This window comes from Malania oleifera, chromosome 10, assembly GCF_029873635.1.
Source record: "Malania oleifera isolate guangnan ecotype guangnan chromosome 10, ASM2987363v1, whole genome shotgun sequence".
Classification (NCBI taxonomy): Eukaryota; Viridiplantae; Streptophyta; class Magnoliopsida; order Santalales; family Ximeniaceae; genus Malania; species Malania oleifera.
In genome coordinates, this window is record NC_080426.1 from 21,986,108 (window position 1) to 22,047,151 (window position 61,044).

A 61,044-nucleotide genomic window follows, 5' to 3' on the forward strand; every position below is an offset into this window, starting at 1 on the left:
ATGTGAAGCACCGACGCAACCACTGACAAGGTGAACAACTCACCAATGGATATAACACTACCACAGCCTCACAACTGAACATACGAACGCCGCCACAGCTCCAAAAAAACTCACAAGGAAGCCTTCACAAACCCTGAACATAAATTAACGGAATACTGCGAGTGCATGGTCGAAAAAGATTGAATTTTTTAGCAAAAAACTGTCCTAACAGCTTGATAATATAGTCTAAAGAAGGAATTGAAGCATGGCAGAAGAAAAAAAACAAAGAAAGAAGTGGTCAAACTGCTCTTACGGGTTGACGCGTGGGGTCGGCCTTGCCGACATTTGGCTGGCACGAGAGGGCGAGTGGAGTGCCCTCCGGCGATGGGGTTTTGTGGGTTGGGTCGTCAAGGGGGGTCTGATTATGGGTATATGGTTGGTTTGGTGATTTAGTATGGGATGAAGGTGGATTAGGGAAGAACAGCCGCAGGAATGGTGTTTTCTAGCAACGTATGAGGGAAATAGGGTTTAGCTAGGATCATGCCCTGATACCATGTTAAGATTTGATTAAAAATGAATGACCTAACTTGAAGATTGGTCTCTCATTCTATTTATAATACAAATTTAAATACATTCTAATAACAATAATACCCTCATTAACTCTCACTAATTAACGTACTAACACATTCAATAATAATAATACTAAAAGACATATAACCGAACAGTTGTCATGCTCCATCTCTTTCAGAAGGGATATTTCCCTAATTACAGAGCTTGCAACACCTTCATCTCCCTCAAGAAGGAAAACCTCCTTCAAGGCAACAGTCTCCTTTGTCAGAGAGTCATGACCCTTGTAAACCCAGCCACAGCCTCCTTGTCCAATCGTCTCAATTTTGTGGTACTGCCAATCAACCAACATGATGAGCCACTGCAGGGGAATAATAGTACAGAAACATATACCAACAAGAGGCGAAACCATATTACCTTCTCCATTGAATCAGATCAAACTGGCCCGCTACAGAGGGACAATCAAAATACCGCATTCAAATGTGAGCCAAGAAAAACTTGTTTTAGAATTTACGCTATTTTTTACGTAGGGTAAAAAAAATTTTAAATCAACTCAAAATTGCAATCAGACACATGCAAGGCCGAAAAGAGTGCTGCGACAACTTGTAGACTCGTTAAATTTTGTAAGGCACTTGCAAAGCAATCAATCTGTGGCTCCCAAACCTTATTCTTAAAAAGATAAAATTCAATCGAAGAAAAAACCTTGATAGTATTTTCGATTTCAAGTGGAAATAATTATTGCTCAGCGTCAGTTCTAAGCAGTACAGTCAATATTTTTTTTTACAAAAATTTGACGGGGAAGAAGTGTTCAGATTCAGACAACTATAAAGGAAGAACGCTCTTATTCAGATAACAAGTAACTGTTTGTTTGTTTTAGTGCTTTAGATGGGGAAGGAAAAATAATTATTTCACTGGTGAAAAACTTTGGCTGTAAAAAAATGTTTCTTCAAAATTATGCATTAGAGGAAACTGCCTTTTTTGCAAACTAGCAGTTTGATGGGCATTCACTAGACAACACTTCTTGAAGAGTTGATGGCATCTGCCAAACAAAAAAGTAAGCTATGCCTGATGTTATTACTGATTTTCATATGTTAAAATTTCAATCTATATTTTTCTTTCAAAACCACATTCTTAAAAGAGTTTGAACACAAAACGTTACACCATAGGTTTCTGCAACAATAACTATTTCAAAAATATTCCAACCATAACAGTTCTCTTTTAGTTCTTTCTCCGCTAAAGAGATCCTAAAGAGTTTAAAATCTGCAAAACCTAAAACCTGAAAGGAAACATATGCATCCTATGGTATATAATTAAACAGCGGGCTTTATTTTCCTGTTCCCTCAATTTTGTGACTTAAGACCACCAAAACCTCCTGGCAGAGAATTCAATTCTAATCAACATCCCATATGTTAACAGTAAACTAATGAAATTTCTTCCTCCTTGTGGCTTCCTGTGTCAAGTTCTAATCTTTTTTCCTCGAAAATTTAGAAATAAAATCAACATAATTCTACTTATTCAAGACCATTAATGAAGTGGCGTGACTGTAGTTTGCTGAAAGTACTAGCGCATTAACAAATCATACACTGTCCAAAAGACCAAAACCAGCATGGCAGCCAAGCATCAGCTTCGAAATCAAAATTATTGAAGCTTAAGTCATGAATATCAATCCAAGGACAAAATTAAATAAGAAAAATCTGAAATGTAAGGGCGGAAAGGAAAATTCTTAAAACAAAGTACCAAAAAATATCTTCAAACTTAGTCTTCAATTTATTCTCGAACAAGCAAATGCCATAACAAGAGTCTTCAATTCGCTCTCGAACAAGCAAATGCAATGACAAGAACAGCTAAATCAATCCCTAAGGTGTGGTTCAGGTGGTAGTGCGGGCTGCGAGAGTGCCTCACGAGATCAGGTGTTCAAACCCTCCCGAACTCGTTTCCGTCCCTGGACTCCTGAATTTACCCTCCCTTTGAAATTGTGAGGTCAACTTTAAGAGACGCAGGATTAGTCACGTGGACCGTAAAACGGACGCATGGATACCCGGTGCGTAATCCAAAAAAAAGAACCAAACTAAATCATTCTCAAGAAAACCAAACCAGAGACACACAAGCACCTGTGAATCAGCAATGTTGGGAGAGTTAACCCTAAATGAGAGAGAGAAAGTTGTTTGGAGCAGAAGAATCACTTCCTGTTAAAAGCTCGAAATGAACAAAAACAGCATTTCCCTCCAAAACCATCCCCTTGCCTTTATGTCTAATACTATAAAAGGAATTCTCCTTTGGTGTCTTCTTTCAAAAATATCAAATTTATCCCTATATGTAATATCCATGGTCCTCTAATAAAACCATAGCCCCTTTTCAGGGTCTACTTCGATAACATAAAAGTCCAGTATTAGTAAGCAAAATGAGGGATCTTATCCTATCACTCAATTCCAAGCTTTGGTAGAATGGGAATTTCCATCTCCACACCTGCAAGCAGAATGCTGGCCCATGGCTTCATCCCAAGGGAACAAAGAAATTGAGAGATGCAAATTCATTTCAAGAACAAGGAGGCAATCTTGGAAACAACTAAAATTTTCGACCATCAATTTAGCGCATTCAACAGAAAGACTGCCAAATGATTCACCAAGCCTAAAAGGATAAATTGCATCTGTATGGATGGGGAATACAAAATACATAAGGCTAATTGTTTCCAATTTCACTTCTTGACCTCAAAACAAAACACAGTTCTAAGCAAAACTTCATTCTCAGAGAAAAACATAACACATGATGAATAAAAATTCCCTAGCTCAGCTTCTCAATTGAGGGACAGGTGCTTCACTTCTTCTTCTCACCGACTCCAGCCGATCTGCAAGAATAGTTATCAAAGAATTAAGCTCATTGTGACTTCAATTTAAAACCACAAACAGAATTATTTCTCTTAAAATGCAATGTTACTCTGATCACAAAGGCACTATGGTAAATCCAACATGCAGCAGAATTGATTTTGTTTTTTTTTTTTTCTTTTTTCTTCTTTATTTGGGGGTTTGGGGGGTGGGGAGAGGATTGGACCCCATCCATGATAGGCACTGACAAGAAAGTGAAAAATAGCATATATTTGTAATGAATAAATTACCTCATCTTGCGGAGGGCATTAGACATCTCCTCACGTTTCTTCTTTGCTCGCTTATGGGTGCCCAACTTTCTCTTTGCAACTTTTAATGCACGCTTGTCTTTCCCAACTTTAAGAAGTTCAGTGATTCTCTTCTCATATGGTGCAAAACCAGCAACTTCCCTAATCAAGTTCCTCACAAAGTGGACTCTTTTACTGGTTTTCTGATAACGCACAAGATAAGAGAATCACATCAACATATTGGCACAACAATCTTTAAAATGGATGTTAAGTCATTTGGTAATTATACTACTCTTGTAAAAAAAAAATGTAATGTTGTCTTCAATTGCATGATATTGGTAGTTTCAAATTAAAATTAGAATCTCAATTCAACTTCACTATTTCTTTCATTCAAAACCAGAAAATTTCTAAACTAAATTCAAATCCCTCATACTCCAACAACAAAAACAAACTCACCAGTTGACATAAAATATTTATATTCCACAAACAGAAAACCCAAGAACACTTGAAAGTTATACTGAGGTAATGTTTGGGGGTATGGATTTTGGGACTTGGAGATTTATATAAATTTGAAAAAAACTCATAATGCATTTGTGAGCATGTATTTTGGACCCTGGATTTAAATTTTTTCTCTTTGCGTTAAAAACTTGCAGAACTCTTCAATCTGTTTCATGCCCAATCAGTTATATGTGAATAAATTTTGACTGAACACTTACATGTGAAATTGAAATAAAAGTATACTAAAACTTTCCTCACTTGTTGAATGGGCTGGTACAATTTAAATTAATAAGATTTCTGGCTATGAGCAGCAGCCATAAGCAAAAGCATTGTGATAATGGAAAAGTTATAGCAGCTTTACTCCCTTTGCAAAGATGATAGAGCCTCTAATTCTGCAAGAACATGCCATCTTTGAAGGAAATTCTTCTGATCTGTGCTTTTATTATTCTCTTGCTTTATTTTGTCTCTAATGAAGTTATGTTAAAGACTTCCAAAGGTAGAAGGTTTCTCCTCACTTTTTGACAATGTAATCAATTGGCGAGACTTTTCTTTCTCCCCTGTATTCCTTTTCATGGAAAAAGTCCTTCACATTTGTTCCTTGCCTTCTATGTTTCTAATTTTCTGTGCATACTAGTGTCCAATAACTGTCTTCTTGTCTATATCGTGACATGGTCACACTGTGTTCTGAAAACTTACATTATTTTTTAGTAGTACTATTACCTATTATATATTTACTAATCTTCAACTTAGCAGAGCATATTAATCTTCTGATTCAAGCACCCCCAGTTAATAGCAGTCTTGATTTTTGTTTCTTTAATCTGAATATCATTCTCAGTTATCTCTATTTTTCCTGCTTGTATTTCTAATGCAAATATTGTGTCAGGATGCTAGTAATGAATTCTATGTAATAGGTATGCCCACAAAAGTTGTGGCTGCATCTAACAATATGTCAGGACAGAAATATTAATGAGCTCTGTCTAATAGTGTCAGGATACAAACCTTATATGAAGTTGTTGCTTTGGTGTATTTTTATTTGCAGTCTAATTTTCACCTGAATTGACCTATATATTTATATCTTTTAGGATTACACACTGGCTTTTTAGGATGCTAAAACTCATGCTAATTTTTGAAAAGTGGTTTTTGAAACATTAAAACACACTAGTTTTTTAGGATGCTGTATTCGTTTTGTAAACCATAAATTGCATCCTAGCAACCCAATGTTTAACGCATTCTTCTCTCTCAAGCTCGTCAAATCTGCCAATTGAGGCCAAGAAACCAAATCAGGATGAGAATTTTTTGAGACTTCAAAACTCAAAATTTTTGAAAACTGTAACACTCATTGATTTTTGAGAAGACTAAAACACAATATGATTTTTGAAGACTACTGACTAATGGTATTATGAGCTTGCCTTTGTAGTAGACTAGTTTTGGTTCTATTTTCCTACAAAAGTAGTTGTCATGTGCTCCTAAACATGATACAAAATTACCCTTGATCATAGAAACTATGTGTGCATAAATCCTCAGCTGTCTTTTGAACTTCATGTTTCATAACATTTTGAACCTCCCTCTCTTTTGTTGGGGCAATGGGGAATAAACCAAAATGCTGAACAGGGGGTCAGACATGCATTACAGAGGATAAAGAACAAAAAAGGGCCACCTTTTACACAAATCTAACATAATGTAGTCATATATTATGTTTATGTTCAGTGTGTACCTCCCTTTTGTGTGTTACTGTGGGACTTACACCTGAAGCCTGTTTCTAGCACCAAGTTCCCCTATGTTCCTTTTTCTCATCCTTTTTTAATCACCAACGTTCCTTCTTTAAACATGTTTCATTCTAACTCCTCACTTGGTTTTTAGGAATGGCCTTGGAAGATGAGAAATTAATTAAGGCTCTTCTTGATTTGCAAAAACCAGAGAGTATAATGTTGATTGCAGTTTCAAACCAGGTCATTGTGGTGCAGTTGAAAGGATACTTCTGATGACGTGAGTTCAAAGAAAACGAGGAAGAAAAGATAGAAAATTATGAAACATGTATTATAAAAGAATTTGTAAACTTTTTAAGCGAAAAAATATACAGGTCTAGTGGACGGGTTAGCCATGTGATTGAAGATGCATTGGGTTAAGAAATTGAGATTGAAGATCAATGATTAGATTTTAAAGATATAGGGTCTAGGTATGATCGGGAGGCACAAGATAATGATAAAAATTCGATCTGATCGCATGCTAACTAAGCTTTTTTTTACTGTTGCAGATAATGAAAAAGAATAATGGATGAAGACCATTCTTAGTTTTTATGTGGATGTTAGCTATACTTGGCAAACAATTGAACTTCTTAATAGAATAGGGAAGTTTTTATTTTGGTATGCACTTTAGACATATGCTATTCATAGAATGAAATTTTCAGGATTTACTTTGCTAATTTTTTTTTTTTTCCAAATTCTCCATATGTATCATAATGAATACTTTTTCGCCAGTTAATAGTCATCTTCAAAAGAGTTAAATTTAAAAACAAATTATTAGATTTGTACATTTCAATGTTTTTTTAAAAATTTAATAAGTATTCCATTTTATTATTATAATTATTTATACCAAACATGAGAATGGAATGGAGACTGGGAATGCCCATTCCATTCTAGTGTGATTCTATTTTTGTAGCCGAATAGTGGAATGTGAATGGTCTTTCAATTCCATTCTCCATTCCATTTCACTCTCCACTCCATTCCATTCCATTGTACCAAACATAGTGTTACATTCCACGGATGGGAATTCCAAGACCACTTCAAAGCTATATTGAGGTAATGTTTGAGAGCATGAATTTCGGGGCTTAGTTTTGGAATTATGTGGATTTGAAAAAACTCAATACAATGTTATATTATATTTTATCCAAATCCACACAAGTCCAAATCCAAGGTCCCAGCTCTATGTTCCCAGCCATAGAGTGAGTTCAATCACACACACAGCAACAGAAACATGGTTTTCAGTTGCATTAAAAAATTATTGGATTGTGTGGCATAAAAACAACTTACCCCTTTTCTACTAGATGGTCGTGGAGGCAATTCTCTCTTGGTGACAATGTGGCCCTTGTTCAGTCCAACAAAAAGGCCAGAATTTGGCTGCTTAGAAGCCATTGCCTGTTCAAACTCAAAATTGTAATGTGTGTAAAAATATACATGATAATTGGATCAAGAAATAGATTCAAAAGATTCAACCGCAAAAATTAAAACTTTCTGTAATAAAATTCGAGGCTGGGTTTACACAAGAAAACGAAAGTGGGTGGGTTTTCATAGCTAATTCAAAGATTCTTGGATCCAATAATAACCAAGAAAACAAACAAAAAGGTTCGCATGTATACAATATATACAACACTATATATGTGCAAAAGTTTGTTCAGCTCGTGAATATCTAAATAATTTTACATCAAGCAAACAAAATAAATAAATAAATAAATAAATAAAGGTAATAATAACCAACCAAATCATAGAAGATAATCCCCTTAAATGAGCTTGAGAAATGAACCATTTAAACTGACACATGTAATCATTCCCACAAAACCTATGAAGAAGCCAATAACATCTCAACACACACACACAGAGCTACATGAACAAATAAGCATGCATGCACAGCTAAATCGCAACTCGAAATCAACAGGAACGACCTGACGCCCCACTTCTCAGTCTTTTTTGCAGAAGAAAATGAAAGATTCAAAAGCCATAAATTTTTTTTCTTGTCCATCCCCTCAATTTTCTCGGTGAACAAACAGAGAGAAATCTGTGTAAAATTACCTTTTGATGCGATGACTACCACAATTTTGAGAGATTAGTGGCCCTCCGGGATCTGAGGGGAGGGGGGTTGCAAGAGAAACTAGGGTTCTGGGTTTGTGCTTCCCTTATATATATAACAGAGGGTAATGTCATCCTATTGGAATAAGAGACAGCAACTCCATAGGATGTTTTGCGGCTACTGCTTCTCCCAACACGACGTCGTTTTTATGGATTTTTAATTGTTTATTTTTAATAAATACAATTATAAGAGAGTATATTTTTATTGTTGCCTTAAACACCTCGTTTACACTGTATTTGAAGTATGTGTTAAAAGTCTTAGATTATCATAATTTATTTAATTCTATATATTTAAAATTTTAATTCTTGAATTTTAATAATTTTATTTTAATGAACAAAATAAAAAAAGTTAAATTTTCCTTTAACATAAATTTTGTTCATAAATCATACTATACGAGAAATTTTACCCGAATTTTTCTCCTTATTTTAATTTTTTAAAATTTATAAAAATTTAAATTCAACCCATGAAATTCATATTTTTATATACCGTCATAAGGAAGTTAATGAAAGAGAAAAATGAATGTCCTTCTAAAAAACTTTATGTTTAATCCTCTAAAAAATATGATCAATCTTCTCGTCCATAAAAAATATGCATCCACTAAAACGAGTTTAATCTCCTTTCCTCAATTTTTAATTTTTAAAAGTAAGAGCTGAGTTTAGGAAGTGTGATTTGTTATATCTTAATTGACTTTTTAAAAAATATAAGTAAAACTTATGATTTTAAAAGAAAGTTGTTTCGTAACATTTTATGATCTTTAACCTCTAGACAAGGTTTGAATTCTATATACTTAACAAGCTCTCTGTAGAGACCTGAAAAAATATAATAGTAAAAATAATTGAAAAATGAAGAAATTGGGTTTAGTGAAAACCAAACCATCAACAGTTTGAAGAGGGGCACAGAAAACCGTCGACCATTTTGTATTTACCGTAGGCCGATTATAGGTAAAACAGTAAAAACGGGCGGGTTAAAGACCTAAACCGTCAACGATTTTGTGAGAGTGGAGAAAACCGTCAATGGTTTTCTCTACAGTGCAGAAATAAAAGGGGATCCCGGAGCATTTGTTAAATTAAAAACATAAATCTCTCCCCCACTCTCTCTAAAATCTTACGGCACCCCTCCCCTTCTCTCTTCGGTTTCAGCTCCATTTTAGCCTGGATCAACAAAGGAACCACCACGAGGTTCGTGGGGAGATTATCTACAACTTAATTAGAGCGGATCGTTGAGTTGAGGTTCAGAGGCACTGCTCTAAAATTAGGGTAAGTGAGGTATTGTACGGTATAATTGTTAAATGGAAGTATTTGGGGCTTATGGAATACTAAATGATAATATTCTTGGGGTTGAGTTGATTAATTTGGGAAAAAATGTGAATTTCAAAGTTTTGAATTTCGAACGCCACGGGCGTAGGATTTGGGATTTAGTGAGATTCTCAATAAGTCAGGTAAGGAAAATAAATTATAACAGTTATTTTAAGAACTACTGGTTGAGTAAATATGTGAAAATAAAATTAAGATATTTTCCCTGTGAATATTGTATTGAGAATATTAGATGAAATTGTGTGGCATGAGGGACATGAATATTATTTTACATTGGGATTGTGATAAAATGAAATATATATATATATATATATATATATATATATATATATATGTTTTACTAGGAATAAATGAGAATATGAAAGATATTGATATGTTGATACCAAAATGAAAATAAGAGAAAGAAAAATATGTTTTATAGAAATTACAGAACATGATATGCAAATATGATATACAGATATGTTTTACAGTGTTATGATAAAATGTAAGATATAGATGTTTTTACTTGAAATGATGATATATGTGATACAAAGATATGTTGGTACAAAAATATTTTATTGAAAAATGTTGAAATACGTGAAATGAGATATGTACTATTATAAGATGGAATGTGTATTGAAATGATGAGAATGAATTAGAAAATTATGAGAATATTACTAATGTGATGAAATGTACCAACATACTGAAATGTGAATATGAAAATGTGGAAATGAGAAACCTGATGGACTGGAGTATTACTGAAAGCACGGTACCGTTACTAGTGGGATGATAAGTGCAACCACACGGTCTTGTGGAGAGTGTGGCGTGATAGTCGATTGTGCTAGTGAGAAGGGTAGTTTTGCCACCGGGCGTCCAGACCAGGCGTGGGCAGGCCAATTGTACTACAGACAGGTAGTTTCATTGTTTTGATCTAATCGGGTAGGCCAGCCATGGTTTAGATCCAGCCTTCGAGCCACACAATCCTAATCATGGGGGGAAGCATGACGTGGTGAATATCCTCAGGGCAGCCATGAGTTACAGACGACAAATGGATGGGTTACAGTAGACACTCATGAGTTAGAATGTAAAATGAATATGAGAAATGAAAGAGGGGGAGTTTAATTATATAAGTAATTAAGGCGAAGTAAAACTCTCTGCCTAAGGGCTTATCGAGTAAGGTGAGTGTTCTGATAAGTATCAGTTGTAGTCTCACCCGAGTTAATTGGGTAAGGTTACAAATGATATCAGAGCAGAGGGGCGCTACATGTATGGGTGTGTAATCTCCCCTATTCTCGTGAACTTTCCTGATAAATATTTGTTTGTAAATGTATGAGCATGAGAAATGGTATCAAAGCTTAAAAAATTATGTTTTATATCTATATGATAATGAGTACATTTCTGTATATTTTATCAGATGATATAATCACTTAAAATGAGTGTATTATGTATAACTAAACTCATGACAAGTAGATAGAGCTCCGAGAAAGAGGGAGCAGATACCCTGATAGACACGGTGAGTGATATGAGTTAGGGATGTTTGATTCCCCTAAAGTATTTTGTTGATTTTTGGGAATGCGTTTATGTCACGCCTTGAACCCGCAAGTGGGTCCCAAGTGTGAATTTGAGTAACCTAACCTGTCTCTGTATCAATTTAAACGTACATGATAAATTACAAATAGAGGGTCCGACCCCGTGGGGTGAACGAATGCCCACATACATACACACAAACATCCATACTCATCCAAATTACGCAGCGGAATACGGTCTTTTGTACATAACAGTATCATACCAGAGTCTATACAAGCTAGGATATACATTCCCATGATACAAAACATACCCCAAGTGTTTACAAAAACCATCCTAACAACCTGGATACCAAAACTCGTACCTAATAGGTACTAGCAGTAGCTAACGACTTCCCCCGCTTCCAGATGCTAGGAGGCTAATTACGACTACCTGAAGGACCTAAAAAATATTGTACGTACATTTGGGGTGAGAAACCTCTCAGTAAGGAAGAAATCAGGTTATATCAGTGTGTGGCATACCAGTGTTATTTTACATACTTCGTAACACTATAAAAGATACGATACAGTTGAAACATTTCATACAGTTTTATACATTTACATATAGTTCCGTACAGTTCCAGTATTTTCACAAAAACCATTCCAGTACAAACGATACCCAAAACATGCGGTCAGTGCCATCACACTAGTTCGCAACTACACAAGGTCATCTCGTCTCACAGCGATTACATTGCTATATACGCAACTACGCTGCGACGCCTGAGGCCCACAGTAATTACATTGCTCCATACGCAACTACACAAGGTCACCTAGTCTCACATCGATTACATTGCTACATACGCAACTACAATGCGACGACTCAGGCCCACAGTGATTACATTGCTACGTACGCAACTACACAAGGTCACCTAGTCTCAGAGCGATTACGTTGCTACACACGCAACTACGAAGCGACAACTCAGGCCCACGGTGATTACATTTCCACATACGCAACTACACAAGGTCACCCAGTCTCACCACGATTACATTGCCACATGCACAACTACGCTGCGATGACCTAGACCCACAGTGATTACATTGCTACATACGGTGTAGAACACACCCTTCGGTGACCAACTGGATCATACTGGTGATATTTCACACCCCGGATATAGAGTCGGCCACTCTCGCCCATGGTAGTTAACCGATACATGGCTATTTTACAAATTCCTGGAATCATTTTGGAACTCACGTTCCTATACATTTCAGCATACAGTAATTAGCCGCCACATAGTTGTTTTACAAATACCTGGAACAAATACATACACCCATACATACCATACTTATTTGGTTTACGACAAATCATATCAATTACAAGTTCAAGTATACAATTTATGTAAATATGGATTACGGTCACCTCAATAGTACAATTTTAACATAACCAACAGTTTCCAAAACAAAGTAGAGATGATACCCGAAATCCCCAATTTTCCCGAAAATTGTAACCCAAAAATCCTGTATTTTTACTTGATAGATTTCCCTAACTAAGTTGTCAAAACATACATACGATCGTAGCTTACAACCTTACCGATCTTGATTTCGAAAATAAACTGATATAAACAGAATCCCCTTACCTTAACCCGAATTCCAACTACGAACTTTACGGTCTCCAAAACTACGAACCTAGACTCCAAAACCTACAAACCACAGTATAGTACATGCTCACAATCCGTACTACTACACATATACTAAATCAGAAACGAAAATCGAGCCTTACCTCGATTTTAGCCCAAAACCCAAAAACCTCCGTAACGAGATTCCGATCTGCTAGAGACGTAGAGAATCCTTCGCTGATCCTCGCAGTAACGTTGGATTTGCGATTCAGTTGACAAACGGTGAAGGAATCAAGGAGAGAGAGAGAGAGAGAGAGAGAGAGAGAGAGAGAGAGAGAGAGAGAGCTTTAAGTTCTAGAGAGAGAGAGAGAGTTTGGGGAAAACTTAACCCCAAAGCAACCCAAAAATACCTTTTATAGGCCTTTGACCCGAGGGGATTCGTCGACGAATTGGGGTCCTCGTCGACAAATTCTTCACTAGCCTCATCGACAAATTAGCAGCCTCGTCGACAAGCCAGATATTTCACATTTTCTTGGACCTCTCGGCATTCACTCGTCGATGAGCTTCTGAATTTCATCGATGAGAAGCCTTCAACCTTTGTTGACGAATTATGGCCTCGTCGACAAATTCTATGCAAATTCCATTCTTACCCCTCTTTTACATAATTAACCCCTATATCATGGTTCAAGTTCTTACAGTTTAGACATGTATATATATATATATATATATATATAGAAAGAGAGAGAGAGAGGGAGAGAGATGGTTAGAACTCTGGTTATTTGTATTCTGGATGATTTGTAATATTGACTTCTGGTAGTGACCCGTAGAAATTATGGTTTTAAATAATGAAATAAGGGGGAAAAGGAAATTGTATTTTAATATTTAAATAGGGTCTCATCGACGAACACAGGAGATTCGCTGATGAGCACACATGAGGGGATTGTCAACAGGGTCGTGTCTCGTCGACGAGAAGATACCAAGAGGATATATCGCAGTTCTGAATTTCGTTGATGAGGAGTAAGCATTCATCAATGAATTTCCTTCTTGACCTCGTCAACGAAGTGACGTGGCTCGTCGACAAAGGTCAGTGTATAAATAGGCCTAAACTTCATTTTTGGCTGAAAATTCACCCACAAACCTCTCTTTCTCTCTCCTCTTTAGTTCCCCACCCTTCTCTCTAAGTTTCTGATCCGTTCTTCATCGGATCGAAGATCCGAAGCAGCCACGACACTCCTGGGAAAGTTCTCTTCAAGTCTGTTAGAGTGGATCGTCGGTGGGGCTAGCTTGGACTCCATCCCAAGTTTAGGGTAAGACTTTTTATTTAGTATTTGACTTTCCTATAGTTGCAGAAATTGTAGTAGTCAAGGAAATACTGAAGTTTTGTTCTCAGAGATGTTGATTTCAGGGTGTTAAACGGGGAATCCTGCGGGTGCAGGACTGGTATATTTTAAGGGCTTTTCAGGAATCAGGTAAGGGGATAAACTAAGTTAATTGTTTTCATGAAAATATATGTATAATCTTACATAATTTAATTTTAGGAAAATAAATAAATATATATATTAGCATTATGTTTGGGAAAATACGGCCGTAAATAATGATATGATTTAAATATGAGTAATACCCATTTTTGTGTGGCATGCGTAAGATTTATTATGGTTTATTATTTATGGGAAAATGTTTAAATGATACAAAGTTTTTATATGATATATTGGCGTACGAGCCGAGGGTTTTATTATGATATACCGGCGTACGAGCCTAGAGTTTTCTTATATGATATGTTGGCGTATGGGCGAGCCTTTTATATGATATGCCGGAGTATGGGGCGAGCCTTTTATATGATATGTCATCGTACTGGTCAAGAATTTTATCTGATATGTAATACGACGTACGGGCTGTGATTGATAAAATACGAGATGCTGGCATAAGGGCCAAAGATTTCCATGTTATATGATGAAATGATATGATGATATTAACCTGACAATTATTATTATGAAATAACCATGTATCACAATTTGAAAATATGTTATATGTTATCAGAACCTGGTTGGCTTGGTTTAGGCTTACATGAGCACGATACTGTAGCTATATGATTACGATCATGATATGTTAGTGCTACCGCTAGCCGTATAGGGTAGCGGGAGAATGACAGTCGATGTGATTTATTGTAGTGTTGGTGCCCCTAGTGTACGGACCAGTAGTGGCAGACCCATAGTACTTACATACTTTTACTTTTGATTCGGCAGTGATCGGCCAGCCATTGTCAGATCCCGCCTTCGGGTCACACAACCCAATCATGTGCGGGTAAGACATGACGCCAACCAGCTAACCTTTCAGGATGTTTTCTATTATTATTATATGAGATGAAATATGTTATGGAAATTCAGTATGTTCCACCATGATATGATTATATACATGTTTTTCCCAAATATGACATAAATAATTGTACCAAGTATGTTTATGTACGATTATATGTATAACACGGAAATACTCATGTTGACACACACTGGTATTAGTTTATTTTCCCTTACTGAGAGGTGTCTCACCCCAAATTATATGAACATTTCAGGAACCCCAGATAAAAGAGCGGATAAAGCTCCGCAGCGCTAGTGTCCAATAATCCTTCCTTACCTGAAGGGTAAGTACTTGTTAGGGTCAGACGGATTTTTGGGTGGCGACCCTATGACTATTTGGGATATTTTTAAGATGTGTATATTTATATGACGATTGTAGAAAACTCTGGTATTGAGTTGTATGGTATTTTGATTGTATATGATTTCACATTTCTTGCTGCTTAGGTAATGGTGATGAATTTCAGGTTACCCCTGGTACCCTTGGGTCCAGGTGGGTTATGGTTTACTAGGATATTATCATTATGTGGAAGAAAAATAATCTATATGATAAATTAAGCAGGTCATTACAGTTTGGTATCAAAGCTTAGGTTACTAGGTTCTATAGACTTTAGAGTGTAGCGGAAACGATAACAGAATATAGGAAAATGATTTAAGGTTTTGCTCTACAGTCTAGAGGCAGGACTTTCGTGGTGGTTTTTTGTGCTTTTCCTGGGATGACGATTTTAGAAAAACCATAGTAAACTATTGTCGGGTTGTGTTCCTAGAACGTAGGATGGGAGTTAGGAATGAGCTGAGTAAGTTAAGATAAGGAACTATGTTAGGCGTGTAAATTATAAGGATAGAGTTTCTAAGTTACGTTTATTGTTTTTCATGATAGATCCAAGAGGAGGTAGTACCCATGCGAGCGGCAGTATGCGACGCAGTTTATAGAGCTCTCTTGCTTCGCTATGTGTATTGTTCTTGATGAGATAAAGAAGGTGAGACAGTTTTGAAAAAAGATTAAGAAGAGGCATATACAAGTAGGTGGTAGTGTAATGATCCGGACAATAATAGTATTTAAATAATGATTAAGAGGGTGGAGAATGGAAACAAAAAGAGAAAAGACCGAGAGAAGTTTTGGGTAGTCTGAATTTTGTCGACGAGGAATGGGTTTCGTAGAGGAAATTATTAAAAGACTCGTTGACGAGATGATGTGGCTCGTCGACGAATCCAGCCCTATAAATAGTAAAAAAACTCAGATTTTTGATGAAATTCAGCGCAGAAACTCCCTCTCTCTCCTCCCTTCGGCTTCCTCTCCTTCTCTCTTCGATTTTGGGTCGGATTTCTGCCGGTTTGACGATCTAAAGTCACTACGACGCTCCTGGAGAAGTTCTCTCCATATCTGCCGGAGCGGATCGTCAATGGAGTTGAGTTGAAATTCGTTCCTAAGTTGAGGTAAGACTTTTTATGTCAAATTTAGTCTTTTCATAGTTATAAGAAAGGTTATTTACGAAGAAATACTGATGTTTGGTTCTGGGGGTTGTCGTTTTTAAGGCTTTGATTAGGAAACCCTATGGGTGTTAAACCAGAATATTTTAGGGGCTTTCTCAGTAGTCAGGTAAGAAAATAAATTAAAGCAGTTATTTTCCACGCGTATTATTATTATTATTTATTAGCAAATTAATTTTCAGGAAAGCATGCATAATATTTGATTGTTATTAAGAAAATGTATGTTATTGGGAAAATACTACTATTATACGGAAAATGTGATTTTATAATGAAATGTATGGAATTACTTAACTTGTATGGCAGGAACGTTATTTTCATGAAAGGTAATGATACGAAAAATTTTACGAGTAAAGCATGTTTTCAGGTATTATGAAAAGATACAGTATGTTATTATGATTTTGACAAATACATGATAATTGATTTATTTTCAGATAGTAATGTAAGAAATGATTTCGGGGGCCGTATATATGAAATGATTTTGGCGCAAGGCCGTGTATATATGAAATGATTTCGGCGGGAGACCGTATTTATGAAATTATGAAAAATGCTATAATATCATGTATTATGTGTTATCAGAACTCGGATGTTAGTTTAGTTCAGTTTCAGGAGCTCGGTATCGTAACTTATAGATCAAATATCTATGACCAGATATGTGCTAACCACCCCACGAGGAGGTGGAAGATGGATAGTCGATGTGGCTTTCAGTAGAGTGTGGAAGTCCACCTAGCAGTTTGGACCAGGGTGTGGCGGGCTCATCGTACTTATAGACATCTTTGACTCGGCAGTGGTCGGCTAGCCATTGTCGCGTCCCGCCTTCGGGCTGCATAACCCATCGTGGGGGGTAATACATGACATCAGCTAACTCTTCATCCTGGGTATGTCTTCAATATTATCAGTTATAACAGATGTTTTATGTAACGACATGCTTAATAAACTGTTTTTTTTTTTTATATATACTATAATATTCTACATGCTTTGATACCATACTGGGGTAAACCCAACCATAAACTTAAGCAGCGAGAAGCATAAATCACATAGGCATTATCATTTGATCATATATATATATAATACCATACAATACCAGAGTACTACATGTTTCCCAAAATATGTACATATCTCTGTTCCCAAAGCACCCTCAAATAGATAGGGTATACAAAAATCATTCCCAAAAATGTACTCACTCTCTGACAGGGCACCACTAAAGCCCCTCTACCTGCGAGCCTGATCTGCGAGCCTACCTGGATCACCTAAAAAATAATTCAACACTGGGATGAGCCAACGCTCAGTAAGAAGAAATATGCTATTACTAGTGTGTGGCAAGTGAGCTACTATATCATGAAAATCTATTTTCAAATAAAAATGTATAACTGAAGATATACTGAAGTATAAGTGATAAAATCCACCACCCCTGTCCCTATTGCTTAACATGACAGTATTAGAGTTTATTATTCAAAATACTTCTAATATAAGTAAGTATGTTCTCTGTTTCTGCAAATCTATACATTCGTAAGAATAACTGAAAATGTTTCATGTGGCTTTCTGTGTGTCATGGCTTACCCCCTCATGACAGGTTTGTGCGGCCCGTAGGTTGGATTTACCCTGGCTGGCCAACCAGTAATAAATCACTATACTCCATAGGTCGATCTGCCCACCTCAACCCATATCTGGATAGGGAGCCTAACCTCTTCAAGGACCTAGGTGAACGACCTTACCACGTATTATCTAAATAGGTGGTTGCACTCATAAAGTAACATAGTATTTGTAGCAACGGTACCGTACTCTGTAGCTGCAAGTCCAATAGGGTCTGATATCATATAATATATTTCTATATATATATATATATATATATATATATATATATATATATATATGATTTACCATGATTCTGAAGTACTGAAATAACCATGATGCTGGATAAACTGTAACTGTAATTCATATGTTGTAATACTGAGAACTGTATAATCATATTACTGAAGTTGCATAATCATAATACTGAAACTGCATAATCATAATACTGATATTCATGTAATCATGGTACTGAGATTCATAAAATCATGGTACTAAAATTCATAAAATCATGGTACTAAAATATCGTAAAATCAGGATACTGAAATATCGTAAAACTTATATTCGTACTATATTCATATTCAAAAGCCACATGATACTGTCATACATAATTTTCATTATTAAATAAAATGTATAGTATTTTAAAAGTTACTAGTATAACATATTTCCCTTACCTGACTATTAGAAAGTCCCTTGGGTCTCCTACAAAACACCCTGAAACCAACATATGCCAGAACAAAATATCAGTATTTTTCTGCTTACATCATTTCTTATAACTACCATAAAGCCAAAAATGGGCTAAAAGACCTTACCCTAAATTTGGGATGAAATCCAACTCGATCCCACCGACGATCCGTCCTAGCAAACTTGAAGAGAATTTCACCAGGAACATCGTGGTGGCTTCAGAACGTCAATCCAGCGTCTGGTGGGGCCGAAAACGAAAAGAGAAGGGAGAGAGTGACGTAGGGAGTGAGAGAAGAGAGAGAGAGCGGTGCAAGAAATGAATAAAAATCCAGTTTTTATCTATTTATAGGGCCAGATTCGTCAACGAGACACGTCACTTCGTCGATGAATCTTTCAGTAAATTTGTCGACGAAGCCCTGTATTCGTCGATGAAATTCAGAGCAGCCCGAATGTCTTTCGATATTTTCTCATCGACGAAACCCTGTATTCGTCGATGAAATTCTTCAGACCTTTGTCGACGAAACTCTGTGTTCATCTACGAAGCTTGGCAATTTCCTTAAAATTATTTTATTCTCCAAAATGTAATGTCATCGATGAATGCAGAGCGTTCGTCGACCAAGTCTACGGCCTCATTCTGTTTTTGTATCTATTTTCTTCCCTCTTATTATTGTTAAATACTATTATTCTTCGGGTCACTACATTTTATGTATGATATGATTTGTTAGCAAATATGAAAGTATATGATTATTCAGTACGATATGATGAACGTTTACAGAAATATGAAATCTATTATATACGTATAATTGCCTTAAATGTTCATGTTGTCATACAACTGTATTTAGTTTATTTTCCCTTACTGAAAAGTGTCTCACCCTTGAACCTAATTAATTTTTCAGGATACTTTGGGAGACCGGCGGGTCGTAGCCACCGTTGAGCTTCCTTACTAGAAATGTAAGCGTTGATTTAGGATCAGAAGATTTTGTTGTAAGATCCTAAGTCTATTTTGATGTTTTGGAGATTGTATTCAAATACTGTATTTTGGGAATGTAGTAGACTCTGGTATTATGTAATTAATGGTTTGATGGATGTAAATTATTTTTACTACTGCTTAGGTTTCCGCAGTTTATATTAGGCTATTCCCCGCTACCCACGGGTTCAGGTTGATGTTATTATTATTTATGTTTACTATGTGATAAGTTAAGCAGGTCGTTACAGGTAGCGTTAAAGATACATGACTTTGCTGAATTAATCGACAGAGCAACCTTGGTAGAGGTTAGTGAGCGTATGGATGCAAAGGAATAGGGACAAAATAAGATATCTGCATCTTCAGGCTACCAGCAGGGTCCTAGGCAGGGTCAATGGAGGAGAGGAAATTATGGCAGATGACAGAGGCAGGAGACTAGGGATCGTGAGGTTCAGACAGTGTAGAATCCTCCGGTCTGTCAGACTTGTGGGAGGAGACACTGGGGAAAATGTCAAGTAGGGAGAGCTGTCTGCTATCACTGCGGTAAACAGGGACATCTAGTGCGAGACTGCCCTACACCACCAGAAGCTGCTCCTGCTCCTAGACCATACCAGAGAGGCTATCAGGCGCCACGTGGAGGCTAGTAGAGGAATATGGCTCCAGCCAGAGTTTTCGCTCTGACGCCGAGTGATGCTGAGACAGCCGACAATGTGGTGACAAGTATGTTAGCATGCTTTCTTTTAAAGTTATTGTATTGTTTGATTTAGGAGCCACAGATTCGTTCGTGTCCATGGGGTTTGTTAAATTGCGTGGGATGGAAACACAACTATTAGATACTGAGTTATTAGTGACTACACTGACCGGGTAAGCAGTGAGGTGTAGTAAGGTATTCCGGGGTTGTCCAATGAATATTTAAGGGGAAATTTATCTGTCGATTTGATAGTGCTAGACATGCATGAGTTCGATGTAATATTCGGTATGGGTACCGAGTAAAAAGTCATTTTATTTATATAACCTAACAGCGGAAGATAGTACATACTTAACAACCAGAATACAATACCTAGTGTATCAACATACATATATATATATATACATACACATTACTATCCCATACTCATAAATAACTCAGCTCTGGGGGAATTACACCTCCCCTAGTCCAAAAACTCACCCTGTGTGTCAGGGTCTCAGCTCTCTATGGTCACGGAGCTCTATCACCTGGTCTATCTATGTTCTCTAAAAAATTTAGATAATTTGAGTGAGACACATCTCAGTAAGAAGGAATAAATTATTTACAGTGCGTGGCAATATGAGTTCAGTTATAACACACTTTACTTTCCAAATCAACATTTCATTTGAGAAAAATAAATTGATAAACATATTCTCATAATTATATAGATATACAACACAAGCTTTTACAAGCTTTAAAATCATTTCTCAAATTCAATTATTTCCAATACATATTGACCCGCAAAATTCTCGAGAATAGGGAAGATTACCCGCCCATACAGGTAGCTTCCCTCTGCCTTAACACGTTATGCAGTCAGGTATGGCCACATATGATACCTATCAGGGCACTCACCTTACCCAGTAAGCCCTCAGGCGGAGAGTTTCACTTTGCCTCAATTATTTATATTATTAACTCATACAAATCCATTTCTCAATTTTATCATTCTCTATTTCTCAATTTCCATTATTTCTTTCATTTCTCATTTTAGCCCATTTTGTCATTCTTTCACTTTCCATTTCCATTTTACTTTCCGGCTCATGAGTATCCTTAGTATCAAATACCAATATTGCATCTGTAACTTATGGCCACCTTGAGGATCTTTCTTTCCACGTCATGCTTCCCCCCATGGTCAAGGTTATGTGGCCCGAAGGCTGGATCTAGCCGCAATTGGCTGACCTGGTTAGATCAAAATATTATATCACATATTGCGTCTGTAGTACGACTGGTCAACCCATAGACTTCATCCGAACTCAGGGAGCCTAACAACTCTACAAAATGGCTCAATCGACTGTCATGCCACATGCTCCAAGAGTCCGTGTGGTTGCATTACACCACTAGCAACGGTATCGTACTCAATATCACAACCTATCATTAAGGTTTCCATATCAAAGTTCACTACCACATACCCGCAATCATTATGCGGTATTGACATTTCATCAATCATATTTCAGTATATACGTTTCAAAATTCACGTTCTCATTTTCACGTTTCAATATTTCCATATCAATATATATCATTAATCTCATATCAATATAACTCAATTCATCTCAATATAAATGTTCTCATCATTTTATGTGTACATTTCATCATCTTGTAATAGTATATATCGTATTTCACATATTTCAATATTTCTCAAAATACCCATATCAATAATTTGCAAAATCTCATTTTTCATGCAAATTATTTCTACTCACATATAAATACCATATCTCATTATTTTCTACTTATCACAATAATAATTCTCATTTCAATATTATGTCTTATATTATTACTCAAATTGTTATGAGTGGAAAGAAAAATAATTGGGTTCTATTGAGGGGTAAAATAATATTGTACAAAACTTGTGGGGTACGAGACAAAAAAATGTGAAAGTGGTATATGTATTGCCTCGATAACTCAACAAATAAAATGTCTCTTTAATAATTAATAATAGAAGAAGACTCACATGAAAAGGAATTAGAATCAAAGTCTGCTTGGTGGTGGGACCCACATGATTCGCACTCGATTCTCGTGCCACGACAGCTGTGATTGAGCACAATTGGCCCCACTGCTACTCTTTCCTTAGTTTGGATAAGTTGTTCTTAGTTCTTTTGTACCAACATATTATATATATAAACTCCCATGAGATAAATATAAATAAAACAAATATATATTTAAATTGTGTTGTATTGTAACTCTAGCGGTTAAAAAATATAAATCGTATGTTTTGAATTTAAACAAGATTTGAGGGCGAATATTAAATTAATAATAAGATTATTCTTTTGTGTTCGATTAATTATGAGATTGAGTTTAACTTTTTGTGCACAAATAAGAGTAAGACTGCATATAATGTGATGACTTTCTCCCTATTTCAAAAAACACAAAACCTTATGATTTAGGGGCTTCTTTAAATTTATATAAAATTTAATATAGTTTTATTTTATAATGTGATGGCTTTCTCCCTATTTCAAAAAACACAAAACCTTATGATTTAGGGACTTCTTTAAATTTATATAAAATTTAATATAGTTTTATTTTATATTTTGTACAGTTCCATAAAAAATAAAATCTAAAGTTTGAACTTTGAGCTCCCAATATAAAATTAAGGTTAAATTATAAAATTTATTTAAAAATATATAAAAAGAATGATAATGACTTATGTTCATATTTACAAATAGTGGTACTTAAACTCTTTTTGTTAATTGACTTTCTTGGACAATCAAGATGTTACATCAACTAATGCAAGCTAGACCCTTCACAAATTTATTTGTGGATCGAAGAAAATCCATATACTAATATATATCTTGTCACACTCAGTGAAATTCTATCATAAATATGCTCTGATACCAAAATATAACAACCTGGTACCGAGGTGGGCACTAGGTACACCTGTCCATGACTCATCCCACACAACATAGCGGAAATAAATGTAAAATACTCTAAATACAATACCAGTGTTCCACTATCTTCCAAAAAATACATACACGAATCCCCAAAATATCCACACTAAGTATACCCATTTACATAACTATGTCTCACAAAAACAACCCTGAACAAACTCTAATGAGCCCTGCCCTGAAGCACTCTAGGCTTGATTTCTTGGATTTCCTGAAATGGTAGAAATTATAAGAGTGAGACACTTCTCAGTAAGACAGAATATACTATATTCAGTGTATGGCAACATGAGTTTTAATATTCCCAAAAACACATCCATTTAAATCATTACTTTAACTGATAAAACATGTAATCTGTACTCACACTTATGTATATATGAGAAAACACATATTTCATTTTCAAAACATACTGCATCATAATACATAATTTTCTACAATCATTGAAACATCATATACGTATATACATAAGAAATTTTCCCCCTGAATGGACTAACATATAACCAACATGTAATCACCCCACATGATTGGATTGTGCGCCCCGAAGGCGGGACTTAGCATTGGCTGGCCTACCAAGTTAAGTCAAACTTTACCAGGTCTGTAGTATGATTTGCCTTCCACAGCTTGATCCAGACCCAGGGACGGTCAACATCTCTTCACAAGGCAAATCGACTTCCATTACCAACACCCCGTTTGAGCAATGTGGTTGCATTGACACATCATACTAGCAACGGTACCATGCTCTCAATCTGAACCAGTTCATCAGGATTGTACTACCATATAATACATTGCATATAGTTAAACTGTAACATTATCACATTTTCATCAATTTGTATAAAATATGATATAATCACAATTCTGTATCAAATCTGTCATTTCATAGCTCTTTATACAATCATTATTTCATAACTCGGCACAACCATTTATAATCGACACACAGCCATCTGAAATCATATCATAACTTCATAATTTTTACAACATTCTCTAAAATCAGTATATACTCATGCCACACAATTTGAGTAATAAGTCATAATATAATACTTGTATGGGAAAATATCATTTAGTTGAATAATAAATATATAATCATCTCTAGAATTTACTTAACTCTAATTACCTAGTTTCTCTCAAGTACACACATATATATAATATCCCAAATTATCATTTTCATATGTCTGAATACTCAGAAAATCATATATATATATATATATATATTTTTCATATAATCAAATACTACAATTTAATCAGTTAAATTTTATGAAATTACTAACATAATCTATTCCTCTTACCTTTTCACTAGAGTGGTGCTTAGGATCCCCAAACAACCATTTTGCTCTAGTTAAACCACAAAGAATCGACGTCGGGATCCCGAAATGGTGTTTATTAGTTGATTCGGGCGCTGAATTCTGGAAGAAAATTAATTGAGGAGAGAGAGAGAGAGTGAGACGTAGCTTTGAGAGAGAGAGAGAGAGAGAGAGAGAGAGAGAGAGAGAGAGAGAGAGAGAGAGAGAGATAGAGATAATTTTTATTAAAAAAATGAGTTAGAACCTATTTATAGGCTGTCGGCCTAGAGGAAACCGTCGACAGTTTGGTTTTTAACCAAACCTCTTTTTACTGTTTTACCTTTATTGAGTCACGATAACTCAAAATCATTGATGGTTTCCCTGAGCTCCACAAAACTGTTGACGGTTTGGTCTACACTAAATCAAATTTTCTCTTTTCTTTATTATTTTTATTACTTCTATTTTTCGGGTCTCTACATATCTTATATTTGAGAAAGATCTGAAATTTAAATTTATGTAGATTTAAATAAAATATAACATAAAATTATATTAAATTTTAATCAAATCTACCCAACTTTAAATCCAAGATTGCTGAAAGAGATTGATTCTTTAAGTGTGTTTTGCTCATTTGTTTACATATATAACAAATTTTTACGCCTATATTTCAGATGTTTAGCATTATTGTTAAATTTTTTCAAAACAAAAATAAGAAGTTATAATTAAAAACTTGAAAAAAGAAATTAACCTTTTTAGTCAACCCCATTTATAGATGTCTAAATTAACCCCTAATTGGTTTCTAAATGGACCTAAAACAAATGTTTAAAAATATGTTGGGTTATCCCACATCGATTGTGAAAGGGACTGGTGGTCAGTTATTAAGTGTGAGGGAAAGTCTCACCCCATGAGCTAGCTTTTGGGATTGAGAAGGCTCTAGACCACCCATCACTAGTATCAGAGCTTGGTTCATCAACATTCTCCTTAGTGCGTCGTGCCGGGGGAGATCCTAATGGTTACCTTGACGGGAGATACCCCGATGTGTGAAGGGGAGATTGTTGGGTTATCTCACATCGGCTGTGGAAGGGGCTGGTGGTCAGTTTTTAAGTGTGAGGGAAAGTCTCACCCCTTGAACTAGTTTTTAGGGTTGAGAAGACCCTGGACCACCCAACACTGGTATCAAAGCCATGGTTCAACATTCTCCCTAGGATATTGGGTATGTGATGTTGCCGATTTGGAGCCCGATGTGTCAGGGGGAGATTGTTGGGGTTATCCCACAATAATTGTAGAATGGGCTTGTGGTCAGTTATTAAGTGCGATGGAAAGTCTCACTCCATGAGTTAGCTTTTGGAGTTGAGAAGGCCTTAAACCACCCAACACTGGTATTAGAGCCTTGGTTCAACATTCTCTTTTGTATGTCATGTTGGGGGAGACCCCAATGGTTGCCTTGCCAGGGGAGACCCCAATGGTTGCCTTGCCGAGGGAGACCCTAATGCCTTGTCGAGAGAGATTCCTGTGTGTGAGGGGAAGATTGTTGGGTTATCCCACATTGGTTGTGGAGCCCTAGACCACCCAACACTGGTATCAAAGTCTTGGTCAAACATTCTCCCTTGTATGCTGTGTTGGGGGAGACCTTGATGGTTGACTTGCCGGGAGAGATCCCAATGTGTGAGGGGAAGATTGTTTGGTTATTCCACATCGATTGTGGAAGGGGCCAGTGGTCAATTATTAAGTATGAGAGAAAGCAAACTTTTGGAGTTGTGAATGTTCTAGACCATCCAACAAAACAAACTCAAAATAATACAAACAATGTGCATTGTATATTGTAGAGTAAAACAGCGCTAGTACAAGGCATAACACAATAAATTAATTATAATTCCAAATCCTATGTATAAAAAAATGACTTATAAAATTGACTTAGATAAAGGTTAATTCAAATAGCTTTTTTATTCAAATATAAAGTAAAAAATATTTATTTAAATTATGAGTCATCATTCTAAGTCTAGATGATGCTTTTTTTTTCTCTAAATAGAGTGGTCAATTGCTCCAATAGAGTTTCCAAACTAATTGAAAAACCTACCAAAACTACTGGATCACTTCCAATTGTAGTCTTGAAAAAAAAAGGCATAAGAAGACAGAAAGAAAGAAAGAAAGAAAGGAAAAGAAAACAATGTTACAATCCATTACAAATGACCTGAAATTACATAAAAATATAAATATCCAAGGTAAGATTTTCTTTGCTTACTGAGTTTTGATCACAAAGCTCTTTCCCTCTATGCATTAATATGGATTGAAGAGAAAAACAAGGATTCAACTTTTAATTGTTCACAACACTATAGGCAAAATCAGCCTTTTATCTGTTATATCTCCAAATGGAGTTATTATTAAAATAGGGAGCTTTTGTTATTATGGAGTTTAGTACATCCAATCCTGCGGCAAAAGAATTTCAGATGGAAATTGAGATGACTTTGGCTCCTTTGAAATACCCAATTCAGGGCTGATCATCTTTTTAGTTGCCTGAGGATCCTCCACACCTGAAAAAACGAAAGAATTTACCAAATAAAATTGGCAACATTTATAAATGAAAAGATAAACTTGCCACATAAAATTAATAATTTGTCATTAAATGAAGTTTAGATGTTGAAAAAAGGCATGTTCACCAAAAGCTAGAGGTTTTTTTTTTTTTTTAATACAAAACTACACAATGCAAAACTCGAGATCTATTCTCAATATATTAAACTTGACTTTCTCATCAATGTCTCAAATATTTTGGAACAACTAGAGCAACTAGAATTCAATTTTTGTTAATTTAGCAAATTCAAAAGTGGGTGTTGGATGGTGCATGTTCTTGCAGATGATTGTGCCTCAGTCATATGCAAGAATAGATATAACTAGAGATAGATGAGTATATAGAACTATGAAAGATAAGTTTTATGATCTAAAGGTTTGAAATTGAGTAAAAATAGCTATAAAGTTATAAAGAATACAAAAAAAGCAATTCAAGTCATTTTAAAAGGAATAATGGTGAAAATAATAAACCTGATGCTCAAGAAATTCCTAATAGGAGTAGATTTGAGTGCATTAGATCTATCATGCAAATCAAGGGAGAAAATGAGAATGTGATATATAAAGTTAAAACAAATTGAGTAAAATGGATAGTGGGTGTGTTAAACTTAAAATGAGAATTCTCTGTTACATGGAACAAAATTTTGGATGACAAAAAATGCAACATATCTTAAAAGAAAATGTAGCACAAATGAAAATGCTTAAGTCGATGACCTATATGTTTATAAAAATATGAAGGAAATTTAGGTGCGATAAGATGAGGTAAGGGCGGTTAGGATGTTTTGGACACATACAAATATAGACTAGTTAACACTCCTTGAGCAAGCAATTTAGTTGATGTTCATAAGAGTTACATAATGACAAGGGTGAATCTAGAATAACATTGAGGGATGAGGTAATAAATGAATATTTGATAGAACTCTAACTTTTTAAGGAAAACCCAAAATCATATGAAATGACCTAAAAAAGAAAAGTTTCATATAGTTAACCACCTAGAAGAACTTACGGCTCATTTGGTTCGATGGAATAACTATTCATTAGAATAAGATAAAACATAATTTAAATTCTGGAAATCAAAAGAATAATTATTTCTTATGTATTCCTAATTATTTCATTCAACATATAATAATAAAAGAATATACATCTCCACGAAGAAATTTTAGAAAAGTTATTCCTTGTTTATTCCTTATTATGGGTGTTGTGTGTAAGCTCCCAAAACTCAAAAAGGAAAAACATATACACAAGAACACACATATTTACTTGGTTCGACAATTTGCCGACGTGGATTTGGAGAAATTTACAAATGCTCATAATTTCTCTCTCAAGATTCTCACATATACAGAAGCTATACAAGCTTTGGGATGACAAATGTGGCATATATATTATTCACAAGTGAGGAGTGCATGGGTTTATATAGGAAGAGTTCAGCTACTATTCCACCTTCCCAGCTCACCATTAATGACCAGTTGCCATAAAAGACCAGCCCACCTTCAAGAACTTCCATGGCAGCCCATGTGCAGAACATGGGAGCCTCCATTGTGGACTCTTGAGGTTGGAAGTGAGCCACCATTCCAACAATCTCCACCTTGGCGAGCTTCCCCCAAAATGATGCCGCCTCCATTTACTTGGGAAATGTTGACCAAGTCCAAACAGTGTTGGAACTTGATCCTTGTAACCACCTTTGTCAACATATCTGCAGAATTGTCTGCAGTCCTGATCTTCTAGAGTAGAATGTCCCATTCTTCTACTATTTCTTGAACAAAGTGGTACCGAACGTCAATATGTTTGGTGCGACCATGATGGACTTGATTCTTTGCCAGGCATATGACACTTTGACTAGCATATAAAATCTCAATATTTTGTTGATGGATGCCAAGTTTCTAGCCAAATTATGAAGCCAAATGCCTTCCTTAAATGCTTATGTGATTGCCATATACTCTACCTCCGTAGTGGACAAAGCAACTGTTGACTATAGCGTTGATCTCCAACCCACTGGTCCTCTTGCCATGGTAAACACATAACCAATTGTTGATCAACGCTTATCTAGATCACCAACATAATTCGAATTGACGTATTCAACTAGACGATTAACAATCGTCTTGTCTTTCGGAAATTTCAGACCAATATCTACAGTTCCCTAAATGTACCGTAAAATCCACCTTGCTGCTTGCCAACGTCCTTTACCAGGGTTGTGCATGTATCGGCTCACCATGCTAACAACATGAGAGATGCCAAGTCTTGTACACACCATTGCATACATTAGAGTTCAAACTGCATATCCATATGGAACACAGTCCATTTGTCTCCTCTCAACATTTTTACTTGGAGACATAGATGCACTTAGTTTGAAATGTGGGGCCAATAGAGTACTTGCAGGTTTAGTCTTGTCATCAATACCAAACCTCTGGACTATGTTCTTCAGATACTAAGTGATTTGTGTTAAACAAACTGTACCTTTCAATTTGTCTCTCTTGATCTCCATTCCTAGAATCTTCTTGGCCTCTCCAAGATCCTTCATCTCAAACTCTCAGCTCAGCTGAGCCTTCAGTCTATCGATCTCCACCTTGCTCTTAGATGCAATTAGCATATCATCAACATATAAGAGAAAATAGAAAAATGAACCATCTTGGAGTTCCTTCAAGTAGACACAGTGATCAAATTGACTGCATGTGTACCTTTGTTGCTTCATAAAGCTGTCGAACCACTTGTACCACTGTCTCGGCGGCTACTTCAAACCATAGAGTGACTTGCTTAACTTACAAGCCCAGTTTTTACAACCAGGAACTTTGAATCCTTCAGGTTGAGTCATGTAGATCTCCTCATCCACAGTTCCATGAAGGAATGCAGTTTTGACATCAAGTTGAGCTAGATCAAGGTTAAACTGTGCAACCAAAGCTAGTAATATTTGTATAGATGAATGCTTAACAATAGGTGAAAAAACCTCATTGTAATCTATACCTTCCTTCTGAGCATAGCCTTTTGCTACCAGTCTAGCTTTGTATCTATACTATCTTTGCCAAGAGCACCTTCCTTCTTGGCAGAGACCCATTTGCAACCAATCATCTTCTTACCTTTTGGAAGTGGAACTAGCTCCCAAGTCTGATTTTTATGGAACGATTGTATTTCTTCATCCATTGCCATCTTCCACACGTCTTTTTCCATACTATGCTCAGCTTATTTGTAGTTGTGTGGAATGTCGTCTTTAGTAATTAGAAGAGCGTATGCTACCATGTTAGTGTATCGAGCAAGTTTCTGAATATTTCTCTTTGGTCTATTCGTGGCAATAGATTCTAGTTGTTGTCCGATCTCTGGTGTTGATGCAAGTTCCAGTTCCTCCACCTCAATAGAGCTTTTGTTCTGATCATGCAATTCATCTTCAAAATGATTAGTTGTTTTCTCTAAATTTGTAGAAATCTCAAATTTTACCCGCTTATAAGAATTTGGATTCTGATTCTCTTTCTCCAATGTTGTTTATTTCAACATCACAAACTCGTCAAAGGTAACATATCAACTTAAGACAATCTTCTTTGACTCAGGATTCCATAGATGAAATGCCTTAACTCCTTTACTAAAGCCCATGAAAATAGATTTCTTGGCTCTAGGGTCTAACTTTGATTCCTTTACATGAAAGTATGCAGGAAACCCAAATATATGCCGAGAATCATAATCAGAAATAGTTTGTCTAGACCATACTTCCTTAGGAGGTTTTCCATCTAGTGCTGAAGTTGGCAGTATGTTGATGATATAAGTGGCATAAGATAATGCTTCTGCCCAAAACGCCTTGCTTAATCCAGATCGAGATAGCATGCAACGAACCTTATCAACCAAAATACAATTCATCTGTTTTGTTACACCATTTTGCTGTGGTGTGCCTGGTACGGTTAAATGTCTGACGATCCCCTCGTTCTGACATATTTTCTAAAATGGATCTGAGTTGTGTTCTCCTTCATTATCAGATCTGAGCCTTTTGATTTTCCTTTCTGTCTGAGTTTTGATCATTTTCTTCCAATTAAGGAAGATATCAAAACTTCATCCTTGTGCTTCATAGTATACACCTAGACATATCTTGAGAAATCATCTATAAAAGTAACAAACCAACGTTTACCTCCTAACGAAGCATTCTAAGAAGGTCCCTAAACGTTGGTGTGCACACAATCTAGTGTTCCCTTGGTACGATGGATGGTGGTGCCGAACCTAACTCGTGTTTTCTTGCCCAAAATACAGTGCTCACAAAAGTCAAGTTTCCCACTCTTGGCACCCTTAATTAAACCTTTTTTCATCAAGTTCTGCAAAACCTTCTCACCAGCATGCCCTAAGTGCATATGCCAGAGCCGTGAGGTATTAGATGAATTGTCTTCGATACTGGCGGAGATGGATGGTCTCCCAGAGACTGTGAGAGCTTCAAGATAATACAAATTCCGTTCACGAGTACCTCTCATGGCTAAGAATGCACCTTGTACACCCTTAAAAACTCCACCTTCTGTGGTTATCTTATAACCATTAGATTCTAGAGCTTCTAAAGATATCAGATTCTTCTTCAAATCAGGAACATATCTAACCTCTTTAAGTTGTCTGATTGTACCTTCGTGCATCTTCAAGCATACTGATCCAATGCCTCTTGTATGACAGGTATTATCATTGCCCATAAAGGCAACTCCTCCATCGATCTCCTCGGAGCTTGAGAACCATTGACGATTTGGACACATGTCGTAAGAACATCTGGAATCCAGAATCCATCTTTTAGATGAATTGTTTGAAGATGAGATAGTGAACGCTGAGTCTTCTTCATCGTCAGTCTTTTATACCATGTTCGCATTAGGCTTGTCCTTATTTATACAATCCTTCTTTCAGTGCCCTTTCTGATGACAATAGGCACATTCATCCTTTACAGGACGTCTCAGAGATGGTTCTCCTCTTGACTTTGAGCGAGATCTACCTTGCCTGTTGGATTTGACTGGTTTTTTGTTGTTCATTTGACCTCTCAATGCTGTCAGTGCTTTCGGTGTGGTATCTCTATGATCATGTTGATCCTTCTTCCGATACTCATTATTCTCCAAAAAATTAGAAACATCTATGAATTTAACCTTATCTTTGCCGTATAACAGAGTTGTGGTCAAATGATCGTAGGTTTCAGGCAGAGAATTTAACAACAGAGGTGCCATATCTTCATCTTTCATTTCAACCTCCAAATTTTGTAAATCAGCAAGAATCTTGTTGAAATTATCCAGTTGTTCAATCATGGGCGTACCTTTTTTGTACTAGAAATAGAAAAGCTTCTTCTTCAGGTAGAGCCTGTTCTATATGCTTTTCGTCATGTACTTGTCTTCCAATTTCTTCCAGAGACTTGTTGCCAAAGTCTCCTTTTTGACAAAGTACTTCTGCTCTTTTGCTAAGCACAGTCAGTTTGTGTCACAAGCTTGCCGATTGATGAAGTTCCAATCTTTAGTTGACATGTCCTTGGGTCTGGGTTCCATGGCCATATGAGATCCCTCTCGAAATAAAATATCCAAAACTTCACATTGCCACATGCCAAAGTTGTTGGTGCCGTCAAATTTCTCCACCTCGAACTTTGCATTGGACAACATGTTTCTTCTCATTGAACCACTTGTGGTTGTTTCCTCTACAGCCTCCTCAATCTTCTTAGTTGGTTGGTCGTCAGCCACTAGGAATGACCACAAACAGAGTTAATCCAATCTTTAAGGTCTGAAATGGAAAAACGAGGCTCGCAGATAAGTTTGAAACGGTCCAATTAGCTAAGAACCGCTCCAACTTTGAAAAATTGGATCAATTTGACCCAAAACTTGAATTTGGGTTGGATAGGTGGGTCGGATTCGGGTCTCGGGTCGGGTTTGATCTGGGTGGGTTGGTGGGTTGGGTCAAACTTCTTCTTCAACCTCCGGCCTTCTACAACATTCTGTATTTATGCAAAATTTGGAAAACTTTCAAGATGAAGGTTTGATCAAACTTTGACCACAATTTCCCAATGCACCTCATGTCAGTTTGCTGCGCTGTTTATTGCGTTGGACTCCTGGCGATGAGAGCTATCGCTTGGTGTGATCAAAAATCGATTTAAACCACTTTGAATTCTGGGTGGTTTTAACAAACCATGACTCTGATACTAATTTGTTGTGCGGAAGCCCCCAAAATTCAAAAAGGAAAAACATATACATAATAACACACAAATTTACATGGTTCGACAATTTACCTACGTCCACAAGAGGCAACAAACTTTTACTAGATTTGCAAAAATTTACAAACACTCATAATTTCTCTCTGAGGATCCTCACATATACAAAAGCTATACAAGCTTTGAGATGACAAATGTGTGATATATATATATTATTATTCACAAGTGAGGAGTGCATGAGTTTATATAGGAAGAGTTGAGCTACTATTCCATCTTCCCAGCTCACCATGTGTGGAACATGTGAGCCTCCATTATGGACTCTTGAGGTTAGAAGTGAGCCATGGACTCATAAAATATTTCATATTATTATTTACTTTATAGTAATAATATAATTAATTTTAATTATTTTATTAATATTTCTATTTTTAAGAATAGATATTTTACAAATAAAATCTAACACAGATTATTTTTATTATTTTATTTTGGATTGTATGCTAGTTAACTTGCACTAATAATTAGGGCAAGGCTGAGTCCATTTGTTTGCAAATGCATTAATGTTAGCATTAATTGAAGACATTTTGTCAATACTTTATTAATAACTTCATTAATTCTTAAACATCATTTCTTCTAATATTAATTTATTGCATCTCCCAGACTCCCACTAAAAAGTTATAAAGTTTTATTAACATCCGACAAATCTAAAATACAAAACTTTCTAAAGAAAATATCTTTATGTTATTTCTTTACCTCCCGTTCACACTAGATTGAATGAGTTGTTATTATTGAATCCCTACATCTAGAAGGAATCAATGAAAAATATTAAAATAAATGAAAAGAATGATAATTATTACAATACCTCATAAAAGGGTTCAAAATGACGAGAGATAATAAATATTGAAATTTTTTGAATAAATTAGGGTGTCTACAATAACCTAAACTATTAAAAAAAAAAGTGAAAACATGAAGAATCATTAATTTATAAGGGTAAAATCTAGCAACATCCTTAATTTTATAAAAATAATGCACCACTCTCTGTATTTTTAAAAATTACCAAAAAATTTCGTGAGATTTAAAATTATTGTCAAATTGAACCTTCCGCAAGTTGACCATTAATCAATCTTAAGTATATGTGAAAAAATTGAGCTTCACCCTTAATAAAATGATAATTTTGTATTTTTTTATTCAATTGTGAAGAGATAATTTTGAAAATAACACAAATTTAGTAAATTAAATTGAAAAAAATGTTCAATTAAGTGGATTATTTTTTGGAAATTGAACTTGAAAGTGATTTGGACATTAGTTCTCAGGTTAACTAGTCCGACTAGTTCGGGTCAACCAATTGGCATTAGTATTAATTAAGTTATTATTTTAAAATTTTAAAATATGTAAAAAAATAAATAATATAATAATTTAGAAAAAAAGATACTTAAATAAATTTACTGTTCCAAAATTTTTTGTATATAATTTTTGTGTGAATTAAATGACTAAATATATTTTTTAAAAATAAAATATAGTTTAAAAATCAACTCAGTTCGGCCAATTGTTGAATTGCAATCGCTTTCCGAATCTAGTTGAATCTTATATTTAATCACATAGCAACTTAGATAAAACTAGAAAAGATCGATGAATTGGCTGTTGAGAATTTCACTTGTGAGTTTGTCCCACATTAAAAAATTTGAGTGGATGATGGGTGCTTATATACATGATTGAGCCCAAGTCCTAACAGGCTTAAGTTTTTGGGTTAAGTTGATGTTCAACCATGTGTATCAAGCCCACTTATGGGCTCCTTTGGTCCTAACAAGTGGTATTAAAGCCGACGGCCGGTTCGTGACTCTAGGTGAGCGATATCGTAAAAAAAAAATCGAGACATGAAACTAATTCTCCTGACGTGCTAACAATTGGAGGACTAAATGTGTGGCCAAAGCCAATAAGGATTATTTAGGTTGGGGATGGATCTGAATAGGGTCAAGACGTGAGAGGTAGAATTGGTTTGAAGGCACGTGGAATGCAATCCGACACACGTAAGACGTAAGTGGTGAGACCCACTGGAGCAACTGTTGGGGAATTGGGCTTACTCCCAGAAGGGAGACGGTTTCCATTTAAGGGGGAGCAGTTGGAACTTACAAGTGAGCGGAAGATTGTTTAGAATTTCACTTGTAAGTTTGTCCCATGTTGGAAATTTTGAATGGATGATGGGTGCTTATATACATGATTGGGACCAAGACCCAACAATTAACCTTAAACTTTTGGGTCAAATTGGTGTTCACGCATGTGTATCAAGCCTACCCATTTGCTCCTCCGGTTGGCTATATGAAAGGTCAACCAATTAATATAAACTTGTGTGTTCTTTATCCATTTATCATTCACATTTTACATAAAGAATAACTAATATTAATTCAAATTTATAATTTTAATTTATGAAGTATGAATTTTGAAATTTTATTTTATGTTTTTCTTAATTCTATATATGATAAATTGGCTGAATTTTAAAATATTGAATTATGGTTTATTTGTTTTATGATGTCTTTAGTCATTAAAATTTTTTATGAAAATTACATCTGACAAATATTTTGTAATATCATAATTACTAGATATTTTTTATGATTTATTAGTAATTTTTATTTTTCATATATCTACTTAAAATTTTTAAAATAGCAATTAAATTATTGTCATGTTTATCTCAATTGATCAACCCAAAGCGCACTAATAAACTTTTTCGATTTGAGATCTCTTAGGTTTTCGATTCCTTTATTTAATTTTCAAGACATTACACTGCCTAAGGAGCTTCATAAGCAGCAAAAAGTGGATTAATTCAATATACATTAATTGAATAACTTACTCTTTTTCTTCTTATGACCATTGGTAATTAGCTTTTTAGAAGAATGAGGAAGAACCGTACTAGTAATTCCTGCTGCTGTCTTCTCGGGGTTCTTAAGAGAGCATGCACCACGAGGAAGAAACACTCCAGTACCAGTAGGGTATGTGCTCGCCAAATCACTCGCTTCCATGCCTCCATTCATCTGACGAACAGGCCAGACATGCTTTTGCTGGCCCACCAAAACGCTGCCGCCACCTCTTATGTCCAAACATTCAATCTGAAACAAATATATTAAACCATTTAACAAAATATGCCATAGCGACAAGGCGGTGGTAAACTTAAGGCTCTCTTGATTAAATGATCAAGATTCGTATCTTGAAAGCTACAACTTTTCATTTGTAATAATATTTTGGTATTTGAACGAAAAAGAGTAATGAGAGGACTTTATCCTGTTGGATTAGTCGAGTGTGAAAGGATCTCGAACACCATGGTTTAAAAATAAAAACAGTAAAATCTATTTTCTTAATAACGACACAATTAATGGAGGCTCCAGAAAAGGAATTTGAAAGCAATAGATATGTAGTTGTTCCCAGCTAGGTCTTTACCAGACTTTGAGACGTTGGTGCTGTTGTATAGCATGCGGGATTGGGTCCAGAAACCGTGTGAAAGCAGCCACCGTTCCAAGACATGCAAAGACTCTGATCCATTACAGGAACTCCAATACCATGCACAGTACCACTCTTAATTGGCAGGGGACTAAGCAAACCATTGCAAATCTGTGATTAAGGAAAATCCTTAATGAATTATTACGACTGGAAAAGTTAAAACATCAAAAACAGATAGTATATACTTGGATTTCAATCAAAATAATGTTCCCAAGAAGACTGTTCCATGACAAACCATGAAGCATTTTGTGAAGAAGGAACGAAAAAAAATCTAAAACCTTAAAAGTTCACAATAAAAGAATATTCAACAATAAATATCCTTCATAATGCAGCAACTGTATTTATTTATTTTAAAGGATAGTACGTATAGAAAACCTCAGGCTTGGGTGTGATTCGTGTGAAATTGGTTGAAAACCCATTTGCTGGCTCAACCAAAAGCTGTGGAGAGCGAAACCGAGCAATGTTATTGATGGAAGCTGCTCGCTTAGACTGACATTCAACATCAACAAAGGAGATTTCCCTGCGAATATCAGATGGTAGCCAGGACTCTCCATCATCTAGGTTTGGAGGAAAATCTGCCATAGTAATTACCACCAACAAACAGATGGGGGAAGAAAGAAGGAAAACACTACTTTAAAGAGGGTGTGGTCGATCGGTTGTAGCATATTTATAATAATGCAGCCATGGTTTGGTAACCGCCACTAGTTGTGCGCAGTCTGGACTCAGGAAAGAGAAAAGGTTTTCCAAAAGGAAAATGAAAAGAAAATAAAAGTTCAAAGAGCTATTAAAGTGGGCTATAATGAGAAATATTTTAGCTACAGTCTTGACAAGAATTTCACATTGTCGACGTGGGGTAATGACATGTGTGATATGTTAAGACCTCAGATAACCTGGAAATTAGGTGTCTAATGATAATATACTACATGAAATAAGGGGAACAATCAATGCACCTGGTTCACTCGCGTGTAAACATTTGTCCATATGCTAAGGTATGGTAAATCATATGTTCTTTAGAGAAATAAAGGACGAGGGAGTGAGCTTAACACCACTCAACTTATATTCATTATTTTAATCAATGAAGCCTTACAATGTGGGCTATAGCAAAGTGGAGCCCACAGCTTGAAAATGGTTTCTCTTCAACAGACTTGTTTTTATGATCACTAGTTTATGGATTGTATCCTATCTAAGAGAAATCATACAAAATGTTAGCCTGGTTGAATTTTTTTTCGATGACTCGTGGATTCCAACCACCATCGCGCCACATTGGTGCAGTACCAAACTCAAGGGATGTTTAGCAAACCCATCATCAACATCCGGTTAATATCTTGAGTATGATCTTAGAAGTAATAGACTTAAACCCTCGACCATGTGGTATACAAGATCTTCACCTTACAACCTGAGCAACCCTAAGGAGGTCTACATGTTAGATAAGAATTATAATTACTTACAAGAATTATTTTGAAGTAGAGAGAGGTTGTCACCTGTTGTGCAAAGATTATCAATGCGCAGCAGAAACACAAAGCAAATTGGACCGTGTAATGCAACAATCAATGATGAATAATATGGAAACAATCAATCACACAGATAATAAAAGAAAACAAATAATCAATGACACAAGAGATTACGTGATTCGGCAATGTGCCTATGTCTACGGGAGCAAACAACTGATTTTTCACTATCAATCAAAACAAGGGTTACAATATTGTTTATATGCTAACCTTATGTGTACAGAAGGTTTAGGAAGTTCCTAAAGTACCCATGTAGCAATTCTCAGAGGAAAATTCCTCCAAAATCCCCAATCTACTAATCTTCCCAACTCAAAATCCGTAATTAGCACCGAACAAGACCGTTGACAGTTTCAGCAAACTGTCGACGGTTTAATACCAAGCCTGAAACACTGTGATTGAAATCGTTGATGATTTTAGGCAAACCGTTGACGATTGTCTCTTGAGGCCTAACCATTGACTGTTTCGGGCAAACCGTCAACAGTTATCTCTCGAGGTTTCTTCTTGCAGCTTAGTTTCCTTCTTCTTGCTTCACCATGCTTTCCCTGTGCATGCATGTATTCCACTCAATATGAGCCGCATACTCTAACAATCTCCACCTTGGCGAATCCCTTAGGAGAAATACGAAAGCATAACCCGCAACTCCACCTGGGACAGTAGATTGAGACGCCTCCCATCTAGCACCTAGAGATATTAATCAAGTCCAAACAATGCTTGAACTTGTCTGCTTTTTTAGTCACCATATAATAGCAAAAAAAGCAGCTAGCTACATATTTCTTTGCCCTTGCTTCCTCGGTATCATATTATTTTGCGAAGCTTTCCAAATTTTCATCATGGAGTGTTGTGATATGTAGCTCATATACTAAATGAGATGGATGTACAAAGAGATAATATGGTAGAAAATCAAAGTGTTGAGGAGCAATAGGAAATTTACATTTTGTTTGAAACTTTCGATGATTTGGCCCAATCCGTCGACGATTTGGTACCCAATTTCAAACAATTTACATTCTGTTTGAAATCGTCGATAATTTGGCCTGAAACGTCAACGGTTTGGTTCGGGAACCCGCGCATATTTTTGAATTTTGAAAGAGGGACGTTAAGTTGGTTAGGGTTTTGAGGGAAAGCCTCTAGGAACTCTATTTATATGTTATTTGTGATGTATTGGTAACAATGTTCGTGTCTTTGATGCCAAATAGTAAGAAATATTTGTTGATTGCTCCCGTGAATGTATGCACTGCCGAACCACGTAATTCCTTGTGTTGTTTCTATTGCTTTCATATCCACTGCATAGTTGTGTTGTTCTGTAATTTTATCATTGATTGATTCATCTGTTTTATTCGATATTATGCTATACAAATTCAATTTGTACAGCAAATTGGTATCAGAGCATTATTGTAATGGCCTCTGGATCTTCGTTTACGAAATTTGACGTTGTTAGCTTTGATGTATTCTCAAGAGGGGGGTGAATTGGAATTTTAAAACTTATTCCTAGGTTAAACCAAATGTTAGCAGAATATTACAACCTAGGGTCTTTCTATGCAATCCCAAATGCGCAGAATATAATATGCACAAATTTAAATCATGCGCATCACTCACGTTGTAACATACATGTGCGGTAAATATAAAGTGCGGAAATATAAATAGACACACGATATGTTATCGGGATTCGGCCAATGCTATCTACATCCCCGCCTTGGCACACCCACACAAGGATTATACTATAAGCTCACTTAACAGGTGGAGTGACACCATTTACAACTAGGTCCATTAACGGGGTTGACCTCAACCTACACCTTACCAGGACGGTGCACCTAACTTTCCTAACCAAGTCTAAACCAATCTGAGACTATTCAACACGACTAGTCTCCCTCTTTAGGCCCACGCCTGGAATACAACAAATGTAATACAACTTTGCGCACACGGAAATGTGCTTCTCAACTAAGCAGACTATGTACCACTATGCACAATATAATCAATACACCGAAGTATGTATAAACTATAAGCTCGGTGCTCTACGTGTGCAATCAACACTCAATATTATGGATAATCTCAAATATGCACAAAAGTGTATAAACAAGGTTTTCTTTGAAACACAATATTAAATATCTCAAAGCAAGCTTAGGGTTTCAAAGATGTCAATCAAAATATTCAAACAATCTCAAAAATATTTTCTCAAATGTGTCTAACACAAGAGTTGTTTGAAATCTAACTTTGTAAAATATTTTTGCATACAAAAGTATAAGCCCAAATGAGTATTGCAATGATAATGCAAATTCACTTAGCTATATGATTTTTCTCTACCAAAGATTTATCAAATGAAATCAGAGGAAAAATCTAACTCAACCCTCAATATGAAAATCAAATGTGTAATATACAAGTGAGGGTTTCTAGCACAATATAACAAACAATAAACACTCACAAGATTATATTTCTCAAAGGAATGGAAGTATTATGAGTGTATGAGGTTGGAATGAACAAATAGGGTTTAGGAAATTTGAGAGAGTTTTTGACTAATACTATTTGCTAATCATATCTAATCTAAGAAAATAAGTCCTTATATATAGAGAGAGGCCAAATTATGACCATTGGGGACAACAAGGGTATTATTAAATTTATTTTAAAACCCATTAGGAAAATTAACCATGTTTACTTAATTTTAACCTCGGTAAAAAAATAAGCAACCCGAGAGGTTTTAGGTGCCCAACCCAAGGTTCGGTTGCCCGAACAGACTCAACCAAAAAAGAGCTTTTTCAAAGTTCAGGTGCCTAAGTCCGGGATTGGTTGGTTGAACCAAGGCAATTTTCCTACAGTTCGGGTGCCCAGTCCAATATTCGATTAACCGAACTCACAAGTTCGATCGCCCAAGGTCATTTTGAACTATAAGCTTCGGTCTTTTGGGTTGGTGAAAAGTACCCTGACACAGGTTCAGTTGCCCGAGGAAGGTACGTTTATTACTGGTTCGGTCGCCCGAAACCAGGTCAACTCGCTGACTTCCCAGCAGTTTGAGCACTCGAGGTGTTTTGAACACCTGGGGTTTGGTCGCCCGACCTCTCTCATTTTATGCCTATTATGTTCAATCCATTTCAATTTTGATCCCTTGATTGGGCAAGTTATTATGGGGATTGTTTGTGCATATATGCAGGGACCTAAGGTCTTTTCTAAGGTTGTTTTGAGATAGTCCCAAAAATCTAGCGTCGGTCGACCGTGCCCTAAGGTCTCTCTAATGTCTTGAGCTTATAGTCCTACACACATGATATGCATATTATTACAAACCTTGGATGATTATTATTACAGACCCGACGAAATGAAATATAGATTATAACAATTAAAAACTGGGTCTTCATTTTCCTCAAGTTGCCATGTGTCATCAATATGATCTTCCTAATATGATCCCGCACACAAACTTGGAAAATGTTAAATACTGGAGTATTTGTCATAATCAAAACAGGGTATGACCCATAGGGTCAACCGACGTTGTCAAGTTTGATGGAACTGAAAATTTTGATTCGTGGCAGAGAAGGGTGAAGGATTTGCTTGTGCAGTAAGGGATGGTGAAGGCCTTGTACGGAGTTCAATCAGAAGGCATGGATGAGGCAAATTAGAAGAAATTAGAGACAAAGGATGTAACGACCTGAATAAAGATGGAATTTAGATAATAAAGAGGGAGGAAAACTGGAACCAGGAACGGAAGTAAAGCTGCCAAGCTTCGTCGAACACAGGGTTTCGTCGACGAAGGCTTAAAGGATTTTGTCGACGAACATAGGGCTTCGTCGACGAGAAAATACCGAAAGGGGGGGTTTTGAGCTGACTGAATTTCATCGATGAAATTTGTGAAGGACTCATCGACGAATGACGTGGCTCGTCGACGAATCCTCTGCTCTATAAATATGAAAAATCCGATTTTTAACTTACAAAAGAAGCCAACTCTTCTCCCTCTCTCTCCTCTTCGGTTCTCTCTCTCTCTCTCTCTCTCTCTCTCTCTCTCTCTCTCTCTCTCTCTCTTTCTCATCATTTTTGAGTCATATTTACACCGGATCGACAATCCGAGGTCACCACGACGCTCCTGGTGAAGTTCTCTACTAGTTTGCCGGAGCGGATCGTTAGGAAAATAAAGGTTGAAATCATCCCTGAGTTGAGATAAGGCTTTTTAAGCCATATTTGGTCTTGTGATAGTTATAGGAAATGATGTACGCATGAAAATAATGAGGTTTAATACTGGGAATTTTCAGTTTCAGGGTATTGAGCAGGAAATCCTACGGTGGTCAGGCTAGGATATTTTAGGGGCTTTCTCAGTAGCCAAGTAAGGGAATAAACTAAAACAGTTATTTTCCATGCAAATTATTATTAATTATGAGTAAATTTATTTTCAGAAAAGCATATGTTATGATTGTATATTATGGATGAAATGTACGTTTAGGAAAATACTGCTATTATGTTGAAATGTATATGTATATATGAGATGCCAGAAAATCACAATTTTAGAATATAAAATATGACTTTTAACAGCACATGTGTGGCATGAATATTGTTTTATGTGAAATATATCATGATATGAAAGATTTTACGAGCAAAGAATGTTTTCAGGTATTATGAAAAGAAGAGTTATGTTGTGATAATTTTGATGAATATATGATAAATGATTTATTTTCAGAATGTATATACCTGAAACGATTCTGGCGCGAGGTCATGTATTTATGTTATCGGCACGAGGCTGTATTTATGATTCTGGCACAAGGCCTTATTTATGAAAATGTTCGGCACGAGGCCGTAATTATGTTATGTATGATCATGTATTATATGTTATCACAACCCGGATGTTAGTTTAGTTCAATTCAGGAGCTCGGTACCGTAGCTATATATAGATCATATATCTACATTCAGATTAGTGCTAACCATTCCACGAGAGGATGGGAGATGGATAGTCGATATGACTTTCAGTAGAGTGTGGACGTCCACCTAGCAGTCTGGACCAAGTTGTGGCGGGCCCATCGTACTTACAGACATATTTGATTCGGCAGTGGTTAGCCAGCCATTGTCGGGTCCCGCCTTCGGGTTGCATAACTCGTCATGGGGGGTAATACATGACACCAGCTAGCTATTCATCCTAGGTATATTTTCAGTATTACAGTTATAACAGATGTTTTATGTACGTTATAAGCTATTAGCAAATATGAAAATGTATGATTATTCAGTATAATATGATGAATGTTTTCCCGATTTATGAAACGTACTGTATATGTATAATTGCATTAAATATTCATGTTGCCATACAGTTGTATTTAGTTTATTTTCCCTTACTGAGAAGTGTCTCACCCCCGAACATTAAATGATTTTCAGGAAATTCAGAGAGACCAACGGGCCATGGCCGCCGTTGAGTGATTGGAGCTTCCCTACTAGAAGGGTAAGCCTTGAACTAGGATCGAGAGTTTTTGTTATTTGATCCTAGTGTTATTTTGACTTTTTTTGGAGATTGTATATTGTAACAGTATTTTGATGATATAGTAAACTCTGGTATTATGTCTTGTGGTTGGATGTTTGAGAATTTATTTTTACTGCTGCGTAGGTTTCCACTATGGATGACAGGTGTCCCTGTTACCCACGGGTTCGGGTTGACCATTTATCCATTATATTACATTTTATGTTAATTAAAGTTAGGGACGCTACAAAGGATGTGGCTACTATCAGATTATGTTTGGCTGATAACGTGTTGTATCATGTCATGGAAGAGGATTCTTCTGCGGCTGTTTGGCAAAAGCTTGAAAATCAATACTTGTCTAAGTCTCTTACGAATAAACTTTTTCTTGAGCAAAAGTTATATTGGCTTAAGATGGTGGAAGGTTCATATTTGAACCAACACATCAACGCATTTAATCAAATCATAAGTGATTTAATGCGAGTTGATGTGAAATTCGAGGAAGATGACAAGGCACTGATGCTACTGAATTCCCTGCTAGCATATCTCACATATAAGAACTTGGTTATGACTCTAACATGGGGTAAAGAGATCCTGGATTTGGAAGAGGTAACAAGCGCATTGTTGGGATTTCATCAAAGAAATAAATTCAGCGATGAAAATTCACACAGTGAAGGGCTTGTGGTGAAGGGTAACTATGAACGTGGAAGAGGAAAATTCAGAAATAGATCAAATCAAAATAAGTCCTGATCTCACTCCAAGAAGAAAAAGGATATCTGGTGTTTTGAGTGCTGTAAAAAGGGGCACATAAAACTTGAGTGTTCGGAATGGAAGAAATGGAATGTTGAAAAGCAAGAAGGCACTTCAAAATCAACGAATGTAGTTTAAGAACAAAATTCAGAATGCAGTGATGGTGATATACTTTCAGTTTCGTCGGAGTCAGATCGTCTCATGGACTCTTGGATCCTAGACTCAGAGTGTTTTTACCACATAACTCCAAGTATTAAGGAATAGTTCGGCACTTACAGGTTGGTTAATTTTGATCCCTTCCTTAGGGGTAATGATGTTTCATGTAAAATCATTGGGATAGGAAATTTAAAAATTAAGATGTTTGATGGTGCTGTACGAACCTTATGTGATCTAAGACACATACCGGACCTACGGAAGAGTCTGATTTCATTAGTAATTTTGGATTGTAATGGATTTAGTTACAAGTTCGAAAGTGGAGTTATGAAGGTGTACATGCAAAGGCAATCTAATGGTGACGAAAGGACAGAAGTTAGATGATTGTTGGGCACTACAGTTGTACGTGGAGCTGTAACCGTAGATTCTGAATTTGATGACACCATTTTGTGGCATATGCGGTTGGAGCATATGGGTGAGCATGGTATGAAGGAACTTCATAAAAGGGAACTCTTAAAGGGTATGAAAACACGTAAGCTGAACTTCTGTAAGTTTTGTGTTCTTAGGAAGCAAAACAAGGTGCAGTTCAAAATAGCTATACACAAAACAGAAGGAATTCATGATTACATACATTCTAATGTTTGGGGGCCGGTGAGAGTAGCATCACGAGGGTGACATGCATATTTTATGAGTTTCATTAACGACTACTCGCGGAAGGTATGAGTGTATTTCATGCAAAACAAGTCAAATACGTTTGTCAGGTTTAAGTTATGGAAAGCAAAAGTGGGAAACCAGACCGAGAGGACAATTAAATGTGTAATGCCCTGAATCCGACAACCCGATCCAGTGCATTATACCTGAATAAACCATGTTTCGTGGTGCCCCGAACTCGCCTGGTGGGACCCAGGTGCCACGTCATCCATTCATTTACCTGATACCTGATATTCTATTATCATTTATGCTGCGAAAAACATAAATATAATTCTCCCACAATATAATACCAGAGTTTCTAACTATAACATCCCAAATAATCCATCCATCAACTTGCATCAACATATATATATACATATCTCCAACATCTAGTATTCACAACCATCTATAACTCAGAAAACTTCAAACATAAAACATAAAAACTCAATACAACTCAAAAATATAATCAAGTTGTACCCTTTCTTTCTAACTCAAAAATACTATAACAACCCCAAGCTCTTTAAGCTCGATTACGTGGAGGTTTTGAAAAAGATGAATTTGTATTCGAGTGAGACACATCTCAATAAAGGAAGAAACAATATATTAAATCAGCGTGTGGCCAACATGAGATTTGTAAATAACATATAAAATCATCATTTGCATTTAATCATAATTTTTCAATCACTTTCTGTTCTTAATCAAACACATGAATAGTATTTTACCAATGAGATTTCCTAAGGATTTGGGTGATTACCCGTCCATACAAGTAGCACCCCTTTGCTCTGATAATTTATGTAACCAGTGGTTACAACTGAAGCATATCAGGGCACTTACCTTACTTAATAAGCCCTTAAGTGAAAAAGTAATCTCGTACTCACACAGTTTATACAAAGGTTTACCAGTAAAGGCTCCCGAGAATAAAGAAATTTACTCGCCCATATAAGTAATTTCCCTCTGCCCTAATACGTTATGCAACCTACTGCTACATCTAATACCTACTAGGGCACTCACCTTTCTCAGCAGGCCATCGGGCAAAGAGTTTGCCCTGCCCATATAAGTACATATCATACTAGCATGGATACTAATACAATAATACAATATTTTGTCTATCATTTATTATGTATTTCTCATCTGTTCATATTCTTAGCTTTGACATTTCGTAGCATTTCACTTTATATGGCTCTTTCCCATTTTACATTATTCACATTTCATTTACATCTCATTCACAGTTCATTTCATTCTTTCCATTTCATTTTCTGCATTCATTACTACAGCTCCTTTCAGTTGTACATTAGTTAGTCAACATAGATATGCGCTATTCTGCTACTACAGCTTCTTTCAGCTATTCATCAGTTAGTCCACATAGGTATACGCTATTCTGCTACTACAACTCCTTTCAACTGTACATCAGTTAGTCCACATAGATATGCACTAGCCTGCTACTACATCTCCTTTCAGCTATCATCAATTAGTCTATAGTTTTGTTTAGTTGTTCATTGTTTCCATGGTTACATTAACAATCACATGCAGCATAATTCATATCATATTTTCATTCTCAGTGCATTCCCTGTATAACCTGCATCTCATACATATAACATAATTTATACAGAACCATTTTACTCATGCCACACAATTTAGCAGTAAAATTCATACATTCCCTATAAAATAAGTCAACTTATATTTAACATTCATATACTGAAAATATACCTTTAATTTCTTACATAATTATCCTAAAAAATCTTTCACTTTCATCAGTCCATTTTCACATATACATAACTAATCAAACAGTCTTAGGCTCAGAAATCATAATTTAAACGGTTGACATTTTAAACCCATAAGAAAACATATACATATATACATAACATAATTCATTTATCCATTTAATTCATAAAACATGGTTTAATATATATTCCCCCTTACCTGGTTTCTTGAACTACGCCAACAGGGACTCCAAAACGATGCCTGCGGCGCTCACCCGAACCCTGATTCAATAATCCTAGTTCAATTAAATCAACCCTAGATAAAATACTATTTTAACATTTCCTAGACCCATAAATTCCAAATAAATAATTAAACTCTCAAATATAACCAATTTACTTAATTCCTTAAATCTCACTCTCACTTTGGACTGGTGCCTAAGAAACCCAAATTGAAAATTTACTTCGGCCAAAATGACGATGATTGAGACTAAACCCCGTGGTGGTGTCTGGTCGTCGATTTAGCTGAAGATCTAAGGAGAAATTGAGTAAAAAGTGAAGGTTTACCTTATCCCAAGAGTGGTACCTACGTTGTTCCCACGACAAATCCACTCTGGTATAAATGTCAGTGGCCGAGTTAGGAATCCAACGATACCTCCCGTTTTCTGATTGGCAGAATATTTGTCGAGAAATTAGAAAGAGAGAGAGAGAGGTGGTTGTTAAGGAGTGAGAATTGGGGAGAGAGAAATGAGAGGCAATACTGGAGAGGCATGAAACTTCTCGCAAAAGTGAAGATTCAATTTTGAAATTGAAAATTGCATGCAATAGTAATACTAACCACTATAATAATATTTTATCTACTTTAACCTATATATATATATATATATATATATATATATATATATTATAATATCCTTAATTTCAAATGTTATGGAATGCATTTAATGCATTCCACTTATATTTAATTATATTATATTATTACTTTATTATCTTACTTTAACCATTATAACATTATATTAATATTATATATATATATATGTATATATATATATATATATATATATATCCACATTACTTTATCCAATATATATATATATGTATACTTATATATTCATCCTATTATTTATTTCATTAATTCAAATTAATAATAATAATTAATTAGTTAATAATATATTTTTTTTCAAGTCTTTACATTCTCCCCTCTTTTAGAAAAATTTCGTCTTTGAAATTTTTGTTAATCATTCATTTCCTCATTTCAGGAATTCATAAGTCAATACATCTTACATATCCCAATATCTATCAAATGAATTCCTATATTTTCCACAATTAAATAAAATCATCATATAAACTTTTCAATCATCAATAACCAAATTAAATTATTATTATCTTAATCATAAACTCATACCTTCCCAATTGGAAATATCTGCCTCAGTCGGGATCAACGAGTACACTCGTGTTGGTCCACCTCTACCTAGAGGTACTTGCTAGTTTCCCCCGATACCATAACCTCTGAAATCAACTAACAAATCTCATACCACACATTTCCATATACTCCAATTTAAATATCAAACACCCAACCTGACCACAAACCATTAAATCACATCACCTAAATTATTCTCCTTCAAAGATTTTTTTTTTCCTGCACAAATATACCAACCTAACTTTCGAGTTAAAATCCCAAGTTCTAATTTATCTGCTCGGAGACATCACCATCGATGGATTTACCATGATTTTTTAAAGCTAACTACTTCTTCTGAAAAACATAGAAGACCATTAAGGGATTTCTGCCTCCAAGCTTATGAAACACAACTTAGAATTCCTAACGATATCTTAATCTACCCATCCCTATCCTTATCGCAACTCAATCCTATACTCTAGTATTAATCCATTCTAGAGTCCACAGAACCTAAAACCTAATGCTCTGATACCAAAATGTAACGCCCTTATAACGACCTGCTTAATTTTCCATGTTTTTTTTTTTTTTTTAACTATAACATTCTATATGCTTTGATACCATAATGGGGAAAACCCAATCTTAAACCTAAGCAGCGAGAAGCATAAATCACATAGACATAACCATATAAAAATATATACACAATACAAAAAAAAAAAACCAATACTAGAGTACTAAATGTTTCCCAAAATGTACACATATCACTGTTTCCCAAAATACCCCCAACCATGCTGGGATATACAAAACACTCCCAAAACATACTCATTCTCTGACAGGGCACGACTGAAGCCCCTCTATCTGCGAGCCTGATCTGCTCGCCTACCTAGATCACCTGAAAAATGATTCAACACTAGGATGAGCCAACGCTCAGTAAGACAAAATATGTTATTACTAGTGTGTGGCAAATGAACTACTATATCATTAAAATCTGTTTTCAAATAAACATGTATAACTGAATATATAAATAAAGTATAAGTGATAAATCCATCACCCCTGTCCCTATTGCTTAACATGACAGTATTGGAGATTATTATTCTAAATACTTCTAGTGTAAGTAAGTATGTTCCCTGTTTCTACAAATCTATACATATGTAATAATAACTGAAAATGTTCCCTGTGGATATCTGTGTGTCATGACTTACCCCCTCATGACAGAGTTGTGCGGCCCGTAGGCAGGATTTACCCTGGCTAGCTAACCAGGAATAAATTACTATACTCCATCGATCAGATCTGCCAACCTCAACCCATATCTGATGGGGATCCTATCCTCGTCAAGGGCCTAGGTGATCGACCTACTACCACGTATTATCTAAATAGGTGATTGCACTCATAACGTAACATAATATCTGTAGCAACGGTACCGTGCTCTGTAACTGCATAGTCCAACAGGGTCTGATACTATATAATGTATTTCTATATACAACTATCTAATTTACCATGATTATGAAATAATCGTAATAACCATGATGCTGCATAAATTGTACTGTAATTCATACGTCGTAATACTAAGAACTGTATAATCATAACACTGAAACTGCATAATCATAATATTGATATTCGTATGATCATGGTACTGAGATTCATAAAATCATGGTACTGAAACATCGTAAAATCAAAATACTAAAATATCGTAAAACATATCTTCGTACTATATTCATATTCACAAGTCACACGATACTTTAATACATAATTTTCATCATTTAATAAACTGTATAATATTTGAAAAATACCTAGCATAGCATATTCCCCTTACCTGACTACTGGAAAGCCCCTAAAATATTCTGGCCTAACCCCCATAGGATTTCCTGATTAATATCCTGAAACTGAAAACTCACAATACTAAACTTCAGTATTTCTACGTGTACATCATTTCTTATAACTACCATAAGGCCAAAAATGGGCTAAAAGGCCTTACCCTGAATTTGAGATGAAATCCTACTTCGTTTCCCCAACGATCCGCTCCGGCAGACTTGTAGAGAACTTCGCTAGGAGTGTCATGGTAGCCTCAAATCTTCGATCCGGCGACTAACGGGGCCAAAATATAAGAGAAAGGGAGAGGATCCGTAGGAGAGAGAGAGAGAGAGAGCGGCGTAGAGAATGGATAAAAATCTGGTTTTTAGCTATTTATAGGGGCAGATTCGTCGACGAGACACGTCATCTCATCGACGAGTCCTTCATTAAATTTGTCAACGAAACCCTGTATTCATTGACGAAATTTAGGGCAGCCAAAAACCTTGCTCGATATTTTCTCGTCGACGAACCCCTGTATTCATCGAAGAATTCTGTTTCTATTTCTCTCTCTCTCTCTCTCTCTTATTATTTAAATACTATTATTTTTCGGGTCACTACAGCTGCTAACCCGAAAACTAGGTCCAGTGCTTTATACCTAAATAAATTGTGCTTCGTGGCTCCCCGAACCCGCCTAATAAGACCCGGGTGCCACGTCATCCATTCATTTATCTCATACCTGACATTCTATTTTCATTTACGCAACGGAAAACATAAATATAATCCTCCCACTATACAATGCCAGAGTTTCTAACTATAACATCCCAAATAATCCATCCATCAACCTGCATTTACATATATATACATATCTCGAACATCCAGTATTCACAACCATCAATAACTCAAAAAACTTAAAACATAAAAACTTAATACAGCTAAAAAATATCATCAAACTTATACCTTTTCTTTCTAACTCAAAAATACTATAACAGTCGTGAGCTCTTTAAGCTCGATCACGTGGAGGACCTAAAAAAGATGAATTTATATTCGAGTGAGACACATCTCAGTAAGGGAAGAAACAATATATTAAATCAACGTGTGCCCAACATGAGGTTTGTAAATAATATATAAAATCATCATTTGCATTTAATCATAATTTCGAAATCATTATCCGTTCTTAATCAAACACATGCAAAGTATTTTATCAGCGAGATTTCCTAAGGATTGGGGTGATTACCCGCCCATACAAGTTGCACCCCTTTACTCTAATACTTTAGGCAACCAATGGTCACAGGTGAATCATATAAGGGCACTTACCTTACTTAGTAAGCCCTCAGGTGAAAAAGTAATCTCGTACTCACACAATTCATACAAAGGTTTACTAGCAAAGGCTCCTGAGAATAAGGAAATTTACCCGCCCATACAAGAAATTTTCCTCTGCCCTAAGACGTTATGCAATGTACTGCTACATCTGATACCTACTAGGGCACTCGCCTTTCTCAGTAAGCCATCGGGCGAAGAGTTTGCCCTGCCCATATAAATACATATCATACTAGCATGGATACTGATACTACAATAATACATTATTTTGTCAGTCATTTATTCTGTATTTCTCATCTGTTCATGTTCTCGACTTTGACATTTCGTAGCATTTCACTTTACATGCCTTTTTCTCTTTTTACATTGTTCACATTTCACATTTCATTTCCATCTCATTCACATTTAATTTCATTCTTTCCATTTCATTTTCCTGCATTCATTACTACAGCTCCTTTCAGCTGTATATTAGTTAGTCAACATAGATATGCGCTATTCTGCTACTACAACTTCTTTCAGCTATTCATTAGCTAGTCCACATAAATATGCGCTATTCTACTACTACAACTCCTTTTAGCTGAACATCAGTGTAATAACCCCAAAAAGAGGATATAGAAGATTAGTGGAGTGATTCCTAAAAAAAAAAAAAAAATTTAAATTAAATTAATTAATTTAAATTAATCGAATTTAAAAAAAAGAAAAAAATATAATTAAAATTATTTTATTTTTATTAATAAAATATATTATTATTAATATTAACTAAATATATTATTATTATTATTATTATTATTATTATTATTATTACTCTCCTGAAGCTTCTAGCTTTAGGAGGGTTGTTTGATTTTTTTTTTGTTTTTTCTTTTCTTTCTTCTTCTTCTTCTCCTTTTCTTCTATTCCATGCAGAAACTCTCTCTCTCTCTCTCTCTCTCTCTCTCTCTCTCTCTCTCTCTCTCTCTCTCTGTCTCTTCATTCTCTTTTCCTCTCTCCTCAATTTCGTGATGGATTGTCGTATGATCGAAAATCAAAAGATACCGCTGGACTCCATTCTCCACTGCCATCATTTCTACCGGAGCGAATTTCTTACAAACTATAAGTCTAATTGATGAACGGACACCACCACGAGAATTTAGGGATGATTCTCTACAAGTCTAGCGGGAAGAAATTCTCGTGGGGTCGTCGTGGGTAAAACCTCAAATTTGGGGTATGGGGGTTATTAAGGGGCTTATTTTTAATTAATTAGTATTAGTTTAGGAATGCTAAAATATTGAACATCTGAGGTTGAAGTAGGATTTCTGAAATTTAGGGCCTGGGTGAGTGTCGCAGGTGTATTTATGGGACCCGCAGGCAAAATTCAGAAAATTAAGTGGGGGTGTTAAATAATAGTTTAAATGATAATTTGGGTTATATGGAGCTTAGGGAAGGTTAGTTGAGTATTGTTTTAAGTAAAATGAGTTAATTAATCTAGGAAAAATGTGAATTACAAAAGTCGAATTTCAGGCGCCAAGGGCGAAGGATTTGGACCCTAATGAGACTCTAAGTAAGCCAGGTAAGGGGAATAAAATATAGCAGTATTTTTAGAATTACCATTTGAATTAATATATGAAAACGAGCATATTGTATTTGGCCTGAAAATTATTATGATATAAATATCAGATAAATTGTGTGACATTTGAGTAAAATTAATTTGTGATGCTTTGGAGTCTGAAATTAATATATTATGAATATTAGATGAAAACTGTGTGGCGCATGACATGTGTTAAAAAATGTGAAATATAATGATGTATATTTTTTGAGAAAATATTGAAATGAGAATGGTTGATGTGATATTTAAACGTGAGTAGAAATTATTTGCATGAAAAATGAGTATTTTGGGAAATGTGGAAATATGTGAAGTATGATATATATTATTATGAGATGATAAAATGTGCACAGAAAATGATAAGAATATTTATATTAAATTGAATTGAGATATACTGAAATATGATTGATGATATGCCAATACCGCACAATAATTGCAGGTGGGTTGTATTCCTTTCCTACTGATGTCGTTGGGGAGGTATGCTCAGTATGGAGACTGTGTGTGTGTGTGTGTGTGAAGTTCCTACTGATGCCGTTGGGGAGGTATGCTCAGTATAGAGATTGTGTGTGTGTGTGTGAAGTTCCTACTGATGTCGTTGGGGGGGTATGCTCAGTATGGATACTGTGTGTGTGTGTGAAGTTCCTACTGATGTCGTTGGGGAGGTATGCTCAGTATGGAGACTCTGAGTGTGTGAAGTTCCTACTGATGCCATTGGGGAGATATTCTTAGTATGGAGACTGTGTGTGTGTGAAGTTCCTATTGATGCCGTTGGAGAGGTATGCTCGGTATGAAGACTCTGTGTGTGTGAAGTTCCTACTGATATCGTTGGGGAGGTATGCTCAGTATGGAGACTCTGTGTGTGTGTGAAGTTCCTATTGGTGCCGTTAGGGAGGTATGCTCAGTATGGATACTGTGTGTGTGTGTGTGAAGTTCCTACTAATGTTGTTGGGGAGGTATGCTTAGTATGGAGACTATGTGTGTGTGTGTGTGAAGTTCCTACTGATGTCGTTGGGGAGGTATGCTCAATATGGAGACTGTGTGTGCGTGTGAAGTTCCTACTGATGTCGTTGGAGAGGTATGCTCTGTATGGAAATTGTGTGGTGAAGTTCCTACTGATGTCGTTGGGGAGGTATGCTCAGTATGAAAATTGTGTTGTGAGATTCCTACTGATGCCGTTGGGGAGGTATGCTCAGTATGGAAATCGTGAATATGTTGAGAATTGGAATTATGTAATTTAATGTATTATGTAAAGTACATAAATGTGAATTTATGTATACATAGATATGTAATGAGTTAAAATGGGAAATGATTATGAGAAATGAAAGAGTGCGTGTTTTAAAAAATAAATAATTGAGGCGAGTGAAACTCTCCGCCTAAGGGCTTATTGAGTAAGGTGAGTGCCCTGATAGGTATCAGATGTGGCCATTCCTGACTGCATAACGTGTTAGGGCAGAGGGAAGCTACCTATATGAGCGGGCAATCTTCCCTATTCTCAGGAACTTCGCGGGTCATTATGTGTGCTGGAAATGAATAGACTTGAAAAATGGTTTTAAAGCTTATAAAATCTTGTGTTGCATATTTATATGATTATGAGAATGTGAATATCAATGTATTTTCTCAGATGAAATGTTGTTTTGAAAAATAAAGCATGTTATAATTTAACTCATATGGCCACACACTGTGATTAATTTATTCCTTCTTACTGAGATGTGTCTTGCCCAAATTATCTAAATTTTTCAAAAAACCGAGATAGACCGGATGTTAGAGCTCCGTGAGCATTGGGAGCTGAGACCCTGACACACAGGGTGAGTTTTTAGACTAGGGGAGGTGTAATTTCCCTAGTGTTGGGTAGTTTATGAGTTTGTGATAATGATGTATATGTGTGTATGTAGATACTCTCGGTATTGTATTCTGAATGACATAAATACATTGTTTTCCGCTGTTAGGTTTTATAAATAAAATGACTTTTTACCCAGTTCCCAATGCGGGTCGCGTCGTACGAATGGTAGTAGGGTTGTTGATGTGGCCAATTTGTGAATATTATGGATGACGTGTGAATATTTAATTTATTTATTTATTATAAAAAAAGAATTATACGAAAATCGGGGCGTCATAATCAGTTAGCCCACATAGATATGCGCTAGACTTCTACTACAACTCCTTTCAGCTTTCATCAATTAGTCTATAGCTTCTTTCAGCTGTTCATTGTTTCCATGGTTACATTAACAATCACATGCATCATAATTTATATAACATTTTCATTCTCAGTGCATTCCCTATATAACCTGCATCTCATACATATAACATAGTTTACACATAATTTCCATTTTACTCATGCCACACAATTTAGTAGTAAAATTCATACATTTCCCTTAAAATAAGTCAACTTACATTTAACATTCATATACTAAAAATATACCTTTAATTTCTTACATAATTATCTTGAAAAATATTTCTCTTTCATCAGTCCATTTTCACATATACATGACTAATAAAACATCCCTAGGCTCAGAAATCATAATTTAAATAGTTGGCATTTTAAACCCACAAGAAAACATATACATATATGCATAACAAAATCTATTTGTCCATTTAATTCATAAAATCTGCTTTAATATATATTCCTCCTTACATGGTTTCTTGAACTACGCCAATAGGGACCCCAAAATGATGTCTGCTGCGCTCACCTGAACCCTGATTCAATAATCCTAGTTCAATTAAATCAACCCTAAATAAAATATTATTTTAACATTTCCTAAGCCCATAAATTCCAAATAAATAATTAAACTCTCAAATATAACCAATTCACTTAATTCCCTAAATCTCACTCTCGCTTTGGAGTGGTGCCTATGAAACCCAAGTTAAAAATTTACTCCGGCCAAAATGATGACGATTGAGACTAGGACCCCTGTGGTGGTACCTGATCGTCGATTTAGTTAAAGATTTAAGGAGAAATTGAGTAAAAAGTGAGGGTTTACCTTACCCTAGGAGTGGTGCCTATGTTACTCACAAGAAAAATCCACTTTGGTAGAAATGTCGATGGCGGTGCTAGGAATCCAACGGTACCTTTCGTTTTTCGATCGGCTGAATATTCGTCGAGAAATTTTAAAGAGAGAGAGAGGTGGCCATGGAGGAGTGAGAGTTGGAGAGAGAGAAATGAGAGGCAATACTGGAGAGGCATGAAGCTTTTGGCAAGAGTGAAGATTTAATTTTGAAATTGAAGATTGCATGCAATAGTAATACTAACCACTAACCACTATAATAGTATTATATCTACTTTAACCTATATATATAATATCATAAACTTACACACACACACAAATATATATATATATATATATATATATTATAATATCCTTAATTTCAAATGTCATGAATGCATTCCACTTATATTTAATTATATTATATTATTACTTTATTATCTTATTTTAACCATTATAACATTATATTAATATTATACATATACATATATATATATGTATACTTATATATTCATCCTATTATTTATTTCATTAATGCAATTTAATAATAATAATTAATTAGTTAATAATAATAATTTTTTTTATTGATCTTTACAAAATTTCTCAGGTTAGATAATGGGATCGAGTATGCTAATTCTAGGTTCATGGAGTTTTGAAAGCACCAGGGCCTTAGGAGACATTTCACTGTTCGCCGGACACCTAAACAAAGTGGCATGACTGAAAGGATGAACCAGACTTTAGTTGAGAAAGCTCGATGTCTCAAGCTTAATGCTAGGTTAACGAAGAACTTTTGAGTCGAGGCAGTTAGTATGACTTGTTTCTTGGTAAGCCAATTGCCAAGGGCATCACTAGAGGGGAAAGTGGTATAGGTGGTATATATGGACAAGTAATGTAGTAGACTACTTCGGTTTGAGGGTATTTGATTGTCCAACCTATGTACACATATCTAGTGAGGAGAGATAGAAACTTGATACGAAGTCTAGACGCTACATTTTTCTGGGGTATCAGAAATGTGTGAATGGGTTCAAGTTGTGGGATCCAATGGCAAATAAGATGGTGATCAGTAGAGATGTAGTTTTCGATGAGAAAGCTATGGTGAAGCGTACTCAAGAATAAGATGAAGAGAAACATAAGCTAAAAAACTAAAGCAGAGATGAGTATGTTGTGCAGGTGGAGTTAGAGACTTAGGGCAATGATCTTAGTCCACCGATTGCGAGGAGTTCTAGCTTAGGAAACCATCAAGTTAAAAGTATTCTTATACGGAGATCCATATGCACTATTAGACCACCTCCCAGGTATGGATTTGATGATCTGATATCTTATGCTTTCATTACCAGTTGCAAGGATTCAACTACTTTTCAAGAGGCAATGCATGGTCAGGAGAAAAGTAGGTGGATAAGTGCTATACTGAAGGAGGTGAAGTCGTTGCATAAAAACTAGAATTGGGATTTGGTGGAGCTTCCAGATGGGAAGAGGGTGATAGGCTGCAAATGAGTATATAGGAAGAATGAAGCAATTTCAGAAAATGAAGGAGAAAAATTCAAGGCATGGTTAGTGGCAAAGGGGTACTCACAAAAGAAAGGAATAGATTATGAGGAAATCTTCTCACCTGTGGTCCGACACACTTTCATCAGGGTAGTGTTGGGATTAGTGGCACATTATGACCTGCATTTGGAACAAATGGATGTGAAGACAACATTTCTCCATAGTGACTTAGAGGAGCAGATCTATACGGTACAACCAGAGGGATTTAGTGAACCTGAGCATGAGTATTTAGTTTGCAAACTGAAGAAGTCTCTTTATGGGCTAAAACAATTTCCAAGACAATGGTACAAACGATTTGATTCCTTTATGATCCAGATAAGCTATAGGAGGTGTGAGTATAATTGCTGCGTGTATATGAAAGATCTTGATGATAGTTCTCTCATTTTCTTATTGTTGTATATTGATGATATGCTAATTGATGTGAGGGATATAACTAAGGTAAATCAGTTGAAAACTCTGTTGAATAAAGAGTTTGACATGAAAGATCTTGGTGTAGCCAAAAAGATACTTGGGTTGAAGATTCACAGGGACAAAACTGCAGGGAGGTTGTCGTTATCTTAGGGCAATTATGTGGAGAAGTTGTTAGAGAGGTTTAGCATGGCTAATGCAAAATTGGTATGTATAGCTTTAGAGAATTAGTTTAAATTGTCTATTGCTGAATGCCCAAGGACGGATAATGATATCTAGGACATGTCAAAGGTCCCCTATGCTAGTGTTGTGGGGTGTTTAATGAATGTCATGGTATGTACATGACCAGATTTGACACATGCAGTAAGTGTGGTGAGTAAGTTTCTTTTAAAATTGGGTAGAGAACATTGGGAAACTGTCAAGTGAATTTTCCGATACTTATGGGGTATTTCTAATTATGGCATAATGTTCGGTAAGCAACAGAGTGATCCATCAGTTGTGGGATTTGTTGATACTGATTATGTAGAGGATATGGATGATAGAAGGTCTACAATAGGGTATTTATTTACCCTCGTGGGAGGACCCATTTGTTGGAGGTCCATGGTATAATCCCTAGTGGCATTGTCTACAACTGAGTCTGAATACATGACAGTCGTCAAAACTACAAAGGAAGCGTTATGACTTATTGGTTTAGTCAAGGAGTTGGGTATACAATAAGGTGGAGTTGTGTTGTGTTGTGACAGTCAGATTTTCATCTATTTGGTGAAGAATCAAGTGTATCGTGCTAGAACCAAACATATAGATGTAAGGTTCCACAAGGATCCGAGAGTCGATCTCTTCAGGTGAATTTGTGCTTGAGAAAGTTCACACATCTGAGAATGCAGCAGATATCTTGACAAAGTTGGTTACCACGAAAAATTTCAAGCATTGCTTGGACTTGCTTCATGTCTATAGTTGCTAGAAGGGACACGATCCCAACTTAATGTCCCAAGGTTAAGGTGGAGCAGCAGGCTATTTTTTCAGTTTCTCATAAGAGGCGAATATTCACCAAGGTGGATATTGTTGTGATATTTGGCTCTTATATTGAATGGGATGCATGTACAAAGAGAGAACATGGTAGAAAATCAAAGTGCTGAGGAGCAGCAGGGAAATCGTCGACGGATTGGCTATAACTATTGACGGTTTGACTCGGGAACCTAGCGCTAATTTTTGAATTTTGAAAGAGGGATGTTAGGTTGGGATTTGGAGGAAAAGCCTCTAGGAACTCTAATTATATGTCATTTTTTATGTATTTGAAACAATGTTCGTGTCTTTGACACCATATAGTAAGAAATCTTTATCGATTGCTCCCATGGATGTAAGCATTGCCGAACCACATAATTCCTTGTATTGTTTCTATTGCTTTCATATGTACTGCATAGTTGTATTGTTCTGTAATTTTATCATTGGTTGCTACACCTGTTTGACTCGATATTCCGCTGTGCAAATTCAATTTATACAACATGGAGGAATAAGTAGTATCATAATAATCACCAAAATGATCAGTGAGACAATTTAAAATATAAAGCTGACATTTATACTCATCGTTTTCATATTGTTCCAATTTTTCATGGTGGTCGACTAGCTCGTCTTCATTCATATTGTCAGTACTGATTTTGTTGGGATGCTTCTTGGTAAGAACATAAGAAACCTTAAAGATATTGAGGTAGAAAAGTACCTTACCTTTCCATCTCATGAAGTGAACTCTTTTAAACAGAAAGGGCTTGTTGAGATCTCCAATATTTTCATTGGATTTTTTAACTATAGTCTCTTTTTTTTATAAGTCCCCTTAAAAATGTTTAGAAATATAGTACAACTATATAAAAACTTAAATACAAATCAAACACAAACATGAATATAAACACGATTCTCAATAAGGTTGAGGCACAAATATCTTGCTCTTTTTTTAAGAAGATTCAAGTCCTTTGTAGTTTTTTTTTTTTTATCCGATTTAGCCCACGAATCGGTGTAGCAAAACCTCACTTTGACTTATCTCCCCGTGGATACAACAACCCAATTTGAATCTTACAACTCAATCCAATTCTATACGAATGGAAGAGTTTCAAAGCTCTACAAATAACATCTTTCTTAAGTTATCAAACTCTCTATACTTTGATGATAGGATAGTATGATAATAGTGATGTGAATGGAATTATTTTTAGAGATATATCTTAGAGCCAATGCCTTAGGTATTTATAGGCATACAAGACCTAAAAATAAGGTCCAATTAATATATTGAATTTAAGAAACTCAAAAAACCAAAACCTAAATAAATAGATATCAAACTCTAATGTATGCTTTTTTTCAAAAATTTAAATAAATAAGAGTTTTAGTTCAAGGTACATGCCCTTTTCAAAGACTCAATTAACTAAATATCTAACTCCAAGATACATACCCTTTCCAATAACTCAATTGAATAGAGTCTAATTCCAAGGTGATTAATCTTCTTTGATATATAATATTAAAATAAACTAACAATTTATATTATAATTAGGGTTTAAAATGTTATACGAAGAGTCTTTGAAAAAGTATTGTTCAAATTTATCCTTTAATTATTCCTTACATAAAATATGTTGTGGGCAATTGTCTCAAATACTTTTGGGAAGATGTGTAAGAATAGGATAGGAAAATGCTGCAGTACTGAAAATTGCTTCAAAGCACATTACAATGTCGTTTTCCTTAAAAAGTTATTTACCCCCACCAAATTGGTGTGCATTGAGTCAGCAAGTATGTTTCTAGGATACAATGAAGCCCAGATTATAATCCAAATTATAATCTGATATCAGTTATTATACACAAATGAAAACAGATCACAAAACACCCTTAGAGTCATCCAAACAAATTTTTCTGGAATTCTATTTTTATAGATAATAGAATATGGATTTTAGGAAGATAGAATTTGTGGAAGTTTTATGTAAGAAATAAAAGGAGGGAATGATGAATTTTCTATATATTTTGTGGAGCTAACTTTTTCTTTATATAGACAAAATCATGCCTTTTCCGATAGGTTGCATCCGTTCAGCATTGTTTAACGCATCAGTTGCTTGACCTCAAGGGGTCAGTCGCCTGTGCTATTTTAAAATTAGCATATTCTGAAAGTCATAATGGGTCAGTCGATTGTGCCCGATAGGGTCAGTCGCTTGTGCCTATTCTGTTTGAATATTTTCAAACACAGATTCGTGTCAGTCAACTGTGCCCGATAGGGCCAGTCGCCTTTTCCTATTATGTTTGAATATTTTCAAACACAGAAGCACCACATTCGCCTATCCTTTAATTTATATTAA

General features: G+C 35.7%; 3 protein-coding genes across 4 annotated transcripts in view; all 3 read right to left on the reverse strand.

The window, feature by feature from the left end:
- Window positions 1–1,154, reverse strand: part of LOC131165268 (cyclin-dependent kinase A-1-like) — a 7,455-nt gene extending 6,301 nt beyond the window's left edge. The window contains exons 1-2 of the mRNA XM_058122902.1: window positions 964–1,154; window positions 703–880 (exon numbers count right to left, since the gene is read on the reverse strand). Of these exons, the coding sequence (XP_057978885.1) occupies window positions 703–880; window positions 964–972 (187 nt within the window). The 5' untranslated portion in view covers window positions 973–1,154. The remainder of the gene's footprint in view (window positions 1–702; window positions 881–963) is intronic.
- A 1,947-nt stretch (window positions 1,155–3,101) lies between these two features.
- Window positions 3,102–8,205, reverse strand: LOC131165270 (large ribosomal subunit protein eL36x-like). The gene is made up of 4 exons (XM_058122904.1): window positions 7,939–8,205; window positions 7,183–7,287; window positions 3,659–3,858; window positions 3,102–3,391 (listed from the first exon to the last, which is right to left on the reverse strand). The coding sequence occupies exons 2-4, from the start codon at window positions 7,282–7,284 to the stop codon at window positions 3,361–3,363; spliced, it is 333 nt and encodes a 110-aa protein (XP_057978887.1). The 5' UTR covers window positions 7,285–7,287; window positions 7,939–8,205; the 3' UTR covers window positions 3,102–3,360.
- Window positions 8,206–26,484: 18,279 nt separating this feature from the next.
- On the reverse strand, window positions 26,485–37,258 carry LOC131165271 (uncharacterized). 2 transcript variants are annotated; one of them, XM_058122906.1, is made up of 4 exons: window positions 36,878–37,258; window positions 36,443–36,613; window positions 35,919–36,114; window positions 26,485–26,861 (listed from the first exon to the last, which is right to left on the reverse strand). In XM_058122906.1, exons 1-4 carry the CDS (start codon window positions 37,082–37,084, stop codon window positions 26,743–26,745), a joined length of 693 nt encoding a protein of 230 aa, XP_057978889.1. In that variant the 5' UTR covers window positions 37,085–37,258; the 3' UTR covers window positions 26,485–26,742. The 2 variants fall into 2 exon arrangements, with proteins under 2 accessions (XP_057978889.1, XP_057978888.1); XM_058122905.1 differs by having other exon boundaries at window positions 35,859–36,114.
- Between the last annotated feature and the right edge of the window lie 23,786 nt (window positions 37,259–61,044).

Coding starts and splice junctions, on each gene's coding strand:
- LOC131165270 (XM_058122904.1), bottom strand. CDS start 7,284: ATGGCTTCTAAGCAGCCAAATTCTGGCCTTTTTGTTGGACTGAACAAG. Junction 3,859..7,182: donor GACCATCTAGTAGAAAAGGG/GTAAGTTGTTTT, acceptor GTGCGTTATCAG/AAAACCAGTAAAAGAGTCCA. Junction 3,392..3,658: donor AATGCCCTCCGCAAGATGAG/GTAATTTATTCA, acceptor CTATTCTTGCAG/ATCGGCTGGAGTCGGTGAGA.
- LOC131165271 (XM_058122905.1), bottom strand. CDS start 37,084: ATGGCAGATTTTCCTCCAAACCTAGATGATGGAGAGTCCTGGCTACCA. Junction 36,115..36,442: donor CACCAACGTCTCAAAGTCTG/GTAAAGACCTAG, acceptor TATTTGTTTCAG/ATTGAATGTTTGGACATAAG. Junction 26,862..35,858: donor TGGTCATAAGAAGAAAAAGA/GTAAGTTATTCA, acceptor TCGTTTTTTCAG/GTGTGGAGGATCCTCAGGCA.